Here is a 72,089-nt window from a genome sequence, read left to right on the forward strand (position 1 = left end):
TTTTAAAAAATCCAGAATGTCTTGATGTAACCTGAGAGCTTTTGCATTAACTACATATGAATCTGTTTATTGAATCACCACCAATTCAAGCTCCTAATATAGTCCCAATGTTATACACTACAGATGGTGGGACATAATCTCCCATAATTTACGGCTATCAGAGACTTCATCATAGCGCAACACAGCTGGCTTTCCTACCATGACTTAATTATTAACATGTTTTCTCCTTCAGACTCTGACATTCTAATTTTTCTCGGCTTCCTATGCAATAATTTCTTTGTAAAACAGCTCAGTCTGCTGTTGGCTTTGATATATCTATTTTGTTTTATAAATACTAGATTGTAATTAACCATATTATGAGGAAAAAAATATCTTCCATATCCCACTGGAAGAATAAAAAATTAGTTTATAGATAAGTATACGTCAGACGTTACATTCCTGTTTAATAGGAAAGCATGTACTAATTTTTTGTTTCAATAGAAAAGAATATTTGTAGCTCAGACTGGAAGAAAATAACAACGCTTAGGGAGCGCCAAGCACTCCACAGTTCAACCCTGAATTACAAATAGTCTCTTCTATTGAGACCAAAAAAGAGGGAGTACACACTTTCCTATTTAACAGGAATAGCAGAACATTACAGAAAACACTGCAGAGAACAGGAACATATCTATTAGTACTCTGAGGAAGCTCATAACCAACCAAAACATCAGTTCTGCATTTCAAATGCCTGAGACAACATGAAGAAATTGGTAGAATTACATTGCTGTCTTGAACAGTTACATTATATATGGTGAAAAGCTATTTTTCCACACTTGCAAAGACATTTGAACTGCTTATCAATGGATTAAAACCTGATTGTTTTTGTATTAAGAATAATTATCTGGAATTGCACTTCTTTTAGGCTATACATCATTATTTCCTTCTTAAATAATTCTTAAATTTTTAAGCAAACAAACAAATCCTTGCATTTATTTGTTTTAACTCATCTCCCCCTCACTCCCTGCAGTATATATAGATCCCCTCAAAACAATGCTATCGATAGGCTTGATAGTAACTAGTCCTATTCTAACATACTTTATTATATCACCAGGATGAGGAGACTTCAGATGTGTTTGTCTGTGTATCTCTTTTTATTAGAGGTTTAAGCTCCATCAATCGAAACTGGTTGATATTTATACCTGGTTTCAGATACAAACAACAATTATGTAGATTTACCACCCAGGAATTTACTTTGATTTCCAAAAGTAATCTGAATTCACTGGGCTCTTTTATAAAGAACTACATTTGTTTACCCAAAACCTCTTTTATTTCAGCAATATAATTATGGAGAGAAAGATTTTATTATTGGCATTGTTATACAGTTATGAGGGATTATTATTGATTCACTGCATGCAACCATTTCTTAGAAGATCTGTCTGTCTTTTGCACGCTCCTGCTAGATAATGCTAGAAGACCTTAGGAAAGATAAAAAGAACCTACAATTGTCTTGAAAGATTTTCCCCCTAAGTACTAAAGATGGAAAATATTAAAACTAAATGAAAAAGGCAGGGTCTGAGACAAAAACATTGTGTTGTAGTTTCTCAGTTTGGGAATATGTACAAGTAATTGTAACTTCCAAGTATGGTATCTAAGATCTCTGTGGCAATGAAGTACTGTTGTTGGAGATAAGGAAAATCTACACATAGGAGTCACAGGACGATAAGGAATCCAACAACAAAGCTCTTTGCATAACTTGGGCCAGATACTATTTGTCAACCCAATCTATCTCACAGGGTTATTTTATGCGAGAGTAAATAAGGACAAATTTCCACACGTATTCTTGAGTCTCTAGTTCAGGGGTCTGCAACCTTAAACACTTAAAGAGTCATTTGGACCCGTTTCCCACAGAAAAGAAAACACTGGGAGCCACAAAACCCTTCCCATGCCTATTTCTTGAGCGGCCACAAAACTAGCATATGTAGTTGAATTAAATGTTTTCTTTTGAAACTTTTCTTTTCTTGGATTTATCCATGGTTGGCCTACCGGGGGTTGAAAAGCTCAATAAATCGTGTGCCGGCTGGTGTTGCACATTGGTGGTTGTAACGCGTATTTGAGGGACAGGGAGGCGCAGTAGAGGGTGAAAGAGCCACATGTGGCTCCAGCGCCTCAGGTTGCTGACCCCTGCTGTAGTTGGAAGCTGTGTCTACTCCAAATGTTGATGAACTGCAACTCCTTCACTGGCTATATTTTCTACACTTCATGAGTAGCTTTAGTTTAGTAATACATGGAGTCTACTGGTTATTAACCCTTCTCTAGAGAAAGACAATAATATACAAATGTTATAATAAAATAAAAATATATAATTGCTTTATAATGATAAGATTTACCAGTACTAGACAAACTCCTACATTCAGCAGATGTTTTGATGATACTCTGAGTCCAGTAAAAGAATCTCTTTTATCATTTTGATACCTATCTGATAAATCCATGTTTTCTCAAGTAAGAGCTATGTGGAAAGAATGTTCCTAGGCTTCTGTAGCACCTTTGAACAGAGTTGTTAATAACACAGGAAAGGCAAAGGATGAAAATGAGCATCCAGATTCTTCCAGAGCTAGAAGCCTGCTGGGCATTGTCAACTCTTATAGGCAAGTGGGAGGGCAAAGCAGCAGGACAATTCAGAAGGCAAGCACTTTGATCTTGACTATGAATCCATCAATTGCTTGTTTCTCCAATATGCCCATAGGACTTTGCCTGCAGTGAAAGAAAAACTGCTAGGCTAAGATTTTAAGTGGGCAAAGGAAAAACTCATCCTATCATTTTGCTATTACTGCTAAGCTCAAAGCAAGCTACATACTGTAATCATGTACATTCTGTTGCATTAGCATACAATTATCTAACTTTCTTCTACTGTACACTTGGGTGTGTTTTTTTGCATAATCTTTTATTTTCAAATTTAACTACAACCTAAGTTGCCTGTCTCAACAACTTTATGTTGATATTCTCAAATCAATATGCATTGTTTCACCTCTACCTTCTGTAACTGGCTTTGTAATTCTCTTATTAAGCCATGTTGCATTTAATTATGTATTTAAATAGACTTTTGTTAACTCAATAATGGTTTGCCAAATTATTTTCTGTATTTTCAGTACAACAACCAATTAACCAAGATTGAATTCACATAGCATATTGGGGTAAAGTATGTTCATTAATTTGTACTTCAGTGTTTCACTTAATATACTTTGTGGTCTTGCTCATATAGGCTGTTAAACCATTAATAATGATTTATTGGCCAAACTGGTGAGGTTCATATATTGCAACAGGCCAAAATGAAAGTAACCACATTGTTGTGGAAAGTAAAAATATGCAAGTTCATTTTCAGCATTGTAGATGAATTACTTTGCAATAGCTTGGCCTGCATTGATATGTGCAGGAAAGGTGAGAAAACTAATTGTAACAATGATTTATTTTAACATTTAAACATTTAATTCTCTGGAGATAAATACTTATTATTTTTGTATATAATAGAAATGGGGGAAGAAACTGGGGTGTGAATTTATCGTATGGTGACATTTTTTGTAAAATATCATGTTACAGAGCAAAATAAATCGCATGACATTGGAACTATTTCTGAACAGTATGGGAATATTTACCATAGGTAAATATTGGAATTATAGGAACCATTATTATCCATAACATATTTAATGATTATTGGTTTAATAAATTGTAATTGAACAGTACATTGTATAAACTATAAATTGTGGTTTACCACTGTATTCATATAAGATACTAAGCAAGAAACATCACATTGTGATGTGAATGAATACACTAGATTTATTTATTATGATATTTTAAATACCACCTGATGAGTTCTGCAAAATATAGAATATCTTTAACCACAGTTTAAAACCCAATGTGGAGCGTCCTTTGATGTTGGCTTATTGCTTATGCAATTAGTATATTATATAAACTAACCTAATTAGGGCTTATTCAATCAACCATATTTAAAGAAGCCATAAGTTAGTGCATTATATGACATTATCAGAGGTTTTTGGCTTAAGCCAGTAGCTCTGTGATCTGCATCAAACTTTTCTATTCATTAGAAGCACAACATGGCCATCAATAATAGAGATGGCTGAAATGCAGAAGCATTTATTTTTAAATCAGAGGGCAGGTTGGAAATAATATTTAGAATGAAACTATGTAACATGATTTGTACCTCACTTTCATTTACAAGAACTGAATTAAATGTATTTGGTTACTGAATCAGCAATCATTTTATTTATATATTCAGTTATAATTCTGTGCATTTTCATTTCCATATTTTGTCCTTCCAGCTTTCATTGCAGATTTAACTCTCTGGAAAATTTGGATGCACAGATTTACAGGTAGTCTTCGACTTACAACAGTTTATTTAGTGACCATTCAAAGTTACAGCCGCACTGAAAAAAGTTAGTTATGACCACACTTACGACCATTGCAACATCCCCATGGTCATGTGATCAATGATGGTTGCAGTGTCCCGGGGTCATGTGATCACCTTTTGCAATGTTCTGATAAGCAAAGTAAATGAGAAAGACAAATTCACTTTACAATTGTGTGATTCAGAGGTGAGTTTCAGCAGGCTCTGACCAGTTCTGGAGAACCAGTAGCAGAAATTTTGAGTAGTTTGGAGAACCGGTAAATATCACCTCTGACTGGCCCTGCTCCCATCTATTCTCTGCCTCCCGAGTCCCAGCTGATCGGGAGGAAATGGGGATTTTGCAGTAACCTTCCCCTGGATTGGGGAGGGAATGGAGCTTTTATAGTATCCTTCCCCTGGAATGGGGAGGGAATGGAGATTTCACAGTATCCTTCCCCTGCCATTCCCACCAAGCCACGCCCACAGAACCGGTAGTAAAAAATTTTGAAACCCACCAGTGGTGTGATTAACTTAACCACTGCAGTGATTCACTTAACAACTGTGGCAAGAAAGGTCATAAAATAGGGCAAAATACACTTAACAAATGAACACTTAGTAACAGAAATTTTGGGCTTCATCATGATCGTAAATCATGTATTAAATCAAGCTAATCATTATCTTTAGTTTTCAGTTTACATGCTTCACAGCTTTCACCATTCTATTTTCAGATATTTCTCTGCAATATGAGAACTAAAATTTTACTGTTCAAGAATGAACTATTGAATCCCCAGGATTCCCATATGAGTTTACTAGCAATTCAGAAATAATCTTGTGTGTGTGGGGGGGCTACAAATGCATTGTTTCACTCTAACTATAAACACAGTGGAGTTCTGCTTCTAACCCACTGCTTCTCTTGGGATAATCAATCTTTCCAAAACTCAAATTATTTTCATTGTCAGGAAAGGTTTACTGAAATTCACTTCATACTTTTACTTCTTTATTATATTTCATAAGGTATACATTGCTCTCATTCTTTCCAAGATTTACACCTTCCAGAAATCTGTTTATTCTTCGCTTTTAGTCATCATTTAAGTACAGATAAGCTGGATAAAGTAATTTATCTTTACCCATAAATAACTGGAGCAGTTTAAGCCAGACTTTGACCTCTCCAACTAGTCCGTATCTTCTTAGGTAACAATAGGTTGAAATGAATAATCCTTCCCTGTTCTTAGAGAAGCTGCTTTGTTTTTCTTGAACCCAAGGCCACTGCAATGACACATGCTTAAGTCCATAAAATATATATGATACAAAATGTCACTTCCTACCCCGTTTCTCAATTCATTTTCTTCTCCATATAGTAAACAGAATAATTTCTACAGCCTACGCTCAATTTGGCAAGTTATTAAAGAGGATCCATATATTATAGGGAATAATTGATCCTTTAATGGGCTAGAGTGAAGATGGAAATAGAGCGTTGATATCACTTTTTGTGAAAAATAGGTTATCATGGCTTTTAGTCTGCTATGCTATTTTTGCATTTTGCTTGAAAATCTAATAGCCCTTTATTCTTGCATTCCACCCATTTTACCCATTACGACACAAATGTCATCAATTGGCAATGCAGTTGATATAAGACAACAAATAACATCAATAATGCTTATAAAAGAATCTAACTTCATAAGTTTCTGGATTCCAGGACTCTTCCTATTGCAATGTGGCATTACACCATAAGGAGCTGGTGTACTGTATTTACTCCTCTTTCTGGGGCTTCGGTTTAATTATTGACACAATACTCATGCTGCAGTTTGCAAGTATCCATTGGTGTGCTTACTTCTCCATATACTTCACAACTGAAAAATGGTTATGCCCAGTTGGGGAATCCAAAGACACCATAGGTCCAGAAAAACATCCTAAACTACAACTATTTATGAAATGTAGATTCATTACCATCAACAGCTTGATAATATTCAGATCACTAATCATAGTTCTACAACTTCTATTAAAAATATCTCAATAACCATGAAATTAAATTGCACTTTTCTGAAGATTCTGTTTTTTCCATGTTTTCATACATGATGCAGATAATCTGCCCATACGCTGAATGTTATTTTCAGTTGCAAAAGCCTAAAACATCTGAAGATCCTCTCAGCAGATGGTTCATCAGTGATCTGGTTAAGAATAGAATTTAGCAGTTTATAGTTTATCTATCAGCAACCTTCTGCTTCATAAAAGGAAAGACTGACTGTCCTGGCAATCTATTTGTTTTATCATATCAAAGTAAATAATTGACTGATTTAATTGTCCAGATGTAGGAAAAGGATATTGCTTAAACTGGTGGCATTAATTCAATTTAAAGCTTGATCTGCTATATGGATATTGACTCAGCTATAATCTGTCTGACACTGAAGGAAAATTATAGTTTCACTGAAATAGAGTTCTTTCTCCAAAGATTGTGCTGGAAAATAAGTTTATTATTTGAATTTATAGTGATTCTCCATAAATACATGCAAGCACATATAAAATAGTATCAGGAGGTTCTTTTATACTATTGATGTGGGAATGAATTTAACTGAGCACTGTGAGATTTACTACTGAGAAACATATATGAGATTTTATGGCACCTAAGGCTGTAAAAAATAAAAACTGATTTGTATGTTATTCCCCTAACACCCATGTTTTTAGCTTACTGTGTTATGGACCTGAAACAGCCATAATATTGGATGACCAGAAACTGGACTTTGGAATTAATGCAGAACATGAGTACAACAGCCTATATCTAAACATCCAAAATATAATCCTTAGTTAAAGAACTGCATGTAGTTGGGTGAGAGATTTGAATTGGGGTAGTACTACAATGTATTAACATTCATTAGCTGAACTTTACAATTTAATTTCTCATACAAAAATAGTTGTCAAGTGATCTTACTTTCAAAAGCTCACTAATGCTAGAGTTTGAGTTTTTGTATGCAAACATTTCAGTTGTAATATATTTCATTTGGTCTAGTGCCGTGATGGAGAACCTATGGCATGCATGCCACAGGTGGCACACGGAGCCATATCTATGGGCACACAAGTGTTGCCCTAGCTCAGCTCCAGCATGCATGTGCGCGCTGGCCAGATAATTTTCAGGCCTTCCGGGCCCACCAGAAGTCGGGAAAGGGGCCGTTTCTGGCCTCCAGAGGGCCGGTGGGGGTAGGGAAGGCCATTTTCGCCTTCCCCAGGTTTCTAGAAAGCCTCTGGAACCGGGGGAGGGTGAAAAATGGGCCTTCCGGTCCTACCGGAAGTGGAGAAAGGACTGTTTCCAGCCTCTGGAGGGCCTCCGGGAGGGTGGGGAAGACTGTTTTCACCCTCCCCAGGTTTCAAGAAAGCCTACCAGGCCCACCGGGACATCATGTGCCAAAAGCAGGGAGAGTGCGGGGGGGGGGGAACGCATTGAATTATGGGTGTGGACACGCGCACGACCCCCCACGCTCCCCCTGCTTTTGGCACATGATGGCAAAAAGGTTAGCCATCATGGTCTAGTGGTTAAGGCATCTGGTTAGAAACCAGGAGATTGAGAGTTCTAGCCTGGTTTTAGGCATGAAAGGACTGGGACACTTTGGACAAGTCACCTGTCTCTCAGTCCAACTCACCTCACAGGGTTATCATGGGAAAATAAGAGGAGAAAAGAAGCATGTTTATCGCTTTGCATTATTTATGCAAATAATAAAGGCAGGATGAAGAATCTAAAATAACAAAAAGCATCATATATCGTATATATCAGAGGTGGGCAACTATGGCACTTTTATGACTTGTGGACTTCAATTCCCAGAATTTCTGAGCTAACATTGCAAACCTGCAAAGAGCAATAGTTTATTAAAGTACACTTTGATTTCCCAAATCTTGACAATGATACTATTGCAATTATTTTCTATACAAAGTTGATATTAGTTGAAGACCTGTGACGGCGCAGTGGTTAGAATGCAGCACTGCAGGCTAACTCACTGCTCACTCCAGGAGTTCAATTCTGAGTGGCTCAAGATTGACTCAGCCTTTCAGGGTCGGTAAAATAAGCACCCAGATAGTTGGGGGCAATATGTTAACTATGTAAAACCGCTTAGAGAAGGTTAAAAAAGCCCTGTGAAGTAGAATATAAATCTAAGTGCTATTGCTATTAAATATTTGAGGTCTGATTAGAAAAGATCTGTCTGATGAGTAAATGTTTTCAGGAATTCTCTTGGTCAGACTTTGCATTCTAGCTATTGTTTCATTTACATACCTGATTTCAAGAGAGTAGCCAGAGATGCTGGCAGCAGTGTAGGAAAATCAAACAGGTCTCCTGTTACCAAAGTCTCATGATCAGAGACCATGTCTAAGCAGATATAAATCAGCCTGGTCTCGATGGCTATATAGAAGAGATTAAGTCAGTAATACTGTTCACCTGTGAATGTTTTCAACATGTATTGTTGGACCTTCCCAACTGTTGTACTAAAAAGTACATGCATGATAAAATTATATGAGTGATTACTGCTGCCAGACCTACATTCTCTGTGAATACTACACAATATTTTATTGCTTGTATTTAAATTTGTGAATTCAAACATTTTCTAAGCAAAAGATGAATTTCTTAATGCTTAAGGGTAATGATCTGAAAAAGGTAAGTCTAACACAGGAAAGGAGTAAGATTATATTATTCTTTTTTATTTTCCTTCTTTGCTGCTTTCTATGTAACTGCACATTGAATTGATGCCTCCTTTCTCAGTGCCCTGTTAGGAACCTAAGTTTCATTTCCAAAGAATTAAACCTGAGCATCAGTACCCAGTATTGCTCAGCTGTTTTCTTTTGCTCCTACCTTTATACCTGATGTTTATCATTCTTTTTTTTATTAAAAAGTTTTTAAAAATTTTACACATATTTTCCCTTCCCTCCTCCCCCCTCCTGCCCCAACCCTCCCCCCCACTTCCCAGAGCAAATACAGGATATAGTGTTTAACAAACATATAAAAAAACCCATAAGCTAACTATCTATGGATTTATCTCCCTTTTACACTTTAACTTCCCTTGTTCCTTTCTGAATATAACTATTTAAACCAATTATTGCTTGAAAATAATCAATCCAACTTCGTTCTTGTCCGTTCTTCAATAATAAACAAGTCTTCTTTCTTCCAGCATTGCACAATCAAAACCCAATTACAATTAACCATCACATCTCCAACCCTTACATATATTAGCACATTAACACATTAACAAAATGCTTATCATTCTTAATGTCATTCCACACAATTGTAGAAAAAGTGGACGATGTTTTGGTGGGAAAGACTTTCAAAAATTATATTCATTTGCAATGCAGAATTCTAGCCCTTGTAATTGGGAAGTTAAGTTTGAAGAGAGACAAGAGTTTGGTGAAATCCTTGATACCAAAGCAGGTCTCACCAGTAGGATTTCCTATGATCCGAAGGAACAAGCCTTTAGCATTGTGCCTAAATTCTTACCTGTCCCAGATTAGCAGAAAAAAGGACAGTGGAGGGTGTGTCTGGAACCCTATTTTAGAATGACAGAGATTGTTTAAAAAGCTAGGGTTTCATCCTATAAATGTATAAAGAAATGATGGCTAATAAACCCTTCAGGATTTAATTCATGGTTTAAGGGAAGAGACCAAAGTTTTCTTACAGGTAAGAAGTGTTCCCTCCCCACTCCAAGGCTATAGTAAAATTCTATTGAAAATCTGTACAATTATAGGCCAATTTCAAATATTTAATCTTCAAGAAAGGTAACTGAGGATGTGATGACCTTCCAGTTTTAGACACAGATGGAGAATATGAATTATTTGAACAAATTTCAGTCAGGCGTTTGGTAAGAATATAGCACCAAGACTGCTTTGATTACCTTGATGATGGACATCTGTGGATGTTCTCAATCATCCAGGTCATGGTTGTCCCAATGGTGCTTTCCAAAAGGCAACTAGACTACTTTTTCTTTGAAAATGTTTTGCTTCTCCCCCAAGTTTCTTGGATGAGAAGCAAAATATTTTCAAAGAAAAAAAAACACACAAGAAAACCCAGTTGCCTTTTAGAAAAAACAACTTTGGGACCTAGTGTCAGACAGAGAGGCTGATGATTTTCTTAGAATTCTTGGTGAGTTTCAGTTGATACCATTCACAGTATTTTACTAGACAATCTCATGGAACTAGGTCCTGAGGGCACTATTTTGCCAATAGTTTTGGCAACTGTCAGGCCATGCCTAGAAGACAACGTTTGGGAACTACTGTTGGGTCACTACTTCATTATTTATTGTGCTCCCAAGAGTTCTGCCTTATTCTCATTCAACATCTATGTGAAATCTCTAGAGTGGGTCATCCAGAGTTTTGGAATTGGTTGACATCAAAATATTCATGGTATGTAATCCTACTGTTCCTTACCATCTAGTCCCAAGAAATCAATCACATTCTAGAATGATGTTGAATGTTCAACAATGTTTTCAACGTCATCTTGTTTATGGAGAACAGACAAATCAAATCCAGACAAAATGGAGGTAATTGGAAAACAAGACTCGGAGATTAAGGTTGAAATGCAGATGCGTTCACCTGAAAGCACTCTGCAATTTAGGAGCGTTCTTTGAAGCTCAGCTTTCACTAGATTTATAGTAGCTGAATCGACAGCGACACGGAGTGGCTTCTGCACAATTAAAACTATTATGCCACCTGCAAACCTTCTGAGCCAGTTAGATTTGGCAATACTTATCCAGGCTCTGGTTACATCCTATATTGATACTATGGGCTCTATTTAGGATACCACAGAAAACTGTCCAGAAATTGCAATCAATGTAAAAAGCAGCAGCTAGACTGCTAACTAGTACAAGGAATAGGGATTCTATGATACCTGTGCTGAAAGATATATTCCAGTTGGTTGAAAGATATACTTCAAGGTTGCCACAAAGAAGAGGGAGTCAAACTATTCTCCAAAGCACTTGTAGGTAGAACAAGAAGCAATGGGTGGGAACTAATCAAGGAGAGAAGCAACTTAGAACTAAGGAGAAATTTCCTGACAGAACAATTGATTAATGGAACAACTTGCCTCCAGAAGTTGTGAACGCTCCAACACTGGACATTTTTAAGAAGATGTTGGATAACCATTTGTCTGAAGTGGTGTAGGGTTTCCTGCCTAAGCAGGGGGTTGGACTAGAAGACCTCCAAGGTCCCTTCCAACTCTGTTATTCTATTCTATTCTAGTTGCTAATCATTTACCAGTCATAATTTAAGCTACTGATGCTGATCTTTATAAAGCAAAACATTTGAGGGGTAAAAGTGACCTTCTCCCACTATTAATCAGGCCACCTCTTTAGCACAAAGTAAAAGATATATCCTGCATTGCTGCCAAAGCTATGGAATGCAGTTCTTCAAGTTACATTTGCTCCTCATTTTCTTTCTATTTAAAAAAAATCTGCAAACACACACCTTTTTAAAACCAGGCTTAATTGATTAAAATTTTTGGTTAATTGAAGGTGTGTGTGAATAAAATGCCACTAATTTTTCCTTATGTAGTTTCAGCATTTTTTCATTCAGCATTTCTAGTACCTATGTTTGCTAAACTAAAATTCATACAAAAGGATTCTAGTTTGTTTGTTTTTCCTTTTTCTAGGCAATTATAGTTCTCATCATTTTGCCTCTAAATGATTCCTCCAACTGCCATAATTAATTTTTATCTGAGTTCATTCCTCAGAGTATAGTTTGGCTTTCTCCCCCTAGCCTAGCCTTACTGTTTTCTTAATCACGTTTGGAAAGTATGATAATTCATTAATATTAAAGGTACTTGTCTCTTTAAGAAGAGAGTCTTAAGACAACAGCAATGATCACTTTAGCTTTGGAAATGACCCCAGAATTTGCTCTGCTCCTTTCATGTTGGATGCAAGAGTACTTGGGAATGAACTATTTCCTTGGGGGAGGGGGTGGAGCCAAGCCTTTTTTACACACCTAAAGCAGCCATTCCAATTGGTTCACTCCAGATCTGAAACCAGTTCCAGTCTGGATGTGGGACACAGCTGGGATTGCTGCGCTTCCTGATTCAGAATTTAAATGCCCAGGAAATAGCCTTGCAGGGACACCAAGGCAAGGAGGGAGAAGCAGCAGCAGCAGCAGTTTAGAACTAGTTGCCTTGCCCAACAAGTAAAGGTGAGTTGGAAGAAATTTCTAACGTTTAACAAACTGGTTTCTTGAGGGAATGTGGTTTAAACCTCCATAAAACTGAGTTGAGCTTGAGGACTCTTACCACCACACCAGTACAAACTCGAGCCAAAGTCAAGGAAAATGGAAAGGAATGGGGGATTATGTGGTTCAAGTTGCAACTCCTTAGTACCTTCCTTTAGTAAGGCAAGAAGTAGAGTTGCAATTTGAAGTCCTTGGGTTTCACAGCTGCGTAAAAAAGATTGCGGGTTGCTTATTAGTTCTGTGGCCTTGGAAAAGGAAAGCCACAAGTAAGGATGTGGCTTCAAATTGGCCTCCATGGGCTTTGCCTTTCTAATCCAGCCCTCATTTATTTTCCTTTTAAAGTTCTCCCTCCATGTGCAGCAGCCGCCGCCTTTGTTTCAAGAGAATGTCTTAAAGCAATTTCATGGGGCTTCTGGCTGCCCTCTTGTGGGATGGAGTTAGCTGCTTCTCTGTCTCTTGAACAAGACCTCTTCTCGTAAGAACGCTGAGCAATTCATTCATTTCCACGTGCCGTTTGTAATTTTGGAAACGGCGCTGGTTTCAAGGATGGCGGATCTCTTTGCTTCCCTTCCCTTCCCCTCCACCTCTGTTTTACATTGGGTTGATCAGGAGCTCCTCAAATTCATTCTCGGGTTAGTTTCTGTTACTCCCCCTCCATCTTTTTCAAAGATCCCGCTTCAGGTTTTCCCCGCCTTGCTCTAGATCGGAGCGAAGGAAGGAAACCCGGCTTTATTTTCATACCTGGGCCGTCGTTCGTGACCTTATTTAAGCGTTGCTCTTGGATTGCGACGAGGGCATAGAAAGTGCCATTTCCAAGGCCTTGGCTGGGATTTGGTTTTTTTGCGGTGTTGGCGAAAGGTTTTTTTCTTACTTTGAATTCCAAACCGGAACGCTCACCTTGGTCTCACGGAAACGTGAGAAAAATCTTATAATTCGACTGACTCCAGGATAACGCCCCCCACCTAACTTGCTTTTAATTTTAATTTTCTGCACTCACTTGATTTAATGCGTAATAATGTGTGGTCTGCAAGCAAGTTTGATACCGTAGTTTCAAAGTTTGTGGAAATTTATAAATATATTGTAACTACATTTTTTTTAAACCAAAGTTAGTGCTTACACAGTACTGTGTTCTTTATACTAATAAAGAAACTAGAGCGGTGAGTTTAGGATTGAAATACAGCACATGGGTATTCCTTTAGGAAAACTATCCATATCCATGTCCTATGAAGTACTGCCGCCATGCACAAGCTATTATTTGTGTAAACTCTATTGAAAATAATAAAATAGTTTGTGCATGGTGGTAGTACTTCATAGGATATGGGTGTGGATATATAGTTTTCCTAAAAGAATAACCATGTCCTGTATTCCAATGAAGTACTGTAGAATTAATAATGTAGAATTTTTGAAAAATGTGTTTAGGGTATCTTGAAAATTTAGATAATATAAATAGAAAGTTGCCTTATTCCATTACTCAATATTGTCTGATGCTGGATGCCGTTTCAGCAGTAAGCACAAGCACAGTGAATATTTGTATAATATATATAAAATTAATTTGCAAAAAATAGCCTATATAATTTTCAGTGTATATAGTCAAGTATTCTAAAACAAGTCATTTATCTGCAGCACCATTATTTAGACAATAAGTTAAATGGTTTACATTTAGAAAGATAAACTAATAATTATTGCAAGTTACAGCCCCTGAAGAACTGGAAGATAGTTATCATGTCCCCCTCTAATCCTTCCCTTCAATAGACATACCTGGCTCCCTCAACCGTTCATCATACGATTTGGCTTCCAGTCTTTTTATCACCTTTATTGCTCTTCTTTACACATTCAACAGCTTTTTTGTATTGTGACCAGAACTGGATGCAGTATTCCATGAGTAGTCTCACCAGTGCAGTGTAAAGAAGTACTATCACCTCTCATTGTCTTGATGCTACCTCTTGATGGAATCTAGGAAAGCTTTAGCCTTTTTGGCAGCTGCAGCAGATTGCTGGCTCATACCTAGACCTCTCTCAATGTTAATATTGAGCTTGGTACCACCTATTCTGTACCCATGCATTAGTTTTTTGTGCCTAAGTGCAGACCTTACTTTTTCCACCACTGAACCGCATCTTACTTAGGGCCCAGTGCAGTGGTAAAATTCAATTTTTTTTACTACTGGTTCTGTGGGCGTGGCTTGGTGGGCATGGTGTGGCTTGGTGGGCGTGGCTTGGTGGGTGTGGCAGGGGAAGGATACTGCAAAATCCTCATTCCCTCCCCACTCCTGGGGGAAGGATATTGCAAAATCTCCATTCCCACTCCACTCTGGGGTCAGCCAGAGGTGGCATTTGCTGTTCTCCGAAGTAATCAAAATTTCCGCTAAGGGTTCTCCGAACTACTCAAAATTTTCGTTACCTGTTCTCCAGAACCTGTCAGAACCTGTTGGATTTCACCCCTGGCCCGGTGTTCAAGTCTATCAAGGGCAGAGTCGTCCTGGATATTGAGCCTATCTTTTAAAGTGTTAGCAATTCCCCTCAGCTTGGTGATCTTAGTATAGAGGTGTCAAACTCAATTTCATTGAGGGCCGCATCAGGGTTGTGTTTGACCTGGGGTTTGTGCGGCCAGGGTGGGCATGGCCAGCTTGACATCACTCCTGTTCGGGGTGTCTTTGGTGGCCCAAGCGCTCTGCCAGTGAAAACAGGCTCCCAAGCTCCATTTTTGCTGCCATGGCCTCCTGCAACCCTCTGCCAGTGAAAACAGAGCTCTGGAGGTCCTCCCCTCCTTTGCTGGCTGGTCCTTCGCTGTTTCCAGGGTGGCCCCGCAGGCCAGATCTAAGTACCCTGCAGATCAGATTCGGCCCCCAGGCCTTGAGTTTGACACCCCTATCTTAGTATATAGAACTAAAGCTAGAAATATGGTTGTGCTTTTGAGAAATATGGTAGTACTTTTAATTAGAGAAGGATAGTTAGGTAAAGTTTCTGCCTTCCCTAAAAGGTGCTCTTGCCTAAGCTTCCAAAGATGAAACATCTTTGTTCTGATGTCTGGAAGAGAACTCTTTATTTTATCATACAACTATACAATTTAAAATGGCACTCATTGGAAAGAAGATCTGATAACTGAAATACAGTTTTAAATTCTGTGATGGGAATAGTGTTTAACATGGCTGAGAAGGAAAAAGAAAATTGTAAAGAGACTTGGAAGTTTTGACTGCCTGGAAAAAGAATGGGTGGTTTATATAATAGAGGTTTTTGAATATTCTACAATTGGCAAGTTTCACACATTGCATCAAGTCGAAACAAATGTAAGGTGTGAGCATAGTTTCTGACTGGGATCCAGACCTGCAAACTGAGCATTGAACAAGAAACTTGTTCATTTCCTGAACGTTTGATGGAAAATTTGAGGGATTGATTGGTATACATAAGTCACCTCAAGTTGTCACTGTGTCTCACAGAGACCATACTTTGTCTGAGTCTACAAAATAGCTATGGGTGCACATGCATGTGAACGCAGCTGAGAACAACTTTTAAAGCAGCCATGTAAGCTTTACAAAGGACATGGCTACATTCCTGCTTCAAGGAAGGGTTTCATTTAGACTTCTATGCTTTGTGAAGCCTCTTTTTAAATTTAATTTAATTTAATTTAATTAATTCAATTTATATGCCGCCCCTCTCTGAAGACTCAGGGCGAATATTTTGCAGCACCCTGTTGTCCAGTTCCGCATAGTGAAGTTAGGAATGGTGTTAGATTTCACTGTGCCTTTTGTTCTGGAGCCAACTTCATCTCCCATCAACTGTAGCATAAACTGTAGCACTGTTGGTGCTCTCCCAGCTTTCTTGCTTTCTTGCAGATGTTTCATTACCCAAACTGGGTAACATCATCAGTGCTAGGGTAATAAAATGTCTGCAAGAAAACAAGCAAGCTCAGAGAACACCAAGGACTCCTCAATGTCAACTCTGAGCTACAGATATTCTCCTTTCCTGGTATTAGTATCGGCCTTTAATAGCAATCACATTTAGATTTATATACTACTTCACAATGCTTTGCAGCTCTCTCTAAGCAGTTTACAGAGTCAGCATATTGCTCCAAACAATCTGGGTCCTCATTTTACTGACCTTGGAAGGATGGAAGGCTGAGTCAACCTTGAACCAGTCAGGATTGAACTGCTGAATTGCTGGCAGTTGGTAGTCAGCAGAATTAGCCTGCAGTACTGCATTCTAACCACTGCACCACCATGGCTGTTTAAAGCTCTTTAAAGCCTACACCAGGGGTACCCAGCGAAGCCCCATTCATGGGAGGCAGGCAGCATGCAAAATCACACTTCCTCTGGTCCACAGAGAAACCTTCCTTCATGGAACTGGTCTCTTGTGATCAAAAGGTTGGGAGCTGCTGGTCTATATTGTTTAGACCAGGGGTGTCAAACTCAAGACCCGGGGGTCAGATCCGGCTCACGGGGTGCTTAGATCTGGCCTGCAGGGCTGCCCTGGAAAAAGCAAAGGACTGGCCTGCGGTGCCTCTGCCAGCAAAAACGGAGCTCGTGCGCCCCCCCCCCCACACATGAGCTCTGCTCGTGTGCCCCCCGAGCTCCGTTTTCACTGGCAGAGGGTGGCAGGAGGCCGTTATGGCTGAAAACAGAGCTTGGGAGCCCATTTTTGCTGGCAGAGCACAGACGCCTCTGACATGAATGACGTCAAGCTGGCCATGCCCACCATGGCCATGCCCACCCCGGCCCCCGAGGTCAAACACAACCCTGATGTGGCCTTCAATGAAATCAAGTTTGACACCCCTGATATAGACTAAGGCCAAAGGTGCTTTTCCATTATTAATTCACACAATGGATTGTATGAGCTATATTCCAAAAATTATGAAGACACCATATCATCTATGTCTATCTCAGTTTGTTTTCACAAGATTTTTTTCGTTTGAGCTAAACATTTCCTAACATTTTTGAGAAGAGTTCTGTCACTTTTTAGTGATGGTTTTAGACATCCTAAGAGAAGAATACAAGTAGTTCTCAACTTAAGGCCACAATTGAGCCCAGAATTTCTGTTGTTAAGTGAGGCATTTTTTAAAGTGAGTTTTGCCCTATTTTATGACCTTTCTTGACACAGTTGTTAAGTGAATCACTGCAGTTGATAAGTTAGTCACCTGGTTGTTAATTGAATCTGGCTTCCCCATTGACTTTGCTTGTCAGAAGGGGATCACATGATCCCAGGACACTGCAACCAACGGTCATAAATACATGCCATTTGCCAAACATCTGAATTTTGATCACATGATCATGGCGGTGCTACAAAGGTCGTAACTATGAAAACTGGGCATAAATCACTTTTTTCAGTGCCGTTGTAAGTTTGAACGGTCACAAAATGAACTGTTATAAGTCGAGGACTACCTGTACTTTTTATATGTTCTTTTAAAGTGCTTTCCTGAAGAAGAAAACAGAAGCTATGAAATCATCTTGTCCTGTATTTTTTATCTGTTCAGTAAGGCTTAAAATATCTTGTTATACAGATGATTGGGATGGCAAAATGTAGCAGATTAAGGCTTGCACTTTTTGTGAAAAGTCAGGAAAATATATGTCAATACTGAGATCCCCTTTTCTCACTTTTCTAAACAGATCAGCAGTTTTTAAGATCAGCAATTTTTAAGGTCTACTGGAGGATTAAGTTATTAGAAAACGAATGGTGAGGCTCAGCTAAATACTACTACGTACTACACAAAAGCTCTGTACAATGTGCGAAGTGTACAGTAATAAAATATACCATGTGAGGGGAAGACCATTGAAAGAATTACTAAAGATGATGAACAGCAAAAGTCATGTTGAAAGAAAAACAAAATTTCAAACAAGCATTTTTGGATAAATATAATTAGGATGGTGGAACTTTGGGAGACCAGATATGGAAAGCTGAATTTCATACATGAGAAAAGAGACAGAACTGAATAAGGCATCACGGGTTCCTTTCTACTCAGAAGAGCTTCCATGATAGATTTGCCTTTTATGCCTTTTAAAATTGATATATAAGGGAGAGAACTTGTATCTGTTCTCCATCCTCGCATTAAGCTATTCCTGTCTGCCCACTTACAGCGATGTGAATAGGAAAATATGTCCTGTGGCAAGAATGGTAAAGGACATATATTACATTGAATATTGTCCACTGTTGAAGTGTTCAAATTAAGTGAGGCATACAATATCTTTACCATATAACTCAGTGCTACATCCTGTAAATTTTATGAGAAAGGCCTTATAATTTGCAGCGTTTATAAAGAATGGCATTTCGGACTTGGGTTTTCAGAACTGAATTTCCCACAAGTGCTGAATTTTGCAAGCAATGTTATATGACCCTGAGGTGGCTGAAACCATGTTACCTTCCCAAATTATTGCAAAATACTGTTAGATTACTGTTAAATACTATACATAACAAACAATCTCAGCTAGGAAAAACAGAAGCACAATTTTACTTCACATTCTCAAATTATTGCAAAATACTGTTAGATTACTGTTAAATACTATACATAAGAAACAATCTCAGCTAGGAAAAACAGAAGCACAATTTTACTTCACATCCGTATCTTCAGCTTGCTGAGCTTTCAGTGAAAGATTCCTCCCTGGTGAAAGGAAATACTTATTTCCTAATTTTGCAAGGTGTTTGTGATATCCACAATGTTCTCATCTTGCAGTAATTCTTGTGTTTATTTTTTACTTTATAAACCACTTCATAAATTATCTAAATGCCAGTATAGAAATGCAATGTTGTCAAATCACCAGAAGAGGTCTCTTAAGTCTTGCATTATATTGGGGTTTGTTTTTTTTTTGGACTTTGCAAAGCCAACCAAATTGTACAATAGCTAGCTCTCATAGTCCAGGTACTGTTACATTTAGAACATAAATCTGTAAAATGTAAACACAAATGAACTATTGTGCTGAATTATTTATGACAAATTAAAGCAAAACAGCTTGTTATTGTATTACCTCAGCCTTCCTGAGTCTACTAGATATGGGCCCTTGAATCAGCAGTTGCAATGCTTGCTCTGCATCTGGCTGGCTGGAAAGAATAAAAACTACAGAGGTGAAATACAGATTTTTTTTTTAAAAAAAGAATTCTTTAAAGTACATAAGCAAATATTTGAAAAATGAAAAGAAAACCCAGACAAATAAAGGATGAGAGAATTTGTTGGATAGAGTACAGCGTATGAACAAGCTGCCTTTAAATCAAATATCTGTCCTTTAAAGAGCAAAAGTTACTGAAGGGCTGCGTTAAAATGATGAAAAGTAAACTTCAGAATGAGTATTTCTTCATTTAGAAAGCATACATTTATCTTTTAGCATTGCTGTGCTCTTCAGTGAATTTTAGCAGGTTACACCGATCATATTTTCAAGCGTTAATCCTTCTGTTTAAAGGCAAAGTCTGCTAAATAGGTTCAGGTGGATAATACTAGAGCTTAATTTGGTATATGCTAACAAAGGGTAAGACAATGGGATAATGTACATACTTGATTAAATTTTATTTCATAAGATGTGCAGTCCGATGCAAAATTAACCATAGTTCAGTTTTATGACTATTTATTAGGGAATAAGGTCTAATTCAGTATTCTAACCCACAGGATTGTGCACCAGTTTTCACAAAAACTTCTCTTAGTTTGGACTTCCCCTTTAATTATATATGGATTTTTGATATGCTCAAGAAGTATAGTTATGTGCCAAGATAGAACAGCATAACTGTGCCTCTCTAAGTAGCCATGAAGGGAAAATCTGTGCAAAACATAACATTCTAATTCTTCAAACTTTTCTATATTTCAGAATGATCCAGCGCCACCAACTAATGCAGTCCATGCTCCAGAAGCTCCAGGAGGCAAGTGAATGCAATGGGCTAGAGCCATTAATTAAGGCAGCCTCGACATCTCAGACGATATTGTCCTCTTTTTCACTACCCAGCTTTTATGGGAGGCAGTTCCAGGAAGAGCTGGAAGTTGACCGTGTAGCAAAAAGTCTTTACCCAGAAGATGCTCCTCGCAATATGTTGCCTTTCATTTGTAAAGGCAATGGGAACCACTTGTTTGAGGCAGCAAGTGTGTTGTTGTGGGGTAACACTAGCTTAACTCTGGAGTTACAGGTCCGCACAGTTGTGGAGATGTTGCTTCACAAGCAGTATTATTTCAATGGCATGATTGATTCTAAGGTGATGCTGCAAGCTTCTCGTTATTCTCTTTGTACATATAAATCTCCTCAGATGACTAAGTTACCTTTGGCTACTCTAGAGGCTATCTTTGATGTTGACATTAAAGCCAGTTGCTTTATTGGCAGCTATGTCAACATGTGGCATGTGTACGCTCTGGCATCTGTACTACAATGCAACATTTATTCCATCTACCCAATGAGCAACCTTAATATACGGCCCTACTTCAACCGACTCATCCGACCTAGAACGTGTAAGTTGCAAATCTCCACACTTCACATCATGTGGTCAGGGAAGCAGACTTCTTCCCAGGTTTTTGAAGCTCAGTACTTTGTCCCTGTCATGGGTCTGGAAGAGCTGGAACCCATAGCGTCCATTCCGGAACCTCAGGTTCAGCCTGTAAAGACACTGGAGTTGCTGAACAATGATCCCCAGGTGACTTACTCTAACCTACGTGAAAGATACAGCATTACCAAAAGCACCTTCTATCGATGGAAACGCCAGTCACGAGAGCATAGACAGAAAGCAGCTGCCAGATTTGCAGCCAAACATTTCTTGCAATCCTGTTTTCAGGAAGGTACCACTGTTCCTCTTCAGCGCTTCCGACAGTTGTTCCCAGAAATTTCTCGCTCCACCTACTATGCCTGGAAGCACGAGATGCAAAGTGCGAACAACCGTGAGGTTTCTTCCCCTTCTGATGTTGCCTTGTCTGAGGATCCCCAAATGTACGAGTTTCACACTAGTCCAGACGGTGCAACAACATCTGAAGGAGGCCATAGCTCAACAAATTTCCCGAATCATATCAAAAATGGAACTTCCATGCAAGGAGCCAAGTCTTATCTAGAAAAATGCATTTCCATGAATAGTCTCGTGCCGTACAAAAACTTTAAACGTAGCTTTCCTGGCATCTCCAGATCAACATATTATAACTGGAGAAGAAAAGCCATCAAAGGGAATCCAAATTTCAAACCTCCCCAACCTCTTTCTGTAACCCAGAAACCGACCAGGAATCTGTACCTGTCACTAAAGTCAGGAAACCTGCCTAACGTGAAGATGGTCAATGGGCAACATGCAGGGCCCCGAATTCTCATGGGTATTAAGCAATCTCTCTACAGTTGGCAAAAGCAAGCTCATGAGTTGGCCAGGAAACGTGTTTGCCAATGGAAAATGCCTTTCTGTAAGTTTCGCTTGCGTTATCCTAGTATTTCTTCTACAACTTATTGGTTTTGGAGGAAAACAAGTATCAAGGAGACAAAAAAGCATTGCCTCCCCTCAACAATGGCTTTCCAAAATTTGCAACAGACTCCCACATCTTCTGAGATTACTAGAAAGGCAGAACTTAAATTCCATTCCACACACCCAAAAGAGTTTGCTCCAGTGCTTGTGGATGAGCAGATGCCGAAACCCTGCAGCAGTGCAAGTCCAGGTTATCAAATGTCTGAAAAAGTCAACAGCAGCATGTTTGTGATGGATGTGATTGCCACAGCTCAGTTCAAAGCCCAGGCCAAGCTGTTTCTCCAGCAACGTTTTGAATCAAAGACCTTTCCAACATACAAGGAGTTCAGAGCCCACTTTCCCTTAACAGCACGCTCCACTTACTACATGTGGAAACGTGCCCTTCATGATGGACTTACTCTAGTGGATGCCTAAGGATAGTTAAGATATGCTGTCTCATCAATGAAATTCTACAAGCTGCTATTTTGGTCTTTGTGGATTTGTTTTTTTTTTTAGCTTAGGGAAAGATAGAAATATATTCCCAAGATAGAATATTGGGAATGAGATATTCTTTTTATATCGTAAAGAAATACAGCTTTTTGTTTAATTTTTTTAAAATAAACAAACTGAATAGCAAGCTATATGTGAAGATTATTCTTAAATTTGCATTCTGCTGCTCAACTTTTCAATGAATTTGACCTATGTTTTATTTCTTAACATGAAATTCTCACTGAGAATCTTTAGGTTTGGATATGTATTCTTTTCACAAGACAAGTTTATTAGTTTTACTGACTCAACTGATGGATATAATATATGTTGTGGGTTCTTCCAATATATGTAATATGTTTTGTGTAAATGCATATAAAGAGATCCATTAAAAAAATGAGAATCAAGTTGTCTTAAGTATTTTCTCCAAGAAAGTGGATTAAGAACTCAGCTGTGAAAGGGATTTATCTTCGAGTGAGGGTTGAAAGGGAGCTGATACAGAGGAGAAATAAACATTACTACCTTTTACAGAAGATATTTGAGAAAACTTTCTGTGATACAATCTAGTATGGTATAGGACAGGGGCCCGTGGGCCAGATGCATCATGCAGTGGCCACGCCCACCGGTTTAGTGAAGAGGGTGAAAGTTGCAATACATCATGTGACAATGTGTCACTGCGAGTTTGACACCCCTGGTATAGGGGAATATCAGTGGACATTGGTATGGCATCTTACCAGATAAGCATTTTCCCCTTGACCTACTTTTTGAGCTTGGTTTAAAATGATGGAAGAAATCAGCTCAGCTCAACTTGAAAATAGAGGTACATAGATATCTCCTTCAGAGAGTTCTCCTACTCCAAAATTATCAGTGGAATCATGCACCATCTCTGTGTAGAGTTCTTGAACACATTGGCAACACAGAAATCATTTCCGCTCCAAAAAGGCATTTTTATTAGTTAAGACTGTAAGCCCCAGTCTAATAATGAAATAACAGCAATATATATACCATAATTTATTAGTCTAAATAAAATAGATAACACATAAATGCATCATAATAACAATTCCGCAAATGGTGATGTTCTTGGTGCTCTCTGAGCTTGGTGTTTTCTTGCAGAGGGTTTATTATCAAACTAGGTGACAATAGTGCTAGAAGGGAAAGTCACATTTTATATACTAGTGATATGCCCTGTCAGTGCTGGTGGAAGTGGTCTTGGTGGGGGAATGGGACAGCTTGCCACAGCCAACTTGTTGCAGCCAATTCACTATAGCCAATTTGCCATGGCTAAATTGCCGCAGCCAACTCATCACAACCAACTTGCCATGGGACAACTCACTCCGGGACAATTTAACAATTCTATTTAATTATCTATATATATAAAAGCGAAAACCACTTATGCCGTAATCATGAAATCTCCAGAGCCTACAAATTTAAAATTTGCCATGTATGTTCCTCTTGGCATCTAGGTGCTCACTAAGAAAGGATTTTTCAAAATGACCATCAGAGCATTAGTATTTCCTATATTATTAACACACTCTGATGCTAAGGAGTTCTACTCCCCCTCCCCACCTGAAAAGAAATCTGTTCCAAATGCAAAACACAAGCAGAGGGGAGGGGTTTCACTTTCAGTTTTATTTTCACAGCAGGAAGCAGCTATAATACAGAACACTTGAGCTAAGCCAAGGCCAGGTTCCTTCCTGTCTCCTCCTTGCTCACACAGCAAATACTGTTTCACTTTCCAAACAGCCCTCTGATGCTAAGGAGTTCTTCTCCTCCTCCCCACCTAAAAAGAAATCTGTTCCAAATGCAAAACACAAGCAGAGGAGAGGAGTTTCACTTTCAGTTTTACAGCAGCAAGCGGGGGATAGGATAGGGGAGCCTTCTGTGGGGCAAGCCTGAGAGAGAGAAGGGGGATAGTATAGGCTTCTGTGGGGCAAGGCTGAGGGAGAGAAGGGGGGAGGAGAGGCTGATCATAACTACTCATTAATTTTCAAGTGTTGATTTATCAAGCCCCATCACATAGTTTCGTAGCGAAGCACGGATATCCAGCTAGTTTAAAATAAATAAAAATTATTTTAATTTTTGCCATTCACATTTCATTCTGTCTCTCCTTTTGCATTCTTTCTTTAATGATTCTATTCCACAATTTCTTTGATATTAGTGTAACTCTTGTCCTGCACTGAGTTGTCCTGTGGCAAGTTGTCTTGCAGTGACTTGGCCATGGCAAATTGGCCATGGCAAGTTGGCTGTGGTGAATTGTCATAGACTCTCTTGGTGGTTCCTAGATTACGCTATTGTTTGTGGGAATTTGTAAAATCTTCCATAATAGATATCACAAATAAAAATAAAGTTTCATGTTTTCTTTCAGTCTGTTTCTCCATTAAACTTAAAAGGAAAACTTCTGGTTTCAACCATACATTATTTTTAAGAGTCTTCTGGATTAACAAACCTCTCTGATCCCAATATTTCGTTTCACTTTTACAGATTCACTGTAAGTAATAAAAACTATCCCTCATGTTGGTCACATTTCCAAAATCTGTTTGACATTATATTATACCCCTAAATGTTTTGGTCATTTAATCATATAATCTTTAATATATTCATCTTCCTGATTCATCATCCATAACAATTTATATACCTTAGCAATAAGTTGTTCATTACTGGTAAATACATCCTTTTCGAAACCAGTTCTTTCATCTGTAAAAGTTTTTGTTCAATTTAAAATGTTCAAGCAATTGAGCATATGTAACCATTGACAAGTAAAACCCTCCTTCTCCAAGTTTTCCCTTGTTTTTAAGATAGACTCTCTTTTCAACAAATGTTAATAACTCAGTATATTGTAGATCAACCAAGTAGATTTAATTGTCATTTATTTTCTGAAAAAGGCTTCCTATGATGACATCCATAGAGGAACTTTCGTAGGCAATTTTGCTTTATATCTATCAAACTCAAGATGGCATATCTAACAAAATGACTCTTAAAATCTATATTACCCTTAATTTTTATCATATTATAGATACACTAAGAAGGATGTTTGAATAGATAACTGATAAGGTTATGTATCACTTAGATACTCTTGAAATATATAATTTCCACATGGTAGCTATATTTGATAACTACCTGTTTGCAATAGGGAAGGACATTTCCTTCAATAAGTTTCTATATTGTCAGAGTCAGAATAAAAGCATGATTTTACAAACTGACAGACTCAGCAGGTGGCAATCTTGTATTGTGAAATTGAGAAATGGTAGCACATATATATCCACCAATCTGTTATTTCCATTCTCTACAGAAAATGCTAAGAAAATAGTAAGTCAAATAACTTTCCACAGAAAAGGATAAATAGTAAGCCAAATGTTTTTTTAAAAATGAGGTAGAGGAGGATATACACTAATGTATTTACATTTAAGCTGCACTGCATCTGTGGTCTACAGCCAAAATCATGTTTTGGAACGGGGGTGTGCACGCTGTTTAACTAAAACAGATATTTTCCTAGGATTGCATGGCTATTGTGTGTGCCCAAGAAAAGACGCAGCTTCTTTAAAAAAGGGCTGCTTTTGGATCTAAAGTGCTGTGCGTTCCCAGTTTACATCACCACTATTCACCATTCACTACACTTCTCTAACTTTCAGTCCTTACCATTCTTGCTTCTTCAAAAGACATAACACTATCTTTTTTTTTCTTTGTCATTCTGAGGATTTCATCAGTTCCATCCAACTTTAACTTTCCTAGTCTTCCTCCTGATCCATTCACACTTCTCATTCATTCTTTATAAACTGCCTCAGCATATTTCTTCTGTGCTAGACTGCGAGCCCTTTAGATAGGCACTCCACAAGGACTATTGTAGTTCTATTGTTGCAGGGTATAACAACAGAATTTTGAAAGTCTGACAAAGATTTTATCTCCCTCTTCTTATACTAAGAATGAAAAGGGAACAGTCTTAACTTTCTGCCTCATTCCCTCACAAGGCTAAACCATGAGGTAAGATGAGCTTAATAGAAGTTAATGGTGGTTGAAAACCCTTTTCAAGGCTAACTCCACACTCCTCTGTACAAAGACTCATTCTCATATTGAAATCATATTCCTCAGCAGCACTCATTCATTCTTTTACTACCATTATTATTTACCAAGCAACTTCTTAAGTATCCCATTCTTGCTGTATTTAGCTTTATTTGTATGTTCTAAAATTCATCCATCCAGTTTCCTATCCTTAATATATCAAGGAACATACATTCATTTACTTGCTCTAGTTTTCATCATTTCTGTTCAGTGAGACCGATTGCCTTGGAATTCGATACCCAGATTTTCAGATTCATACTCTTAACATTGCTTTATACAATCTATCTTATATTTCTTGCAAATAATTTGCACTCTCAACCAGCCAACATGGCATCATCAGATAAAAAAATACAGTATAGTCATGTCCTCGATACACATCATGATAAGCTTTCCTTATACAGGTAGTCCTCGACTTACAACCACAATTGAGCCCAACATTCCTGTTGTTGAGACATATGTTAAGTGAGTTTTGCCCCATTTTATGACCTTTCTTGCCACTGCAGTTGATAAATTGGTAAACAGTTGTTAAGTGAATCCAGCTTCCCCATTGATTGTCAAAAGGTTGCAAAAGGTGATCACGTGACCTTGGGACACAGCAACATAAGTATGAACCAATTGCCAAGTATCTGAATTTTGATCACAAAATTTGGGGCTGCTGCAAAGGTCGTAAGTGTGAAAAATGGTCATAAGTCTGTTTTTTCAGTGTCATTATAACTTTGAATGGTCGCTAAGTGAACTGTCGTAATTTGAGGACTACCTGTATATTAATCCATAAATATATTAAACAATTAAGTGGATATCACATATCTTTGTCTTAATGCCTGCTCAATATTGAACAATTTTCTAAGCATTCTGCTTATTTCCAACCATTCTTTATTTCCATTAGATACAGCATTTTTTTGCATTCAGCAACCAATCTTCAAATCCATAATCATGCAAAAGACTCCATTATGGATTTCTTAGAATAGAGATAGCTCAGGCTTGTTATACATGTTTAATACTTGGTTCTGCAAGCTTTGTGAAAATCTGTAATTCCACAGGAGGTGGTCAATCTTTACTGCTCTTTAGAAGGCCAGATCCTGAAGATGAAACAAATACTAGAAGGCCACTTAATGAGAAGGAAGGACTCACTGGAGAAAAGCCTAATGCTGGGAACAATTGAAGGCAAAAGAAGAAGGGAACAACAGAGAATGAGATGGATGGGGTCATTGGAGCAGTCGTTGTGATCTTAAATGGTCTCTGGGGGATGGTAGACGACAGGAAGGCCTGGAGGAAAGTTGTCCATGGGGTCGCGATGAGTCGGACATGACTTTGCAACTAACAACAACATAATTCCACAATTCAAGCCTAATAATTTTATAATATGGTTTCATAAGACAAGGAGTATATTCTCTTTTTATTTTTCAATTATCCCCTAAAGAGTAAAAATATAGTCCATGTGCTCTCTGACCGGGTCTATAGCTGAACCAAATTTATCAAATTTTGTTCACTGACTTTTATTGTACTCTTTAAATCAGAATCCTGTCACACAGTTTCTAAGACATAAACAGTTTTTGCATTCACCCCTGCTTTCTTCCCATTAATGTAGGGGAACAATAGCATTTTTATAATTAGGAACATAGTCTTCACACATGTGTTAAATCACACAGCCACTCAGTTTTTAAGTATTTCTCTGCTTACTCCATCTACACATGCAACCTGTTTTTCAACATTCTTACAACTTTTATGACTTGCTTTTTGTCAACTTTTTTCTTGGACAATAACATTTATAGTGTTTTTTAATTATGTTCTTAATGTATTAAAAGTACATTTTCATGCAAATTCATGCAAATTCCTAGAAGCATCTTGCCACTTTTATTTTTTATTTCATTCACTTTACCAGAAGTTTCTTGTTTAGACCTCTTCACCCACTTACAGAACTAGATTTTTATTTCTACCAAAATTGCTTTGCATTTTCTTTGTCTCTTAATCTTTACTATTCTTTGTTCTCTTTTTTTGCATTTTCACTGTCTTACGCACATTCGCCCCCTCACCTACAGTCCCTTTCATAATTTAATTAAATATACTTTTCATACATAACATTAAAATAACTTAATGGCACTTTGTAATGTAAGTGTTTTACTTTGTTCCAAGCAGTTTCCAGATCCTTTCCCCTCACATCCTTTTTCAATTCATTCTGTTGGGAGAGCAGTTTCCTTCAAATGTTTTGCCACATGATTCATTCTTTCTCTTACTGCAGGTGTGTCTGCATTTAGCAGAACTTTTTCCATGCAATTGTTCAGTAAATAATCAGTAGTCTCATTCACTTTGGGGTTTGCAAATGGCCCAGACACTTTCACTTCATTTCTTCAATTTATATATTCATGACATGTAAGTGAATATTTATTCTCCTGGAACACATTCATTGAGGATGTAGCACAATGTTTCCATTATTGCCAGTCAATGGAGCATAAACTCGAAGTGTCGCCAACCTAGGGGTTCTTAGCTTCATAGGCAGTCACAACAAACATCATGTCAGTTCATGTTTCTCATATACATTTAGATCTTTCATTCATAGCACTTAATTTTCATGCATGTATTCATTACCTTCACTCCACAAGATCATATAAATTCATTCCTATTTATTACATTCTTCTTAGATTCAGGCACTTTCCCCCAGTTTATTAATTATTATAATTTATTGCATTTATATTCCAATTTGTAATGTTCCATAAGCTATAGGTAACCAGTTAGCCCCATAGATATTCAGTTTCTCCAGCCATTATAAGTTTGATCAATTGAGGCTTGGTTTATTATGAAGATAAAGTTTAGACTAGGTAATCATGTGTAGTTGCACCAATGTCTCATCTTTGTCTGCCAATAGTAAAGAGAATTCTGGCCAATTTTGCTAGGCTCTCTGATCTAGAGGCTACCTTACATATCAGCCTTACACTATTAGCCACATCCCATATACAAGGTGTATGAAGTATAATGACATACTACTGCAACTTTTCTCAACGCTTTTACCATGAAGGAACCCTTAAAATAATTTTTAGATCTCAGGAAATCCCTTGCACAGGAGATAGCTGTAACCAGAAATGCCTTTGCTAGTTTCATCTGGTGCCAGATGTTCCCTTTCCTAGATTAGGGGCAGTTCAGACAGCCACTGGTCACCTCACAGCTTGTCTAGGTACTACATGTGCTTTATGTGGGGTTGCCTTTGAACACCATCCAGAAACTTCAGCTGGTTCAGAATGCAGTGGCATGGGCAGTGACAGACATACCTTGATATGCCAATGTAACACCTCTGCTTTTGAAGTTGCACTGGTTGACAGTTTGCTTCTGGGTGCAATTCAAGGTGCTGGTTGCATGTGGCATGGGGTCTGGTTATTTTATTTATTTTTACTTTATTTATTTAATTTATTTTTATCCCACCTGTATTATTTTTTACAAATAACTCAAGGCGACAAACATAATCAACACACCTTGCTCCTCTTATTTTCCTCACAACAACAATCCTGTGAAGTGAGTTGGACTGAGAGAGAGAGTGAATGGACTAAGGTTACTCAAGGGACTGCCTATCTCTCATATGATCAGCCTAGTTGGGTCTACCTGGCAGGTTTGGTGCACTCCAGGTTCCATTGATTAAACAAGGCCACCTACAGTATAGAGATGTTGGAAGCATGACTTCTCTGTAGCAGCTCCTGCCTTGTGGAATGAGGCTACACCAAAGATTTGAATGGTGTCTACTTACTAGTATTCCAAAGGGACCTGAAGATGTAGCTTTTTGCCCTGGGCTTGGCCCAAAAGACATGTGACAGTCCTTTGTTCCTTTTTGTCATTCCCATTTGGGTTTGTTTTTTTTTTCCTGCCATCTCTGTTCATTTTCTGTTGCTTTTGTTTTGTTCCTTGTATTTATTTATTTATTTGAAATCTGTAAGCCATTCCGAATTTCTATGAATCAGGCAGCATACTGTCTAAATTTAATAAATAATAATATTAACCAAGAGGCAGGTTGGCAGCTGAATCAAGGTGCACAAGAATATCCTTTATTACAAGTGCTGGCATTGCACAGCACAGAGGGCAAAGTTAAAAAAAAGTTGAAAAACAAGTTGAGAAAGTTTATGCTAGAATGTGGTTTATTTGGATCTGAAGGGAAACAAAGGTGCTTCAGATCAAGTATGCACAGCTTTATTCTTCCTGCTGGTTGCTTCCTTAAAAAGTGTGCCTATTCCTAAGCTTACAGGGTAGCTTTGCAGGCTCAGGAAAATATAGTTTTGACACTCAGAATGCCAAAAATTAAAAAAAGAACAAACAATGGTAGCAGTTGACTTTTATCTGTTTCCAACAATCACTACCAGTCTTATTCCATTTCTAGAAAACAATGTTCATAAGAAAAAGATACTGGACACCTCAAACTTTATCTCTCTCTCGAGGTTTCCAAGTGGCTGTCAATCCTGTGTGTAGCACTTCTCACACCTGCATTCCATATCAGCAGTGATCTCTACTACTTTTCTATAATGAAGAGGTGGTTGTGCTGTATAAACTATGTCATGTCATGCAATCGACATAGTTTCTCATAGTAGCTTGGTTATTGTGCTTCTGAAAAGGATTACCTATTTGTCACCCTCGCCCTAGCCCAGTATATTCTTCATGATTATCGTTTTATTAGAGCTCATAGAATGCATTTCATTAAAAAAAATAACCAACATTGTTTATGGGCCTGATCATGGTTCATCTCTCATGTTACTGTCAGTCCATTAAACCCTGTATCAAATATCACATAAGTTCTGTAGGACAAAGAAAGAACCGTGTAAGATATATGATTAGGTCTATGACATTATTTTTGATTTAAGAGAGGAAAATATGGGGCTATTGGATGCCTTTTTGTTGTGTTACCCCCCCAAGTGCTGCATCAAAGGAATGTCTATTTATTCATTTCAAATTCGTTATGAGGGCAGCTAACAACAATTAAAAACACCATAACAATACAATAACAATAACAATTGTACATAATTGGCAGTCACAGTAAAAAAAAAAAAAACAAATCAGCACAGCTATAAGTACAGGCTGTGACACACAACCACCAAATCTCTTGTGACAGTCATGTCTTTAAGGCAGGCCTGTCAAACTGGTGGCCTGTAGGCCGGATGTGTCACACGCAGGCCACGACCATCCTGGCTCTGCAAAGGCAAAAAACGTCGCGATATGTCATGAAATGTCACGTGATGCAATCGAGTTTGACAACCATGCTTTAAGAAATTATGGAGGGCCAAGAGGGTGGGAATTGGTCTAATCAAATCATGCAAGAAATGTGCCTAAGATTCAGCTTAATTCTGTGACCTCCCAAAATGCTATAACAGTGATGGCTAACCTTTTTGCCATTGCGTGCCAGGAGGGCGGGGGGGCACTCTCTAGGAGTCTCTGGAGGCTGGGGAAAGCAAAAAACGTGACTTCCTATCCCACCAGGAGTTGGGAAATGGGCTGTTTCAGGCCTCCGGACGGTCTCCGAGGAAGTGGGAAAGGCTGTTTTCACCCTCCCCACATGCATAGAGAGGATCCAGGTGAGAAAGAAAAACGGGCCTTCCCCACCAACCTCAGGCCCTCTGGAGGCAGGAAACAGCCTGTTTCCCTACTTATAGTAGGCCCAGAAGGCCTGAAAATCAGCTGGCCGCACACACATGTGCGCCAGAGCTGAGCTGGCATGCCCACTGATATGGCTACACGTGCCACGTGTGGCACGCGTGCCATAGGGTCGCCATCACGGTGCTATAACATTTAAGGAATTTTAATGCTTTTGATAATGCTCTGAACCCGCTGGAATCAATTGCTATAGAAATATTAATAACAAACAAATCCTGTTTCTTCTTATCATGAAAAAGAGAAAAGAAAAAAAACCCGTCACTTTAGGCTCCTCTGATCACTGTAAGTCTGGCATACATAAAACTCTCTGGAATTGTAAGGTTTTGCTAGACATTTTTTCTTTAGTTCCTAGCTTGGTTTGGGGCCATCAGCTTGAATGACTTGGTAGCTTGAACAAAAGCTGTGTTTCTCAGAGGGCTAGATGTTTTTGAATGACATACAACTTTTTAAAAATGATTTCTGGGATAAGGATAAGACTGCTGGTAACAGCTCAATTACTTATATTCCCAAGTGTCAACCACTCTTGAAGTCTGAGTTCCACTTCCATAAAATTTGGCAGCAGATAGAAGGAGAAGTTTACAGTTCTTAACAGGTCTTGATTTTTAGTAGTCATAGTGCTAGCAGTCTCTTGCTGATATAAGCTGGCTTGTGTAGTCTACATTCAAAAGCCTTTCCAGCCTTTTCTTCACAAGAGTAGTTGTATTCCAGAAATCTCTTCATTATATTTTAATGGTTGAAAAATATCAGTAGATCTGTGCTTGCCTGTGTCTTGAATACTCTACTTGACTGGAAAATTGTAAGAGGTATAATGTACATGATAGCTTATTGGCACATGTTAAGGATATCTTGTAAGACTACCAGAGACACAGTGGAGTGGGAGCGCAGCAGGGGTTAGAGTCAGACAAAATGACTAAGCCTAAACACAACTCTTTGTCAGACGTAAATGCCTTATTCCCTAATGTGTAAATAGTATATGAATGGGATATCAGGGGTTAACTTATTCTTCGATTTTTAATGTATTCATAATTCACCACTCCCACTCATGGCTCCACCCATTGTATATATAAGGAGCCACCTTCTCCATTTTCCTTGCTTCTATCTGTAAATATTCAGTGAATATAGAATGCCTATTATAAATAAAAGGAAGTATATTTAAACCTTTAACTCTTACTATTATTATTGAGTCTGATCCTGAAAATATTGCAACAAGCTGGTAGCAGAGGATGGTTAATTGACTCAATAAATACTTAAAAATGTCTAAGAAAGATAGGCCCAACACCAGGGCCTACAGCAAAGAAATAGAAACTGAACAAGAAGTAATCAACGAATCCACAAACGCGATTTCGAGAGAATCCGAAGAATACACCACTGAAGACGAAGAATTAATAGATGAAAATGATGACCAGGAGGAAATCGAAATAGAGAATAACGAACTCAGGTCAGAGATATTAAAACTATTAAAAAGCCAGAAGAATGATGAAAGCCTCATCGCGAACCTCCAAGAAATGCTGAAGAACAGCGGAGCAGCGAGAGAGAAAAACATCACTAACGAGAAACCTAAAGACCAAAAAATTGTGAGTGATATGACTACAGAGAAAGTCATTATGAAAAAGAAAAAATGTGATCCCGCGCGAAATTTTGAATGGCAGCCATCTTGGTTTCAACAGGCCTCCAAGGTGAGCGAAGCAGAGCCAATCAAAATGCTCAGTTCAAAATTTCTGGCGCGAAAAACGTTATCAGACAACGAAAATGAAAAGGAGGATTCGAACTCCTCGGAAGAGCCAGAATCAGAAAGTGAAGATGACTCAACGAAATCCCAAGTAAAGTCAGCAATGAAGACGCTTTTTGCTGCATTTGGGCCAAAATTAAAAATTACCAAAGCGCCAACGAAGAAGCAAGCGAACAAGCCGATACCTCAAGACCTGCGCGCTCCCATCCTGACTTCGAGAGCGACGACGCCCGAACCCAGAGAGCCATGTCGATTCCGCCCTACACCACAGACCGAAGCAAGTGCCAACGCACCCAAGAAAAAAAGAAGAGCAGTCGCCGTCATCAGAACTCCCAAGACCGAACCAGAGACCGACTCGTCTGAAGAAGAGCAGAGTGAGCGAGCCGCAATGGAGAGAACCTTCCACGACGACGCCAAGGAAGAAATGAACAACGCGCATGTGCGAAACTACGTAGATGGTCCGGAAAGACATGAACTGGCCAGAGAACCACGCAGACTCGTTGCGAGCATCCCCATGCCGTTTTGCAATTTCCTACACTTGCGAGACCACGGACTACCTCAGGTTGTAAGTAATGGACAAAATAATGTGGGAAACTTACCCAGTGACTTCCCAAAACTAAGGGTTGATGGCATTAATTTGCAAGAATGGTATCAACAGCTCCAGGTTGTCTTTATGAAAGAAAATTTACTATTTTTTATCACTAGTCCCCCAAGAAGACCTTGGACTTTAAAAATAGATTGTTTACACCATAGAGCATTTTTCCTAATAATATCTAGTGTGTCTCTTGCAATGTATCATAGCATCAAACCAAATCTGACTGTTTCAGAAATAATTCAATGCATGTTTAATTTGTTTCACAGCGACAGTGTAGCTACCACCACAAGAATATCTAAGGATTTCTTTTCTTCTAGAGTAAAACCAGGGGTTTCCATAAGTGAGCATTTAATATCTTTAAACAAAATAAGAGCTGAACTGCATTTGAGGGGGGAAGTGATTTCAGACCAAACAATGAAAAGTGTTATTATCAATTCACTTGATTCATCATGGGATAGTTTCATGTCACATTTAGACACTATCAATCTAGGATATTTATCCATAGAAAGTCTATCTAACAAATTGATAGCAGAAGACAATTCAAGAAAAAATCGTTCTAGCAATCACACAGAACACAAACCTTTTAGGAAAGTAGCTTTCCAAGAAAAATATAATGAAATGTTTAAATGCCACAATTGTGGGTCCAGGGAACACAATAGAAGAGATTGTCCCAAAATTTCAAAGGAAAGACATAGGTCAGAATATAGGAATAAATACAATTATAGACAGTCTTCCATAGATAGACATAGATATAGAAGCCCACCAAATTACAGAGAAAATAGAGGGGGCAGAGAAAATTCAAAAGAGAGAAAATCTGGTTCACTGAATGGACTAAATAAACAAGACAGCACTAAAACACAACAAAATGAGAACAATAATTGGCTTATTGATTCTGGAACAACTAATCACACCACTAATAACAAAAATATATTGTCTTCATTTACAGAAGATAAATTTGTAATAAAGGTAGCTAACCAAGAAAAGGTTCAAGTATTAGGCAGAGGGAATGTGACCTTGCCTGGTCTAGGAAAAATAGAGGGGGTATTGTTAATACCAGAAATACCTCATAACATACTAAGTGCCATAAAACTAAGTAGAGATTCTGACATTAATATAGTTTTCTCAAAGGGAAAAGCAACTTTAGAGAAGAATAAAATAAATGTAGGCACTGTGATGATTAAAGGAGGCCTACCCTATCTGATAACAAAAGAAAAATGGTTGCATAACATTGATTCAAATATGGAAGATTGTATTGAAGCAGATGATGAAAATATTAGTAACAGTGACAATGATGAATGTAAAATATCTCATGATCACGCAGATACACACAATGAAAAGAAACCAAAAATAGGTAAACCGATTCATGATGAGTGTGCTCACATCTTACATAGGAAGTTAGGACATGCAAGTTTTCCTGTAGTACAAAAAATGACTGAACACGCAGAAGGTGTCAAAATAAAAAATTGTGAAAACTATTTGGAATGTTCAGTATGTAAATCTACAAAGCTAAAAACTAGTCCCAGGCCAAGAAAATCCACCAGATCAACTAACAAAATTTTTGACTTAGTACACATGGACCTAGTTGGCCCATTAACTCCATCAATCACTTATAGAAAACGTTACTTCCTGACAATAGTAGACGATTACAGTCGCTATGGTTTTGTTTACACATTAAAACACAAGGATGAAACCTTTCAAAAATTTAAGGAATTTTACAAACGCATAGAAACACAACACAATATCAGAATAAAACAAATTATGACAGATAGGGGATGTGAATTCATGTCTAAAGAATTCTCCCAATGGTTAAAGGATAGAGGAATGCTACATTACACGTCTAGTCCATTTTCTGCGTTCCAGAACGGGATTGCAGAGAGGAAAAATTCCACATTACAAACTATGATTAGGTGCACATTAGAGGATGCTGGCTTAAGCAAACAATTTTGGTCAGAAGCCTTACATTATTCAAATTACACACAAAATAGAACCTGGTCCAGTATTGTAAATAAGACACCATATGAAGTAATGTATAATAGGAAACCAAAATTAGCACACATGCACATATTTGGAGTCACTGCAGACGTACACATACCTAAACAGTTGAGAAGAAAGGGAGAAAATGTATCCAGAAGACTCAGATTTATGGGATATGAAACTGGCACCAAAGGGTACAGATTCATTGATAATAATAACAAATTTATAGTTTCCAGAACAGCTGTGTTCCATGAACAGGCCAACTGGTCTAAATTACATCTTAATGAAATATTTCCAAATAAATGCAAAGATACAAAATCTCGTGAGGAAGGGACCATAGAAAAACAAAATATCAACAAATATAAAAGCAAAACCAAAACTTGGACAAATAGTCAACACAAAATAAAGACAGACACACTAACAAAAAAGGAAGCAAGATATTTGCATGACAACAATAGCAAACCTGAAAGAGCCGTTAGGAACAACAGAAATCAAATACCAAATAAATACAGAGATTACATAATGCATATGGATGGTGAACAAATAACACCTAATACATATGAGGAAGTATTAAAACTCCCTCGTGAAGAAAAAGAAAAATGGGAACTAGCTATGAAAAAAGAGATGGAAAGTTTGCAAGGATTAAATGTATTTACACCTGCAATTGCACCTAAAGATAAAACAATTATTGGTACCAGGTGGATATATAAAATTAAGAATCTAGAAGGAGGCAATACTCTATACAAAGCTAGATTAGTTGCACAAGGTTATGCACAAAAATATCCGGAGGACTATACTGACACGTACTCCCCCACAGTAAGAACAGAGAGTGTCAAAACAGCTCTAGTAGTAGCATCTGCACTCAATCTTGATGTATTTCAATATGACATACAGACTGCGTATCTACACGCAAAACTAGATAAGGAAATATATGTAAGAGCACCTCACAGTCAATACACTAACAAAAATGAAATTTGGCTATTGAACAAGAGTTTATACGGATTAAAGCAATCTGGTAAAAGATGGTACGATTGCTTGGTAAAAGTACTTAAGACCATGGATTTCAACGCTACCACTGCTGATAACTGTTTCTTTGTCAAAAAGGGTGATGATTACATTGAATTTGTATTGATTTATGTAGATGATATTTTATATATAGGAAAACACAAAGAAAGAAGAGAAACTTTTGTAAATAAGCTAAATGAACATTTCTCGTTGAAATCTCTAGGTAAAGTAAATAAATATCTTGGTGTCCAAATTAATAAGACTAGAAGGGGATTCAAACTTACTCAGAGAGATAAGATTATTGAACTTCTAAACAAATGCAATTTAAACAATGCCAAACCTTGTGACACTCCTATGCAAACTGATTTTCTTAGAAATTCTGATGAATCTTCTCCTGAATTCAAGGATAACACATTTTATAGATCAATCATAGGTTCACTTCTTTATATATTTAATTGGACTAGGCCAGATATCGCATTACCACTCAATTTATTATCCAGGCACGTCAGCAAACCAACAATGTATCACTGGGAAGCTGTCAAAAGAATTTTAAGATATCTGAAAAGTACATTAGATTTCTGCTTAGTATTAGAACCTAATGATAATAAAGAACCAAAGCTTACATGTTACGCAGATGCAGATTGGGCTGGAGACTTATCATGCAGAAAAAGTACTTCTGGTTATATCTTTCTCTTAAATGACTGTCCAGTTTACTGGTACACTGGTAAACAAGAACTAGTAGCCACTTCAACCACAGAAGCGGAATATGTTTGTTTATCCAAAGCTGCAAATAACCTTGTATGGTTTAATGATTTAATTTCAGATGTTTGGAAAAAACCTACTTTGCCTTTTGTTATGCATGAAGACAATAAAGCAGCCATTGAAATATCTAGATCCGATGCCATTGGGCAAAGGTCCAGGCATATAGATATAAAATTTAAACATGTGAGACAATTGTCTCAAGATGGATTTATCAAAGCAGTGCATTGTGATACTTCGGAACAATTAGCTGACATATTGACGAAGCCTTTACCTTCTAAACAGCACAAATATTTAACTTCTAAATTGTATGTCTTGTATTGTCCTGAATCTGAATGTAATTGGTGTTGTATAGCGAATCGGCATTTAGAGGGGGATTTGTCAGACGTAAATGCCTTATTCCCTAATGTGTAAATAGTATATGAATGGGATATCAGGGGTTAACTTATTCTTCGATTTTTAATGTATTCATAATTCACCACTCCCACTCATGGCTCCACCCATTGTATATATAAGGAGCCACCTTCTCCATTTTCCTTGCTTCTATCTGTAAATATTCAGTGAATATAGAATGCCTATTATAAATAAAAGGAAGTATATTTAAACCTTTAACTCTTACTATTATTATTGAGTCTGATCCTGAAAATATTGCAACACTCTTAAACTCCAACGAAGGCTAAAGGACATATTTTTAAGAAGGCCCATACAAGATTTTGCTGTAAGCCATGGAAATGCTTGTTCCAAAATTTAAAATGATTTTTATTAGGACTAAGACCTAAAAACATATACGAAACATGCTCTTTTGAAACACATGCATTCTTTGTTCTTAAAATACCTATTATTCTGAGGGTTAGAAATTTGAAATCACAATTTTTTTTCCACAGTATAAATTTAATAAAGGATTTGTGGTGTTCTCTATCAAGTGAAAGCCATATTCTTGAATACATTAGTTTGTTGGAATGGCTGCTGCTTTTGGCAAAACTTCGGAGTACAAAGAATTCTTTATGAAAAGGGGGGACATACAATGTTATTTTTCATATCTGTACGTGCCGTATCTGTTTTAGTTTTCCTACATTTTTTCTTACCAACTGTATCCTTTCTCCCTTCAACAGCACCATGTTTGTTACCAGTTCTATTACCTCTCTAGATATCTTGTTTTCAACACCATTTACTTAAATGGCTGGAGCTGAGCTTCTTTTCATAATTTTTTGTGGAAAAGACAAAGGCAGAAGACAAAACTTGGAGTAGGGTTACTTCTGTGTCAATGTAGGTGACGTTAATGGAAGAGAGGGCAAAATGCAAATGGACTGGAAAGGCTGTGAAAAAAATGAAAGGGTGGGGGGGAGAGTTGACTTCAGCTCCTACAAGCTCTGCTGCTTGCTTGGTTGCTGTCTCTGCTGGCGGCAGGTATCAAGAGAGTAATTGGAGTAATTAGCTCCCAGTGATTTCTCACAGGTGAAATCCTCTGAGAGAGCAAGCTGGTAATTACTCTAGAATGATTATCCACGTCTGTGAACTTTGTGCCTGAGGCTTTTTAAGTTCATCTGTTTGCTACTGCAGCAGAACAGCTGCTATAAAATTGACATCTGGATTCCTTAGGAAAACCTCCCTCCATTTCTCCCCCCCCCTGCATTTTTTATTGGTAAAAGTACAGAAGCAAAAAAAATACGAGAGGTTGAGTAACCTGAACTTTTCCTACCAATTGCATCCATATTAGCCTCAAACCTTTGCTTTTTAAAGTCATCCACGTGTTACTTTTCAAAGACTTGAGATACAGTATATATAATTGTAAGGTTGGAAGCATAAGGTTACCTTAGGAAAATGCCTTTGCTTGGCTGGCTTCCAGAATTCTTTGTCTTCCCCAGAAAGCAGATATATTGCAAGCAGTAGTTTTGCCTTTTGGGATTAAGTCTTGGTACAGAGTTAGGTTATCCTGTAATTTATATAAGAATTGAGGTTGCTAAGGTCAAAGTACTCTTTCCTTCAGTAGCTATAGTTCAACTATCTGATAAGTGTCATCAAAATAATTCTGTGTTAGGGATTTATGGCCTGATCTGCTCACTAAACAAAACTTCAGCTATGTTTTGTGAGGATAGATCATTGTTGCACCTCTGATAGTATTTGCCAAAAAGTATGGATCCAGTTTCATGCTAAAATGGTCAACAGATAGCTTCATTGTGTGTTCAGGGGGTGGCCGCACCTACACCTAAAAAGTACTGAAATTCTTCTTGCCGCATTGCAGGATCATACAATTGAGGAAACTATGAGAGAGACAACTTTCCATGGAGTACTTTGGTCACTTCAAGCAGCTGAAACGTATAGCTCATGATACATTTATAAAGTTAGTTAATTAAGTGCCATTGAGTCAAGCTCAACTCTTGGTAACTGCCTGGACAAACACCTTTTAAACCTCTCATTCAGGGGTGAAATGCTCCTGGTTTGGACCGGATCGCCCGATCTGGTAGCAATGGCGGTGGGTGGTTTGGAGAACTGGTAGAAAAAATCCCTGTGCCCCCCTCCATGCCCAACTGAGCAGCGCAATCATCAGAGGCTTTTAAAAAAACTTTTTAAAACATTTTTTCTACAACCTCTTCGGTCTCGAAAAAATGCTTTTAAAAGTAAAAAAAAAAAAAAGCCTCTGATGGATTGTGCGGCTCAGCTGGGATCTCAGTGGTTTTTAAAAGAGGTTGTAGAAAAAATGCTTTTAAAAGAAAAAAAAAGTTGGCCACGCACACCCAGTCACATTACCCACCACCACCAAGCCACGCCCACAGAACCGGTAGTAACAAATTATACATTTCACCACTGGTCACATTCCCTTTTAATGTGCTGAGATTGAAAAGAACATGGTGACTAGTATAGCTAAGATTATAATTTATTCATCCTTCTGCAGATACATCTTCAATGCTATCTCTCCAAGTTTCTGACAAACTTGGGGATTCCGCCATGCTTCAGAAATGTAGAGTTATTGCTGCTGACTCAATAGCAGTAGAACCATTGGAGCCATTGTCGCAGATTGGCTGTACCCATGTCCCTGAGGCTTTTTGCTGGATTGTGGGTTGCACCTGCATCTTCTGCTACAAGCCACATAAGTCTGAGTGCACCTGGTAGAGTTTTGTCATTAATCTTGAATTTCATTAAACTCTTGTAATGCCTGCCTGGGTTGGCTTTCCCATCATCACTGTTGTCATGCCGCGAATGCTATTCAAGGCGTTCAGAGGAAAAGCTGCCTGATAGATCAAGAGACAGTATAAATGTGAGTTTCCCAAAGGAAAATGAGGATTAAGTATGGAAGATTAGAGGTGGAAGGATTCCTACTGATAGGGAAGTCCTTCAATGGAAACAGTACACCCCCCCCCCAAAAAAAGGACAACTGCATGTATAATGGAGTTGATCCTCTTCTCCATTAGAGCAGCTTGGTCTGAGTAAACAACCCTTCTCCTTCCTTCAGGCTGGCAACTGCAGAGATATAGAGCAGTATACTCAAATACTTTGGCCACCTAATGAGAAGGAAAGATTCACTGGAGAAGCGCCTAATGCTGGGAAAGATTGAGGGCAAAAGAAGAAGGGGACGACAGAGAATGAGGTGGCTGGATGGAGTCACTGAAGCAGTAGGCGTGAGCTTAAATGGACTCCAGAGGATGGTAGAGGACAGTAAGGCCTGGAGGAACGTTGTCCATGGGGTCATGATGGGTCGGACATGACTTCGCAACTAACAACAACAATATGGCAGCCGTATAAAGAAGTAAATATCTTAGGATCTTGTGTATCCTTCATGCCAAGAAAAATCCATGTGCTGCCATCAAATTTCAGAAATGGTATAGAGGAGTCTGGGTTTGAGAAGAAAGAAAAGCAACTCATATTTCCTCTGAAAATAATACTGAAATGGAAAAGAATGTAAGAACGGCTTAAGTTCCAGTCAATTCTGTACAGAAAACAATTCCTCGGATGCCAAATTCTTAAATTTTGAAGGAGAACTTGCACAATACTCTTGTGGACTCAAATGGGATCAGGTCATTATTGTTTCAGCATATTGTGAGAACCCAGCTGTTGTCTCATGCCATTTCCCCATTAGGTCATTTTCCTAACATCACCCAGCCATCACCAAAGCAACATGAAGCATGTCCTCATTACTAGTAGTTGGACAACTTTAGATGATGCAATAAATTGCTAGAGGAAAATAAACTTAGCATGCTGTTTGATTATACAGCTATTTGTTTGGGCATAACACTTGTTTTGCTAACCTGCATTTAAGAGTTAGCTACAAAGTCCTGTGTGAATCAAGTCAAAAGAGTCCTATGGGTAGCTCTCACTCATTTCATGATGTATGTTTCATTTGGATTTATGAATTAATGATGTTAGGACTTTTTTTGTTGCATAGGCTTTAGGCTTCAGTGATAGGGAACAAGAACAAAAATAAACATGTATTATGTTCCATACTGTGCTTGTGAAATAACTTACTATAATATGCTTTCCTTCATGAAAGTTGAGGTTTTGTAACCCTAGGTATAGTAAAAGGATTGTGCAAATCCTTAGAGCCTTACTGGGCTTAACTATTTCAAGTGCAAACTGGAAATATGAAAACATAATGGCATGTTTGCCACGTAGTCTCCCTCTCCATGGCCTGGTATTCAGAGACTGTTACAAGAAACCCCATGAGGGATAATTACAGAATACCTTGGTTGAAAGCAGAGTATGTATTTGTGTGTGCATAGAATGACCAAGCATCAAAAGATTTATTGTATATTGTCCTATGCAAGCCCACAGAATTACTTATAGCTCCTGCCAATGCTTTTCTCATTGTTTAGGATTATTTATTTCCCTGGTATATTCTGCCCCCCCACCCAGTCTAATGTTTTGTATTATATAGGTTTCTTATTTAATCACTGATCACCTCCTGATACGTTTAGTTTCATGACAACACAGCAGGGGTGGGTTCTACTTACCTTTACTACTGGTTCGCATCGTGCCCGTGCATGCGCAGATCACTTATGATGACATCCGGGTCAGTGGGTGGAGCCTACTGCTGGCTTTACTACCGGTTCTATAGAACCAGTCCGAACCGGGGACAATCCATTACTGTAACACAGTACAATAATGTCCTTATGCTATATAATGATTCTCCCTTTTTTACTCAGGTGTAAGTTAAATAGGTTTTACTCACTAGGTACATAATTTTACAGTCCATTTTATACTTTTATCTAAAAGCACTTTTATTTCTGTTCTGAATTTCTTGCATAATTTATAACGGATATACTTTAACATTTTCTAGTTACTATTCCTTCCCCTTTTTATGATTTACAACAGGTCTCTGAGTGTAATGGACACTTAGGGCTGGTCTGTAAAATTGTGGTTATACTGGAACTTGAACTAGGCCTAGATTTATTTGTTCTTTTGTTTTTCTTTATCCTATGTGGTTTCTAACATAGGAGAAGGGATTTAGAATAAACTGCTCCATAAAGGCTTTAGCTTATTTTGATTCGGGGGCTTCTCCTACCCAGAGCTTCAACAAAAACAATTGTTCCTTGGAGGAGTTTGGTAACCATAGCTGCAAGAGACACTCTGTTTTACTGCTTACTAGGACTGATGTAATTTATTTACCTCAGCCCATTATTTAAAGAGGCTGGTTACATATTTTAACAAAAAAGGGTAACTCTTGTATGTGTTAGGGTTTTTAACCAAATCTATTCATACGTACAAATTCATATTGTAAAAGTACCTATTATAACTTAATTAGAAATACAGTATTTCTCACTATAATAGCTAGATCATAAATATGATCAGACAGAAGATATGTTTGAACTGAGGGTAGATCTCTGATTCCCCTTTAGTAATGAAATGTTACGGCCACCCCATTAATCTTCTTTTCTTTGTGAGTGTTAGGGGAAGTGTCAGGTAAATTGTTTGCATAACGAAGTTCAAAAGTATAAGCAAGATAAGCTTTATAGGCAGGACTGGAACTAAATATGCATTTTATTCCAGGAGCATAACTGCAACCAAGATCCTAAACAGTAAAACTATTTTACAGAATGAGACACATATATTTGGGTGGACTAGCCAAACATTTGTGTGCCTGACCTGGATGAAACTCTGGCCATTCCTGTTGGAGCTTTTATTTCTTGTTTATTTTTAGCAATGAGTAACTATGTATTTGTTCATTTAGATTTCTTGTTATTACTGTATTCTGTTAAGAAAACAAGGCTCTAAGCACTGTTTTATGACTATAATTAAACAACAATGTAGCCTTAGACTTCCTCTCAGTTTCTTTATTCCATTAAACTTGTCTACAGGATCTGTTTTAGAGCAGTGATGACTAAAAAGGAAATAAAACATGGCAGTTTTTGGTCTGAATAACCCTTAATTATAAAGATAACTCATGTAATTAGAAATTAATTAGCATAAAAGAATGTTTGACCTGCCTCTATTTCATGTCTGGTAAGATTTTTGTTTATATGGAGGAATATAAATCTACTTGTTAGATTTTAACTTTGATAGATTTATTAGACTTCCAAAGGAAGCAAAAAACATTGTGTTGATGGTATTTATTGAACAAGCCACTAGATATTTTAGCTTTTGACCATGTTCTACAATTGCAGTTGGCTTTAATTGGCTGTTTTCACATCCATCCTTCCCTATCTTCTACTTCCACTCTTAGATCTTCTGGTCTTAGATCTCCCTTCACCTCTTTTCATGTTCTGCAGCTACCCTTGCTCATTTTTCCTTAAGGACCATTTACTAAACTTCTTTTCTGCAGAAAAAGTATATTAAGCCTTTATTCAGAATTTTTGAACATTTGCCCTGTCAGTATTCCAACAACAACCAGAGTCTGCTCTCACTGTCTGAAACTTTCCTTCTCCAGCTGCTCAATCTGTCTGTGACAACATAGCGGTTCAATCAATCATTGCCAAAAAATTGGGCCAGAGGAATAATTGGCATAAATGACAATGACATCCGTTCACTGTTTTCTTTAAAGCATAAATGTGTTGATTATATTTCATTGGCTAACTAATTCAGAATGGAAGTGTTTAATGTCTGGTTGCCACCAAATATTTCGCTATTTGGATAGTAAATATCCATTTATGTAGAAAATCGGTTCCATAAGTATAGTTAAATTGCACAATGTCTTTAGACAGAAACAAGACTGTTGCTAACTTTGGACACTGACTGGGTAATAATTTGATCTAGAACAGATAGGCCTATGCGTTGCTTGAAGGCTCCAGTTAACATTTTTCTCTTTTTCATCCAAATTCTGCTTCTTCTAAGGTGGTCCTGTACTTTCTGTTATGATTTGAGATTCTTTCATAATATCATGAAATAACAGATACAGTTTTTCTTCTTGCCTTTTATCTACTTGCAATTATCAAGAAAACACTGTAGATTACTATTTCACAGTAAATGAGAGCAGTGCATTATTATTCTTTGTTATTTCATTCAATGGATAGTTTACACACTATCTCCCTGGTCCTATTAAGCAATGTAATCAAAAGTAGATTTTTTTGTTCTGCTGCTGATGGCCAATATTGAACCACCATTTGTCTGAACTTACCTCTCAGTTCTGATTTTCTATCTCAGCCTGCTTATTCTGTAAAATTGGAGGATTTGTTTACCTTACCTTAGCTGAGTTTCTGGAGTCTCGATTTGTATTGATATTATATTGAATTTTACCTCATAGTTCCTATTATAGAGATGGAAAAAGTGCAACATGGTGTGTATGTGTGTGTGTGTCATATGCAGCCTATGCATAGTGAATATCAGCAAGATTTAAGGAAACTTGAAAAGTGGGAAACCTTATATTTGTAGTATATTTCTCACTCCTAAACACATGGCATTTATATAATTTATATTAGCATCATGCTGCTGTGTTCCTATGGTCTCATTATCCTTGAGCAACTGAATGAATTTTCACTTGGCTTTGCTGTTGCATGTCACTGAAATTTTGGGGACCTGGAGAGCGGGTCAGTTTTCTTTTGCAGAAACGCTTGTCTCATCCTACACCAGGGGTGTCAAACTCGCATCGTTATGGCATCATCATGTGACATATCGTGACTTCCCCCCCTTCACTAAACTGGGCTTTGCCAGTATGTGACACATCTGGGCCACGTGACACGAGTTTGATAGCCCTGTCCTACACCATCTTGCTACCTGACTCCTTTCACAAACAAACTTATTAGCAAACAGAATTTAAGCCTTTTAGGCAATTTCACAGCAAATTTAATTTTACCTGCTTATATAAATACCCTACAGCCTTGATGGCAAACCTATGGCATGCATGCCACAGGTGGCATGTAGCGCCCTCTTTGTGGGCACAAGAGCTGTCACCCCAGTTCAGCTCTGCTGCTCATGCGCTCCCGCCTCCCGCCAGCCAGCTGGTTGTTGGGTCTCTGCCGCACGTGCGTGGGAGTGGGGCGCATGCAGGGGGTACGCACGCATGTACAGGGGGCAGGGGGCATGCACCAGGGCCATGCACACATTGCATTTTGGGGGTTCAGGCACACATCACTGCCCTACAGTAAATTGTTGTGACACCAAGCTTCTGAGTTCAAGTGAGCTATTCCTTTTTTTCCGTCATTTTTTCTACCACATATAAAAACTCTACCTTACAGCCTGTAATCATTATTGCTGCAATTGCGGATAGCTTTTTAGCTGCAAAACTAAGTGTCATGGCCATCATCATAGCCTTCAGCATAAATGTATGTGCCAGAAGAATGTATTTCACTTTATGTCAACACCTCAGGGTTGTTTTATCATTTTTTTGTTTTTGCCAAATGGCTAGACAAATGCACCCAACATGGATTGTAGGTGGATTGTGGGTGTGGTTGCAGTGTTTCTTCTTTCTATGCAAAGCAGAGATAAAGGAGTATTTGTATCGTACAGTAAGGAAGCACTGCGGCTTAGACAGATGGGCTCTGGCTGAAAGTCACCTTTTTACGTTCTTTATTGCCTGATTGAAAAGAGCATTGCTTGACTAACAATGTTTCTTGTCTGTTCTCAGCATTCCAAGATTTATACGAAAGACAATGGTATGCCTAGTTTCAGAACTCTTTGGGGGATTTTTTTTTAAATTAAAAAAAAAACCCAGTTTCATGTAAAAGGTCCATCCCATCCCATTGGCACTACAACAACCACAGAGTATCTTTTCAATCTTTGCCCTGCAAGATGACCTTTATAGATTTTCAGAACACCTACGTATTTTTTTAGGCTTCAACTCCTATTAACTCCAAACAGCATAGCCAATGGCAAGAAACTGGGCTGTTTGTAAAACATATGAAGGTTATCAGGTTATCTAAGTTGTGCTCTATTCTAACATACTAATGTTACTCCAACTAAGACAGTTGGAAATTATAGTAGTTGGAATGCCTGATTAATACTACTAGTAATTATTTAAATAAACTTTCAATTGATTGCTTGAATAAATTGCTATTATTAGTGTTATTTTTATTTTTGGAGTTTGTCAGATTCAACTGCTTTGCTAATATCAGCCATTAGACCTCCTGTTACTTTCCAGATATATTAGATTATAATACCTATAATCACCAATTAGAATAGCCATATAATACTTTACAATTTGATTCTGCTGACTAGGTTTGATGGCACTTTAGTACAATATAACTGAAATGCATTGGGCTGGGAAACTTGCTTTACAGAGATACAGTATTTGGAAATAACGAAATATCTTCAGGCATCATGTATAATTTAACTGTTGTTTTCCCTTCAGTCTAACGGATTAATATCTTATCCTTCCTGCCCTCTAGTCTCAATAAAATATTTCCTGTTCATCTTGTGATTGGGCTCTGCTGACAACTTATATTTCTTAGAGAACATCTCTTCTCACTTTCAGAACTGTTTTGGATATTTGATCAAAATTCCTTGCATCCCACCCCCAAATAATGCTGTTTGACAACATAAATATATCTGTGTTGCCTAATTAAACCAGAATGACATTTGTTTCATTGGTATAATTTTATGGTGAAATTGGTTAATTCTGAATAATTATGTGAATAATAAGCGTATTTATTAGATTTTTGTCATTCCAACATTAAATGGGTCAAACACACAAATAAGGCATTCCATATCAAACAATATTTTCAGAATGGTGGAAGAGTTTCCAACACACCACTTTTCAATGGACTTATACATTGCTATGTTCATTCCACAGCTGTGATCCCCACGGTTTCCTGTAGGAATCCATATATAGTATTTCAAATAATATTGTGAATATAGATGATGGAGCAGCTGGTGACCTAGTGGTCAAGGCATTCACCTCCTACTCAGAAAATTGAGAGTTCAATCCTAAGTAGTGGCAGATATTTATCTCTTAGGGTGCAAAGAAAAAATACCTGCTGCAAACTCTGTGTGGTGTCAGGAAGGGTATCCAGCCAGTAAATGCTCAGCTCCATCCTGTTGCCCCAACTCTATCCTGAATTAAGGGATTATTATTATAATTAAGGGTTATAAAAGGGGAGTTTTACTGTAGGTATAGATGGTCCACATGAATATTTAGCACTAATAAATCATTGGTTGTTGTCTATAACTTAGTGTTTAGTGTAGAGTTATCCTGTGGCAAGATGGGCAAACAATAAATTTAATAAATAAGGATCTGGAATATACCCATAAGGGAAGGTGAACACCAGCCATATGAATAATTTGTAAATGAGAGTAATTTAAAGCACCTTATATAGATTAAACATGCCAGTATCATATCGGATTCCTTTAAGCTGTCATTTGTATTTGACCTAATAAACTTCCCTTTCTTGTCTTAGGCACAATTTGTTAACTTCTCTGTTTCACTGCAACAAAGCAGTATTTTATTGCCCAGACTGTCCAGGAGGATATGGGAAGATATACTTTTTGGTATTGATGTACACTTGTGGCCATTTTTTTATTTATTGAGGTAGTTTGTAGCTCAGCAGAGCCTAATTGGGAGGGAAAACATAACATACTATTCATCCTCATCACACTGAACTCTCATTGAGCTGATGGGAAAGAGATGAATTTCAAACAGTTCCAGCTGCTCCTTGCATTGCTGTCAAATGTAGTTCAATAAATCTTTTCTTTCTTATGTATGGAATAAGATTTAGCTCAACTGCCACCTCTGAAATCCCAGACAAGGTAGTCCTTAAAAGCATAAACTCCAGCAAAGCTGAAAATGAAAACAGTAAAGAGAAATTAAAACAGTAAAGAGAAAATGCAAAAGTTGATGGAGAATGAAGAGAATGAATGGGTGGAGATTAAAAAATCCACAACACCTGTAGCTTGTCTGACTTCAGGAACAGCTGCTTCTGCCTAATTTACCTGCACTGCATTAGTCATGATGCTCCTTAAAACAGTGTGGGTGGGTGAGAGATTGATAAGTGCCTTGAATTCAATCCATAGCTTTGCTCTTCCTCATGATAGGAAGAAATAATCCACCAATTTACAATTATAGTCCTTAGAAATGAGTTGTAAATTGAATTTTTCTGGTGAATAAAATATAGGAACTTTGGTTGCTGTATTCCTTTGTAACATTTCTGAAAGTCTGCATCTCTGATAGGGCTTCTGATGTTTAAGTTATGCCTTAGATTTCAACGTGCTTATAGGTACCAAATTGCCTGCATCTTTCTTGCTGTCCAGCAGACAGCATATCCTGCATGTTTTAATATTATTTTTTAAAAATTAAAAGTAATAGATACCATTTTATGAAGTATTCATGGTCCCCTTGCCATTTTTAGTTTAATGTGTAATTTTTATTAAAGATGTACATAAGATTAAAAAAACTACAGAAACATAAAAGGGAGTTTAGAAAAAGGATATATAAAATAAAAGAAAACTTCTGATCTTTGTAGCAGTTACAAACCATAATTACCATCTCTACTTTCCAAAATTATATATCATGGTTCCTTTCTTCCCATAAACAAACCTCTTTAATTAATGCATCCTAAAATCAATTCTTTTTTATCCATTTTCAGCAATAAGTTCATAAAATATTTCCAATATTTTATAAAAGCAATTTATTTCCTCCTTAAACAAGTCAGTTTAGCCATTTCCATAAGCTCTGCCATGTTCATGATAATTCCCCACCCCAGTTTTTGGAAAATGAAAATTGGAATTGTACTCACGCTATCTAGGAAAAAAAACAAGACAAAGCATCTTAGGGAACTAAGAGGGTGCGGTGGACATCTCTTGATTAATGGCACCCATTTTGTAGGAGTGCCCACTACATAGTTCTAATATTTGAAGATGATCTATTGGCCTTTGAGAATACATAAATCTATGCAGAAGCAAAACATATCAACAGAACCTCAGATCAGATTACTTAATTTGTTATTAAAGCTTTTCGGCAAAATATTTTGGTCCAGCTGTGATACATGAGAGAAAGAAAGTGTATCAACAGAATTGTTTTCGCCCTTTTGGCACTAGCATCCAAAACTATCCTGTGAAATAAATGAGCATTACATTCAGAACAGACATAATAAATTATTTCTTCCCAGAACTTGTAGATCTCTATGCCCTTGAGTATTTAAGACTTGTTATCCTGTGAGGGAAAAGCTTAAGAAAAATAAATGAGAGACCAAACCATCCACCTGGTGTAACTCAGAGCATTGAAGTAGGGTCTATGCACATGCTTTGTTTTGGGATGGTGGGTAGGTATTTAGCCTTCAGGGAAAGGATACAAATTATAGGAAACTAGCTGGGGATCCCACTGCTAGCATTTAGGATGAGATAGGGTGCATAATCCAGTGAGAGTGGGGATTTTGTGGTGGGTGCTTGAGTTAAAAGAGAGATAGAGGAAGCTATTTTAAACTACTGTTACAGGGTATAGTGCTGAGGCATAGACTGGTGAAAAACATGAGTGATTTAATAAAATTGTGAATTTTAGAATCCCTGGCCTTTTCCATCATAAAGCTGGTGATCTGGAAGAAGGTACTATAGATGTCATATACTCTATTGAGACACCAGCTGAGCTCATACTGACCCCGTGTGCATGCGCACTGGCCAGCTAGTCTTTACATGCACACACTGGAAACTGGAAGATCACGGCTGCTCTTCTGGTTTTCTGGCATGCATGCGTGTGCATGTACGTGCTCCCATTTTGGCACTCGGTGCCAAAAATGTTCACCAACACTGCTCTATATCAAGCACTTCTAGGGAGCCTTTCAAAATAAAAGTTTGGATAAAACAGAAATACGAAAAGAGAATTGGATTGAATGCATCAAAAAAGCATACATTTCCTAATCTGGTGACTCCCAGGTGACAATACTGAGAAATACAGTGCAGCATGGGGAAGATCTTACTAAAGGGTACATTGTGTATGCATTTAGCCATAACAATTAAATTCCGTCTCTAAATTCAGTGGCACAGAATTGCTAAGCATGTCCTGCTTAGATTTATTTTATTTTATTTTATTTTATTTTATTTTATTTTATTTTATTTTATTTTATTTTATTGAATTTCTATACCGCCCTACTCCCGAAGGACTCAGGACGGTGAACAGCCATGAAATAAAACACATACATATACAAAATTTAAAATCGAATAAAATGAATTAAATAAATTAGGCTGAATTGATACCCATAATTTAAAATACCCATATTTTAAAATACAGTAAAAATTTAAAATTTACACTTAAAAGGGAGAAGATTTAGGCGAGGCCAGCTTGATGAAATAAAAGAGTCTTCAGCTCGCAGCAAAAGGTGCGCAGATCCGGAATCCTCCGTATCTCTGGGGGGAGCTCATTCCAGATCGTCGGTGCCCCCACAGAGAAGGCTCTCCCCCTAGGGGCCGACAGCCGACATTGTTTGGCCGACGGCACCTGGAGGAGCCCCTCTCTGTGGGAGCGTACTGGTCGGTGGGAGGCTATTGATGGTAGTAGGCGGTCCCATAAGTAACCAGTTCCTAAGCCATGGAGCGCTTTAAAGGTGGTAACCAGAATCTTGAAGCGCACCCGGAAGACCACCGGGAGCCAGTGCAGCTCACGCAGGAGAGGTGTTACATGGGAGCTCCACGCTGCTCCCATAACCACCCGCGCGGCCGCACTCTGCGCCAGTTGGAGCCTCCGGGTGCACCTCAAGGGGAGCCCCATGTAGAGAGCGTTACAATAGTCCAGACGAGAAGTGACGAGGGCATGAGTGACTGTGCATAACGAGTCCCGATCTAGAAAGGGATGCAACTGGCGAATCAGGTGAACCTGATGAAAAATCCTCCCGGTCACGGCCATCAAGTACTCTTCTAAAGACAGCCGTGAATCCAGGAGGACGCCCAAGTTACGAGCCCTTTCCGTGGGGGCCAATGATTCGCCCCCAATAGCCAGCGATGGCGCCAGCTGACTATATCAGGACGTCGGAAACCACAGCCACTCGGTCTTGGATGGGTTGAGCCTGAGCCCGTTTCTCCCCATCCAGATCTGTACGGCCTCCAGGCACTGGGACATCACTTCAAGGGCATCGTTGGAGTGGTCCGGGGTGGAGATGTACAGCTGGGTGTCGTCATTTAGGCAACCTAACCAGAGTGGGAAGTGGGAGATTATGAACTAGAAAGGCTTTTGATTTATCTAGCAGGTCCTCTGATGTTCTTACAGCTTTTGCAGATAAATTAAGGGTGTTCTGATTCTTTGTGGCATGGTTAATGAAGGTAGTAATATGAGGAGAAGGAGACAGCGATAGAATGATTTGTATACTTCCAACTGCAGTTTATGGGATCACATTGGTGGAAGTGTCCCTACATTAAAATTGCAAACAGGAAACTAGAGCAAGAGGGAACAGGTAAGCTTGGACCTTTTTAATCTAAAGTTTTAATTATTTTAATGTTTGCAAAGGGTGTTTTTTAATGGGAAAAACATTAAAAATATGTTTCTATTTGCATAATTATGGCACCTCAGGGTACTGAATTATTGGTTGAGACCTGAAACTAGATAATAGCAATGCAACATAACACTATCCAGTAATGTTTCTCCTTATCCAAATGCCCAGGTCTAAACATTATTACATTTTTAGTGAACAAGGATTGTAATGCTATAATCTTACACAAACTTCAATATATAAGTGGATGCTTGCCAAAAGAAGTTCAGTACTATTATGTTTGGTTTTCGAAGAACAAACTTCCCCAAAATGAGGACACTGAAGAAAGTAAATCTAAAAGAGAGAGTCAAGACATTCAATTTTCTCCAAGCTCCTTGGAGATTATTCAAAGGCACAAGAAAAGAATCTCAGCTCGAATATATACATAGCTCTTGTTGGAAAAAGTATCAAAATATCTGAGAGGACTCCATAATGGTTAGAGGTCAGAGACAATATTAAAAACAAGAAGGTGTATGTCAAAAAATGGATATCGTGCCCAAATGAAAACAAAAATGAATGGAAACTCTGGCAAACACCTGGCAATAGTCAAAAAAATATGAAAAAGTTGAACAAAGAGCATTAAGTCAAACAATTCTGTCTTCTAACCAACTAGGAAGTCACTGGAGGCATTAAGAATTAAACTAGGATAGGGAATTAGCAAAAAAACTGAATGAATTCTTCTCTGAAAATATAGAGCAGGTTTGTGTATCCAAACCAGTGGTAGGATTCAATTTTTTTTTACTATCAATTCTGTGGGTGTGGCTTGGTGGGCATGGCATGGGTTGGTGGGCGTGGCAGGAGAAGGATATTGTAAAATCTCCACTTCCTCCCCATTCCAAGGGAAGGTTGCTGCAAAATCCCCATTTCCTCCCAATCAGCTGGGACTCAGGAGGCAGAGAATAGATGGAGGCGGGGCCAGTCAGAGGTGGTATTTGCCAGTTCTCTGAACTACTCAAAATTTCCCCTACCGGTTCTCCAGAATTGGTCAGAACCTGATAAATACCACCTCTGGTCCAAACTGTCTTTTTCATAGGAAAGATTGGATGGTAGTAATTAGAGATAAAGTAATTCAGGCTTAGAGCCAGTTTGGTTTAGTGGTTAAGGCAACAGGCTAGAAACTGGGAAACTGAGTTCTACTCCTGTCTTAGGCACAAGCCAGCTTAGTGACCTTGGGCCAGTCACTTTCTATTAGGCCTAGGAAGAAGGCAATGGCACTTCTGAAAAATCTTGCAAAGAAAACTGAAGAGATCTGTCCAGGCATTCTTCAAGAATTGTGCCTTCTGTCATTTGAGACTCATTCTGCAATCTTACTTGTGTTTTTGTTTAAAGTTCACATGTTAAAAAATAGAGCAAAAAATGCATCATTTCTTGAGGCCTCTTATCAGATCAGAGTAGAAAGTCAGATGAACTCATGGAGTTCATCTCATTCTCAGTTTAGTAGGAATCTGAGTTGGGAATTTTTATTTTTAGAATTCCTAAAGCAAATTTGAAACTGTCACCTATATAATAAGACTTTTCCCATTAGAATTTTATGCCAGAGTTTTGTTATTTATGGAGGGAAGGTAAAGGTTTCAAGCAGCTTAGAAAGCTAATGGAGAGAAAAATACAATAAGAAAGTCACTGAGTTTTTACAGAGGTTGATATTCTTAGGATTTTGCACCACAATTCTTTTGTTTTTCCTCAGCTGCCTCCCCCACCCCCACTTTTTTTGGTTTGTTTAGGGTCCAGAAAAAGAAAAAAAACAGTTTTTCCTTTCTTTCTTTAGGCAAGAAAATCTCATGGAAGAAGAGTTTTATATTTACACTGTGATCCTTCATTAGAGCACATAGTCTGTGACAGATAACATCTTAGATTAGAGTTTAGACTTCACTACATTTTTTTTATCCTTAGCTTAGAACTTGGCAGGAAGAGAAAGTGAGTTGAATATATTTTTGCTACTGCTTTCTTAGGGCCTTTTTGCCAGTTTACAAGCATTTCTGAATGCATAAACATGAATAACTGCCACAATATTGATTTCGTTCCTTATGTATACACAAAGATGTATATCTGTAACAGTGGTGGGTTGCTCCCGGTTCGGTCCGGTTCTATAGAACTGGTAGTAAAACCGGCGGGAGGCTCCGCCCACCTGCCATGATATCATCATGGGTGATCTGCGCATGAGCAGAAGCACAAGCGCACACGAGCGAAGCAAGCGCATGCGCACGGTCTCGTTGTGAACCGTAGTAGAGTTCACAATGAGCACAACGTAGTAAAGATAAGTAGAACCCACTCCTGATCTGTAATGTAGTGATGGTAGAAATCTCAATGATTTATTGTTTTATTTCCATTATAGAAAGATCTGTCTTCTTTTTTTTTTTGGAAAAATTCCACTGGTTTAGCATTTGTTTATTTCAGTATTCAGCTCATGCACATCCCAGAGATTCAAGTTAATAAGAGTGAAATAATTCAGCAAGACAATTGTGGTGAGATACTATAGAAAACAATGGCCTACTGATAGCTTTTCTGAGCTACAATTATCCAAAAGATTTAGAATAGATGTTGAAGTTCAGTCAAAGTAATATGTTTTAATTCTATGCATGTTAAAAGGAAACCAGAACATATATTATGTATATCCATTCCAAAATAAAACTTTAATAAACTTTATAGCAGTGGTGAAATTCATTTTTTTTTACTAATGGTCCTGTGGGTGTGGCTTGGTGGGCATGGTATGGCTTGGTGGGTGTGGCAGGGGAAGGATACTGCAAAATCTCCATTTCCACCCCATTCCAGGGGAAGGATACTGCAAAATCTCCATTCCCACCCCACTCTAGGGGAAGGATACTGCAAAATCCCCATTCCCTCCCCACTCCTGGGGCCAGCCAGAGGTGGTATTTGCCGGTTCTCCGAACTACTCAAAATTTCTGCTGCTGGTTCTCCAGAACCTATCAGAACCTGCTGAATTTCACCCCTGCTTTATAGCCTCATTTGTTCCCTATGCTTACTTATTGATTTGTTTATTTAAAATATATCTGATCCATTTTTTCTGATCCATACAGAAGAGGACAACCAGCAGCAAGGTGGACGGACTTAATTACAGCAGTAATGGGTGCAATATTGGGAGACCTGAAGGGCTAGAGACAGATATTTCTGCACTGGCTCCCGGTGGTCTTCCGGGTGCGCTTCAAGGTTCTGGTTACCACCTTTAAAGCGCTCCATGGCTTGGGACCTGGTTACTTACGGGACCGCCTACTACCATCATCAGCCTCCCACCGACCAGTACGCTCCCACAGAGAGGGGCTCCTCCAGGTGCCGTCGGCCAAACAATGTCGGCTGTCGGCCCCTAGGGGGAGAGCCTTCTCTGTGGGGGCACTGACGATCTGGAATGAGCTCCCCCCAGAGATACGGAGGATTCCGGATCTGCGCACCTTCCGCCGCGAGTTGAAGACGCTTTTATTTCATCAAGCTGGCCTCGCCTAAATCTTCTCCCTTTTAAGTGTAAATTCTAAATTTTAATGGATTTTAAAATATGGGTATTTTTAAATTATGGGTATTAATTCAGCCAAATTTATTTAATCCATTTTATTCGATTTTAAATTTTGTATATTTATGTGTTTTATTTCATGGCTGTGCACCGCCCTGAGTCCTTCGGGAGTAGGGCGGTATAGAAATTCAATAAATAATAAATAATAATAATAATAATAAGAAAATCTATCTATAATGTTACTAAGAGTGACTGACTTGATGACTCACCCAAACCCAAATAAATAGGTCTGCTAGGATAATGCAGCTTGAAAAGCAAAGAAAATTGGTGCCACTTATACTTCCAGATGTTCCTGGCGAGATCCATCGTCAAAAAGCCTGTCCACACCCTATGTAATTAGGTTCTTCATATAAAGGTCTTCTCTGCGACGCTACTCATGGGAGGCTCTGTTTTCAGTGCAACTTTTGTTCTGAAGATGGTGTGCATGCAAAGCAGACTAGCACATGGGCAATATTAATCTTTCAGTTAGGATAATTAAAAGAACTAAAAGAATTCTAATTCCAGTTTATTAAAAAGTCAAGAGAGATAATATTGGAAAAACTACTATCAGTAGTTTTTAAGAGACAAGACAATAAGATAATAGATACATATAGTTAAAAGCTATCTGAAGCCTAAGCCTAATAACTCACCAAAACTTCTTAAAACACAGTGAGATGGAAACTGAGATTCTGCACATAAGACAAAAATAGAATGTAGATTTGGCTTGAAGATAATAGACTTTATAAATAAAGTTATTTAAGTATAGATGGGAACTCTCAGAATGGAATTAAAAATTCAACCTCACCCATCAGCATGAGAATATGATGCATGCTACTGTCATATAAGATTGAATAATATCATAGGAGGGTGATAAATGATAATGTTGTGATGCATATCTGGATAATGCATACCCCTGATTACTTGCCACTTAACATCTGTGGTGAAAAGATTTCAGGTTCAAGTCTAAACTCAGCCTTAGAAACCCACTGGGCAAATTTAGGCCAACTTTTCTCTCTGTCCAGCCTAATGCACAGAATTATCATTGGGACAAATGAAGAGAACTTTCATGTAGCTGTATGAGTAAAAGTAAAATATAAATCTAAGGAATACTTTTTGGCTGGCTTTCACATAACCCATTTGTAAAATAGCTACAGTTCCATTCATTTGGGCTAGGGAATAAAACACATTATTAGTAGAACCTGTTTCTTGGCCATGCTTAGACTCAAACTGCATAATTAATATGACATTTAGTATAAAGACTCCCTTGAGTTGAGTGTCTAATGATTATATGGACATATTTTTGTAGTTTTCTTGGCAATAATGTGGAAATGCATTATCATTTCTTTTTCTTCTGGGAAACATTTTGGGACTTCCAAATCTAACCTATAGCCTCAGAACTATTTGATTATCTTAATTCCAAGTAGTAACTTTAACATTTTCTAAGATCAGCCTAGATCATCAATGCAATCTGCTTTGAGCAATCTGACATTTACATATGCTTAATGGATATAAAGTTTTACAAATTTAACCCATAAGATAAATCATTTAGAATGTTTTGGAAAGAGTGTTTTTTGTGCTTCACTCATTCATTGGATTTTATTATGCCTGTTCTTGAGTAACCTTCTGCTTCTTCTACATTTTTTATCATCACAGAAAATCCATTAAAAAGGACATCTGGATAGCTATAATTGCTTCTCAATTACTAACATTAGGAACCCTATATATGAAACAATTCTAAAAAAAACCTCCTCACAAACCTTTCCCTGATATTCCCCACCTCAGGTTATATATGACTTTTAAAAGAATTTCCTTTATGCTTCCCAGTCTATATGATAATGGCAAAAAATAAATGGACATTTTAATATTGTATTATGTGTGTAGGTATACTGGAATATTAGTATTGAGCTGATTTCCCTGAATGTCTTGTGTGGAATAGTACTACTCCATATGAAAGGAATAACAATAATTGTCTTAAAAGTTCACTCCGAATCCTAGAGTCAAACCAGTCATCATTTTGTCCCTTTCTCCATCATTTTGTCCTATTTCTAGACCGTTTTTAAGACTTATCTCCTTCTGTAATTTTTTCCAGTCCCTATGCAACAGGCATACACTGTGGGTACTGTTAATATTCACTGGCAGTATCTACTCTATATGCATTTTATATTGGACAGAATATATGTTTTTTATCTTTTCTTCAAGACTTCTGGTACCCTAGTGGAAACCGATCTACTTGTGCAATGAACTGATTTGTGGAGAATTTACAAAAATGACTGCAATTACCATTAATTTTTTGTATTTTCTATTTAGTGTTTCACCTTTTGATTCACCTTAATATTATAAGATATTAAGCATGAGATATCTTTGCTTGTTGGCTTCTAGAGAAGCCCTCTCTTCTATATAATAGTAGGGAACAATTTCATCTGGACTATTTTAGGAAGATAGACTGGCTTTGGAGATTGGGCTTATTGTATTCAATCAAACAACAAGAGATAGTATTAAGAAACAAACGTGGATATTTGATCCGGGATTAATCAAGTTAATTTTGGGGTTGATTTGGCATAGTTAAGAAGCCATGGTAAATTTTCTATGAGTTGATTACAATAACAGTTTGTTAACAGAGGATTTTGGAATTTTAATCTTGTCTTTTTTATTATCACTATTTTTTAAAACTATTTTGTTATTAATATAGTATATAGATGAAAGGTTAACAATTTGTAAATGGAATTAGAAATTTAGTAATTTAAAATTCTTTGGGCCTGTTTCACAAGGGGTGGAAAATTAATATTGTGGTAATTTATTTAATCAGCATTCAGTTAGGGAGGACAATATGTGTTAGTCTCTTTTTTTAATGCACTTTTTTTCTTTTTAATGTCTTGTTTGTTGTGCTTTTTCTTTTTCTTTTTTTTCTAAAAACATTTTACTGTTTTATATTTTAGCTTTTTTGAATAAAATTAAAAAATAGTGAAATAAAAATAGGGATACCCTCTCTTTCTGACAGTAAATAGCCTATTCGAGCATACAGCCAGGAAGTTTATATAGTTGACTCTGGTGTCTAAAATCAAGATAATCTGAAATAGGAATTAAGACCTCTCAGAAGAATCTGGACAGAAAACCCAAGTTATCTTAACTGAATACAGGTAGTCCTGAACTTATGACCATAACTGGGACCAGAATTCCTTTCGTAAGTCATCATAGTTATAAGTTGAGTTGGACCCAATTTTACAACCAAGTTTATGATGGTCATTAAGTGAATGCCATGGTTGTAAGTGAAAACCCATTTTTCTGAACTGACAAAAAAAGTTGCAAATTGTGACCAATTGTGACACTGCAGTTAGTCATACATGTGAGCTGATTGCCAAGCTCTCGAATTACAATCATGTGACCATGGGGGGGAGTGGTATAATGGTCATAAATGTGAAAACTGGTCATAAGTGTGAGGACTAGAATTTTTTCAATACTGTCATACTTTGAATTGTCACAAAACTAATGGTTGTAAATCGAGGACTGCTCTTGATACAGATTTCTTTGTACAATGTGCTTTTTAAATTTTGGCTGTGAAGGTTTTACATGATTTGGAAATCAATATTTCTAGTCACAAAGTTTATTTGATTTACTGTGTTTCTACATATCACCTTTTCAATTTGTTTATTGTAGGATAACATAGAGACAAATATCAGAATGTTTTTAAGATCACGTTTTAAATGTTTTAAATCAAAGCTGTTGATTTAAATATTTAAATAGTTTCATACAGTATTGTATATACAGTAATATTTTATCCCTGTATCAATGTAATTTTTAAAATAACTTGCAGTACACTGGAAAATAGAGGTCCTCAACCTCCAGGCTGGGCCCACTTCCGGGCCACGGTCTGTTCAAAACTGGGCCGTGGGAGAGATGGGCAAGTGTGCATGTGTGAAACTCCACTTGTGCAAGTGGTGGGCAAGCATGAAAGCGAGGCTCCACTTGCGTGAACAGAGAGCTTCAGAGGACTTTGCACGAACAGAGAACAAAACTTTGTGTGAATCAAGCTTCGTGCGTGAGCGACCTCCACTCACATGAGTGGAGCTTCGCGTGCGAGCACAAATGCCCATCACTCAAGCCCTCCACTCAAGTGCCTGCCATTTGAAGTGCCCTCTGCTCATGCTCGAAGCTCCATTTGCGTGAGCGGAGGGTGCATGTGCCTGCCACTCACATAAATGGAGCTGTGTCCGGATGCGTGTGCCTGCCATTCACTCTCCCCCTCCACAGCGGGGTGGGCAAGCTGGAAAGCTGCTGTAAAATATACCATTCTTGCAGTAAATATTTGTAACACAAACTGAGGCAATGATGTGGCAATATGGAAGACCAGTGTTATTCCAAGGAGTTTAGTGACATGTTTTGATTTCTCCTTTATATATTAACAGAAGTCTAGAAGTTTATAGCTCATTCTGAGTTAGCCTGCTGATTTTTATTAACTCTTGTTTACGGAATAAAAGAGAAGAGGGAGGAACTTTACATAGCTTCAAAGCTTTTCTTACTGTGAAAATCTCAGACTTTTGATTCCCATCCCAAAATCCTGTGTCACCCAATCCAAATTACCATGTTTCCCCGAAAATGAGGCCCTGTCTTATATTTTTTTGAAGCCCGAAATAAGTGCTTGGCCTTATTTTTAGGGAGGTCTTATTATTTTGGGGTGCATGGAGCAAGACGGGGCTCCTCTTGCCATCTTATCTGATTTCTAGCTCTGTCTCCCTAACCCTAACCAGAGGAAATGACAGGGACTGGCTGCACATGTGGTTTAATATTTTCTGGGAGGGCTTATTTTCTGGGAGGGCTTATTTTTTAGGGGGGGGGCTTATTTTAGTGTATGCGCTCAAAAGCCCGATTGGGCTTATTATCCAGGGAGGTCTTATTTTTGGGGAAACAGAGTAGGTCTTGCAATCTCCTGACCATAACAGGACCATAAAATCATAGTTTGATAAAAATCTTGGGGTTGTGGTTTATTGGGAGTTTCTGCACAGAACCTTGCATTGGTACTGTGGAAACTGACTGTCCTTGGATGTCTCTGCTGTCATTATTAAGGAATTCCTGGCAACTTGTAAGAGATTTGGCTATCATCTTGTGTTGTTTATATTATGCTTTTAAATCTGTTTGCCTGAGTTAATAATAAAGCTTAAAAACCCTTCATTGTTCCTTGATCAAAAAGAACCAGTTGCTGGGTATCTGATCACTACCCTGATGCTTGGCAAAATAGGTAACTCCTAATTTCATAATACATGTATCTACTTCTCAATCTCTTCTTACAGCACCTCAGCAGCACTTTTGCAACATGACCTGTCATGACTGAAAGAAAATCCAGTGAAAGCATTTGTGAATATATCTATCTGTCAATTACAGCATAGCAACAATCATTACAAAGTAAGAAAGGAATAATGCAAAAACATCTTTGCGCAGATTCATAGTGGAAACAGACCAAGCAGTTTTCTGATCTTCAACCACTCTGAAGCTGAACATATAAGGAAAGGCAGTTAACTATTAGCCAAGGAAAATCAGGATCAGAGGATTTAGAAGCCATTTATGCCAGAGCTGATTAAGCAACCCACTTAGTCAGGCTACATGACTCTTCCCCGAAGCAGAAAAAAGAGGGAGTAGGCACTCATCACTATTTCTGTTGATGAGATATCAAAGTACTGATTCCATTTCTAAAATTATGAAATGTAAATCATATATCCTAGCAATTATTTGCAAGGTATGCTTTCTTGGATAATTCATAGTAGAAAAGCTATTTATGCTCATTTTGATTAGATATAGCAGATGATTTATTTGCAAAAGATCTAGTTTGATGCTGCATTAAGCAATAATTACATATTTACCTCTGAGATACATTTAATTTCATTAATTCACTGCAAATGGGGAATTAGCACCCTGTAATAAGAAATTAAATCGTTATTAAGTTCATGGAGGTTAAATTAGTGGGTTTCAGAAAGACAGTAAGAAAGGCAATGCATGTATGGTCCCTTGGGAGTTGGGCGGCATAGAAATGCAACAAAATAAATAAATAAATAAATTGCCCTATGCTCAGAAAAGTTAAGAAGGGCATGCAAAGGCTTATCTGATTTTCATATGTATGTTGTATGTGTATGATATACTTATTATTTTATTTCATTTGATTTTCAGACTGTCTACTTCCAACTCAAAGTGGCTTACAAATTAAGAACAATTAAAAAAAACAACTTATCAAAGAAAACAAATAGGCTGATGATGTTACCTTGTTTGCTAATGTACTGGCTGCAAGAAAATAACCTGTTGGAAAATGTTTTCATGTATTTTGTGCAACAACTACAGCCAACCAGTAGTTGGCAGTATTTATAAGTTAGTAATCACATTTTGTGGTATACTCTGTTTTCCTCTGTATATAAAGTCTCATCTTCCTGGTCACAGTTAAGCAGAAAGATCTATGTGGACTGTTCCCTTTGTTTGTTCTGTGGTGCTATATACAGAATTTCTAACAACCCAACTCAGAGAGCATCAAGGACCCTATAAAAAGACTAAAACTGACAGGTAGACTGTTTAAAAAAACAAAGAGCTCAACCACATCCTAACTTGGGAGGGCAACCAGTTGTCAGGGTTCCGACCAATGCCCTAGTAAAATCAGGAGCCTCAAGCCATTGTGCAAGAAAAATCCAGTTGTTTATTAGGAGCACCATGTCAGCACAAACTAAGTGAAGCCAGGTCTGACTTCATCCAGTTTGTGCCTTGCCTCTGACTCTATTGCCCCTCCCCCCAAGGTGTGTCACCAGTCACATTCCCCCAGCGAAGCAATTTTGCGAGTCATAGAAGTCACTTCCTCTGGCTGTTGTGGATCTTGATGGAGATGGACTTGACTTCGGTTGGCTAGGATGTGTTTTATTTTGACGGAGGTGTGAATTCCTCGATGCAGCTGCAAGGCTGCCTTGAGAGCCTTGATAGTACAGGGGTTTAGTGCACCCTGTTATTAACACAGCTGCCTGCAATTTCTGCTGGTTCGAATCTCTCCAAGGCTCAAAGTTGACTCAGCCTTCCATCCTTTCTAAGGTAGGTGAAATGAGGACCCAGATTGTGGGGGCAATAAGCTGACTTTGTATAAAATATACAAAAGAATGAAGGCTATTGCTTAACGCATTGTAAGCCGCCCTGAGTCTCCGGAGCATATAAATCAAATTAAAAAAAAAAAAAAAGGCATGATTTCTCTACCCGCTGCCTATGGCAACTTGGGAGCAGGTCAGGAAAGCTTCGTGAGTTGACACCAGTTGACACCAACAATTTTCTGAAAATCAAAAGGTTGGTTATATAGTATGGATTTCCTGGGAGATGTCATATCACAGGGCAGGCGCTATCCTCAAGAAGGCACATTTCCTAGGTCCAGCAAGGTGGCTCACTGCTTAATTGAAAACCCCACTCTAGCTGACTTCCTTAAACAGGCAGAAATATATAGAGGCAGATTGTTGCTCAAATAATCAGGTTCTGTGATGTGAAGCACTTTAGAGGTGATAACCAGTGCCTTTAATTGCACCTACAGCAGAAACCAACTGGCAATCAGCATAGCTTGCAAAGCAGGAGCGATGTGTCCACATATTCAAACATGCCAGTGGTGGGCTGCCCCCGGTTCGGACTGATTCACAAGAACTGGTAGTAAAACCGGCGGGAGGCCCCGCCCACCGCCCCAGATGTCGTCATCAGAGATCTTTGCATGCGCAGAAGCAAGGTGTGCATGCGAGCTTTACTCGCATGCACGATCCCGTTGCGAACCATTGCCACTGAATTTGGACCAGATGTAGCTTTTGACTGGTCTTCGACAACAACTCCATGTAGAACACATGCAAAAATGGCTGGGCTTTGATTCTGTGATCATGGCCACCATCTTGATTTTTTTTTACGTTCCCCGTTCCCACCCTGCACATACACTCACTCATAACTGATGCAGTCTCTTCCATTAAGTTGGTCATACTGGACTGCCAAAACCCAGTTACGCACTTCTGTATCTCTTTGCTTCTGTTTAGAGGTTACCCAGAATTTGGCATCTCAGATAGGGTAACATACTGATGGGCTGTCTGCTAAAACAAAGCAAGGCTATGGCATATACTTGAAAGAAAACAGGAAGCCTGTAATTGTGGAGTCTGTCTGGCAACAACAAAGAATTCTTATTCAGAGGGAATATGCACGTGTAAAGCTTGTAACAATTCTGGGTGGTTAGAAAGCTGATAAAAGTAACAAAGGGTTAGACATCTTGCAAAGCTCAGCTAGACGTTAGGAATAGAGATGGCCTGGAGAAAATAGAATGCATATTAGATAACTCCTGAAGCTTTCATTAGCCAAGGCTTAGGAATAGGGGCAGCTAGAAACCAATAGAATTTATTTATTTTATTTTATTTATTTTATTAAATTTCTATACCGCCCTTCTCCCGAAGGACTCAGGGTGGTGTACAGCCAGAAATAAAACCATGACAATAGAAAAATTAAAAACAAGTTAAAACAATTAAATCAATTGGCCGAAAATTCTAATAAAACAACCCATTAAAATAGTAAAAATATTATTATTATTTAGGCCAGCCCTGCTTGTTGGAATAGTAATGTTTTTAGGGCACGGCGAAAGGTACACAGGTCAGTAATCCTATGAATCTCCGGGGGCAGCTCATTCCCTGGGTATCTACGAGACCGCCTTCTGCCACCGATAGCCTCCCATCGACCGGTACGCTCCCACAGAGAATGCTCTCCCCCTGGGGGTCGTCAGCCGGCATTGTCTAGCTGACGGCACCCGGAGGACCCCCTCTCTGTGGGAGCATACCGGTCGATGGGAGGCTATCGGTGGCAGAAGGCGGTCTCATAGATACCCAGGGCCCATGCCATGGAGCGCTTTAAAGGTGGCAACCAACACCTTGAATCGCACCCGGAAGACCGGGACCACCGGGAATAATTGTTAGATCATTACTAAAATGTTTATTGGATGATATTTCTATATAACCTGCCTTTTCCAGCCTTTGCTTTAGTGAAAACGTATAAAGCTTTCTTAATTCTATGGTTTGGGGTTCTTGGGATTTTGGCCGGGACCTCTTTTCTTGGAGCGCTTCAATAAAAGGAAACCAAAATCTGCATCTTGCATCTGGTGTCCTTCATCAGCCTCTGCACCAGGCTCAGACCCAAATTGGGGACAACAATACCTTCTATGAAAAAAGTCTAAATGTATAAGAACCATAACTAATCCATTTCCCTCTCTAATTATTAAAACAACAACAGCAACAAAAAGCTCCAACCTCTTGATGAGATTTTGAAAATTTATAGTGTTTGGTTAGAATTCTGTTTAGTTTTGCCTTGGAGCAAATGCTGTAAATATCAGATATAGGGAGGAGGTATGTGTGGTTAATTCTACTATGGTGTGTTCCTTTTGTGTCACCACACTAAATAAATAAATAGATTCACTGTTCTGCCTCTTTCTGTTGTAACTATCAGGGCTAAAACACCATAAAAAAAAAAGAATAGAGAAGTTTGTGTCAGTGGGATCCCCATTTGGAGCTCTGTGTAAATGGCAGATGGCAGAATTTCAGTCAGTTTGCCCAATGCTAATGGTTGATTTGTGCATTGCTATTAGAAACCTTTACACAGAACAATCCTGACTGAGCCCTTTGGGAAAGGGTTGATTACAATTCTCCTGATTTTCTAGCAGCTGAGACTTGAATGATGTCTATAATTGGCTTCTCTGTGTATAAATCTTGCACCTTTCTCTCTAGAGGACATGGGGATGCCATAGGCTGAGCCTCTTTTCTTGCTTGCCAGCTGAGCTGGAGAAGAAAGTGGGGGTGGGGAATGAAAGGCAGGTGATTCTGTTTTTTGAAAGATTCTGTTATTCTGCAACTATAGAAAATTTATCTTATAATAATGAGATATTTCCAGTCTGGGTGTTTCTGAAAGTAAAATATTAATTATGTAATCAGGGCATACTTTTCTCTCTCTATTTTTGTTCTTCGATGCAAGTTCTGAAATTAAGATTGAACGTTGCTCCTTCTGTTTTGAAACAAGGAATCAAAGAGCATAATGTTGTCCAAACTCTATTACACTTTGATAAAAGAGGTAGAATAAGACCTAAAGGTGCTTTTTCAGGAGACAACTGGACTTTCTTGTTTTTTCTTTTGAAGACGTTTTGCTTCTCATCTAAGAAGCTTCTTCAGCTCTGACAGGATAGTGGGGAATGGAAGGATTTATATTCCTTGCAGACAGCTGGTAATTTGCATTCTTTTAGAGGTCGTTGAAGCACTTGCAGGTTTATCTGTATCCTCAGGGTCACCTGAGTAGTGCTCCTGGTTCCTGTAGTCCTTCCATTCCCCATTCTTGGATGAGAAGCGAAACATCTTCAAAAGAAAAAAGTCCAGTTGCCTCCTGAAAAAGCACCTTTGGGACAACCATGACCTGGATGACTGAGAATCTCTACAGGTAGAATAAATGGTACAAAGTTTCATTCTTAAAGCTGTTGCTGAGACAAGGTTTCTTTCCATGCAGGAATGCTGACATTGCCAAAATGCTCAGAGGCTCTGTTATTAAGCTTATATTTTTCAGTTTCCCATATCCTCCACACCTATTTAAAAATGCAAACAAGTATTTGGATATAAAAGACAATAAAAGCAATATGCTGATTGGATTTCCCCCCCCCCCCCAAGCATGCTGCAGGCCAAATCCTTCCATTAATGGAATGAAGATAACCTTGTAAGTCAAGAATATTTCACCACACAATTTCAGTTAAGAAATCAATTACTCTCAGACTGATCACGCAGCAAACCATGTGGAAATGTATAAGATTTAACTAATTTGGTAGATGTATTCTTACACACTGGCTAGGAAGAAAGTGCTGCAAATCAAATGATAATTACTGATTGCAGCATGCTGAAAGGTTTCTTTAATAGTGGAGTCCTTGGCCTGAGATACATATATTCTCTTCTATGCTTTAATAGTTTAGCATGATTAGATACTTAATGGAGACAGTGTACTGCTGATTAAAACAAAGTTCTAATTGTCAGTACTGTTTGTTTTCTCATGCTCTGAATGGGTGAAATTCCAGTCACGTGAACAGAAATCTGTTATAGGACATTATTTTCTGTTTTTTTTCTGTGCTGCTCTCAACATTCTCTCCCATGTCCAAAGTATCCCCCAAATCTCTAGAACAGATGTTGAGGATTCAAGGAGGTATGGGAATCACCCAGCCCCATTTCACTGATGGAATTTCACTGTTAGCAGAAGAACTGCTTAATTGGAAAGCACTGTTTATGTACATCAGAACATCCAAAAATATTCCCAGAGAGACTGAATCAAGGGCATATGCTAGAAAGGTCAAGAACCAGTTTTTAACTATTAATATTTCTCAATCTGTCACTCTAAATACTGGATATGTTTGTTTGTTTTATGTTTTATTAGATTTATATACCGCCCTACTCCCGAAGGACTCAGGGCGGTAAACAGGCACAAAATAAAATACATAGATACAAAAGTTAAAAGACATAATTAAAACCAGATTAAATAATTTAGCCCGAGACAATTAAAAAATCCCAATAATTTAAAACAGATTAAAATTTCGATTTAAAAGAATTTTAAAACAGGGGAGAAAATTAGGCCAGGCTGGCTTGCTGGAATAGGAGAATCTTAAGAGCACGGCGGAAAGTGCGTAGATCCGGGATCCTCCGTATCTCTGGGGGGAGCTCGTTCCAGATAGTGGGTGCCCCCACAGATATGATTTTGGCACTTTCTCTTTAATAAAATTACATTTTCTCTGTATATTTGTACTGAAAAAATTTTCAGGTAAAAAACATATATACATCAGAGGTGGGTTTCAGCAGGTTCTGACCAGTTCTGGAGAACTGGTAGTGGAAATTTTGAATAGTTCGGAGAACCGGTAGTAAAAATTCTGACTGGCTCTGCCCCCATCTATTCTCTGCCTCCAGAGACCCAGCTGATTGGGAAGAAATGGGGATTTTGCAGTAACCTTCCCCTGGATCGGGGAAGGAATGGAGATTCTATAGTATCCTTTCCCTGCCATGCCCACCAAGCCATGCCACACCCACCAAGCCACATCCACAGAACCGATAGTAAAATTTTTTGAAACCCACCACTGATACACATTATAATTATTGGTAGCAGCATCTGGGTGCCAATGCAACGATAATCCTTTCCTAGATAATGCATATGACTGTGTCTTATAGGAAGTATATTTGGTTTTAAATCAGCCGTGAAAAGTTATATTTTTATATAATCATATAAAAAGTTATACCTTTTTATATGGTTATAAAAAGGGTGTAAAATTATTAAGAACACATTTTAAAGGAGAATAAAAGAGAATGAGATAATGGTTGCTGATCAGAATAAAAGATTTATCTTTCTATGCAAAATCAATAGCTTCCACCTTCATTTTAAAGGAACAAATCTTACACTGACCTGACTCGTGGCTTTGGCTAGATTCTTTAGCTGTATTGACATAAATTAAGCCATGGATGCTTTGCCTCTTGAGTCTCAATATCGATGCATGAGACTGCATTTGCTGCAAGTCATGAAAAGTTCACATAACGTTTTGATTTATACATAACTTGATGTACATTTATGTACATAATTTGTACATAACATGTCTGGGTTCACAAAAATGGGCTGAGTGGAACTCTGAGTGGAATGATGTTTGAACCTTATCAGAAATTTGGTTCATGATGGTCCAATTTGGTACATCAAAACAGTTATGGAAATTTGAGAAGATGCTAATTCCTTTGGTTAAAGTAAAGCCTAGAACAGCTTTCTCCAGCTCACTGACCTCCAAAAATGGCAGCAGCACACTTTTGAAAATTTTCTATATAGCAAGCTATGCTAGCTAGGAATGATGTAAATTGTAGTTCCAGTGAGATGAAAAATACTACAGCAATCAGTTTGGATATCTATTGGGACAACTGATTGGAACTGACTGGGGGAATAGAAAGGTGTCAGGGAATTAACATTTTGGGTGCTTAATTTAGAATGCTAAATTAATTTGAACTATGATTGATGAATTGTCCTCAATAATGCTTTCATTGTTGTTGAAATCAAGACTATTTATCCTTCTTCTGGCCATCTTTCTTTCCACTTTTCCCAGCATTGTGGTCTTCTTCAAAAGTCTTTTCCAAGACTAGAGATTAAACGTATCAATACACTTTTTCTCCTGCTTTTTCAAAGTACAACTTTTGCATCGATAGAGGTCACAGGGAAAATCATTTTCTGGACAGTTCTAATCTTTGTTATTTATATCATGGCATTTGGATATTGAGCTATCCTTTAGTAAAATATGTATTTATTTAAAATTGTTTGCATCAAGATTAGGAACAGCATGAGGAAATGTAAGATAATACCCTGAATAATAACCAAAATGCTATTTGAAATCACTGTGGGGCGTAACTGCCACTAGACCTGATAGTCTAGATTCACCATATTGTCTCTTTCCCAAGAGAAGAAACTGCAGAGACAGAAATATATCTATATCGGTATCTGCGAACTCATATATGAGTATGTCATACAGATAGAATTTATATGCATTAATGCAGGATGTCCATATAGAACAAGGAAAAATGAAAGATATGATGCCATTACCTGCATCCATAGTGAGCCAGTTAGTATATAGTCATAGGAAAAGGCAGAGTTAAAAGGTATCTGAAAAATATTGGAACTGATCTCACCTTACATACAGTACATAATGCAGTAGAAAGACATATCCATTAAATCAGCGGCTTCCAAACTTTTGGGCATCAGAGACCAGTTCAGTGGTGAAATCCAAATTTTTTTACTACCGGTTCTGTGGGCGTGGCTTGGTGGGCATGGTATGGCTTGGTGGGCGTGGCAGGGGAAGGATACTGCAAAATCCCCATTCCCACCCCACTTGGGGTCAGCCAGAGATGGTATTTGCCGGTTCTCTGAAATAGTCAAAATTTCCACTACCGGTTCTCCAGAACCTGTCAGAACTTGCTGGATTTCACTCCTGGACCAGTTCCATGGAGAGAGGTTTTTCCACGGACTGGAGGAGACATGGTTTCGTGTGCTGCCTGCATCCTGATGATGGGGCATTGCTTGTTTGCATGGACCGGTTTCTGGCATGCTGTGGACTGGTGCCAGTCCATGGATCGGGAGTTGGGGACCCCTGTGTTAGATTTATTGACTTTACATTGGTAACTTCTTGTGGATTGCGTGTTTTGCTATTATTGAGAGTAATATCTGAAGTAGAGAGCCCATCAGATTTAGTGAGGCATCAGACCATGGCATAAGACTAGACACTGGGGGCCCTGAGTTCTAGTCCTGCCTTAGGCACTAAGCCAGCTGGGTGATCAATATAGAAGTGTATGGGTGTGTACTGGACTGGAGACTTCTGCGGCTCTAGAAAAACCCATGATTTCTTTTTTACTTTCTGGTGTCCATTGGATAAAGAGCAAGGGTGTATGTCATTTCTTGCTCTAAAACCTTACTTCCCTTGCAAAGAGGACAAAATTCAAGTTTGGGAAAAGCTTTTCTTGCAGAGGGAAAAGAAGCAAACAGAACAAAACAGAAGCAGCAAATGTAATAGAAGAAAAGTAATAGAAAACAGATTCTAGAGCTTCCAGAAAGAATAGGTAAGCATGGGCATAAATTACATGACATGACATGAATGGAAGCAGATGGTGGTTTTCTACAAGATGATGCGTGATGTTCAAGCACATTGTAAATGCAAAGAAATCCTCCATCTCTTAATTTAGGGAATAATAGAATCCAATCCAGCCAGCTGGAAATTTCAGGAATGAAAATGGGGACATGTCCTAGAAAAGCTGAGTATATGATAACCGTGAGATAGTTAGGAAATCAAAAAAGATAAAACAACTCAAGGGCAGTAAGAGGAAAAGGGATGCATGAAAAATTTAGCACCAGCGATACGTCAGAATTGGATAATTTATCTCTCTCTCTTCTGGCCTATTTAGAAAAATGCAGAATACCAAAAAACCTCATTGGCATGATCCATGCCCTGAATTGGACTCCTAAGTTATCATTCATAATAGTTCACTGAGGAAGCCTGGGCAGCGTTCTGCCATTTCAGTGACCATCTGGCTTTCTGCTACCTCAGAGCAATGTTCCTTAGTAAATAAAATAGATTCAGTCCAGAAATTATCCACACAGCAGGCACTAGTGTCCTGGCTTGTATGAAATCTGAGATTTCTTGGTAGAGTCTTATGAAGTCATCTGGGGCAAGTGCCAAAAGAATAACAACAGGGAAAAAAAATGAGAGCAAAAGCCCAAGCTGTCAGCCTTGGTTCAGCTGAATCCTTTTATTAGATCTGAGTCAGTCAACCTGAGCCAGACTGTTTGATAATTTTGTGCTTTCACAGCATCCTAATGGATAGCAGCATACAAAACAAACCTACATTTTTAAAAGAAATTCCACTCTCATATTCCATTTCAGAAAGACAGCATTATTTGTTTTTAAAAGCTGTCATCATTTAGAGTGCAAACTTCCCGATGATGCTATAAAATGAACACAGAAAGCAACACATTTTTTTGGAAATTAATAGACAAACTGATAACCTACAGATCTGTGGGTTTACAACTCACTTCATCTCCAAGCAGGATGAACTGTTATGCTGGTTGGGAATA

General features: G+C 38.2%; 1 protein-coding gene across 1 annotated transcript; it reads left to right on the forward strand.

The window, feature by feature from the left end:
• The first annotated feature begins 18,224 nt into the window (after positions 1 to 18,224).
• On the forward strand, positions 18,225 to 22,362 carry VRTN (vertebrae development associated). Its single transcript, XM_070931406.1, has 2 exons — positions 18,225 to 18,265; positions 20,337 to 22,362. Exon 2 carries the CDS (start codon positions 20,338 to 20,340, stop codon positions 22,360 to 22,362), a length of 2,025 nt encoding a protein of 674 aa, XP_070787507.1. The 5' UTR covers positions 18,225 to 18,265; position 20,337.
• The last annotated feature ends 49,727 nt before the right edge of the window (positions 22,363 to 72,089 follow it).

This window comes from Pituophis catenifer, unplaced genomic scaffold, assembly GCF_029215685.1.
Source record: "Pituophis catenifer annectens isolate HBS135680 unplaced genomic scaffold, rPitCat1.0.hap2 SCAF_1, whole genome shotgun sequence".
Taxonomy (NCBI): Eukaryota; Metazoa; Chordata; class Lepidosauria; order Squamata; family Colubridae; genus Pituophis; species Pituophis catenifer.

Coding starts and splice junctions, on each gene's coding strand:
- VRTN (XM_070931406.1), top strand. CDS start 20,338: ATGATCCAGCGCCACCAACTAATGCAGTCCATGCTCCAGAAGCTCCAG.